Source organism: Dromiciops gliroides, chromosome 1 (assembly GCF_019393635.1).
Source record: "Dromiciops gliroides isolate mDroGli1 chromosome 1, mDroGli1.pri, whole genome shotgun sequence".
Taxonomy (NCBI): Eukaryota; Metazoa; Chordata; class Mammalia; order Microbiotheria; family Microbiotheriidae; genus Dromiciops; species Dromiciops gliroides.
In genome coordinates this window covers 48,882,316-48,933,114 of record NC_057861.1, presented here as the reverse complement: position 1 = coordinate 48,933,114, position 50,799 = coordinate 48,882,316, and the positions used below count along the sequence as shown (strand labels likewise).

General features: G+C 49.3%; 2 protein-coding genes across 4 annotated transcripts; both read left to right on the top strand.

Annotated features, from left to right (window-relative positions):
• Window positions 1–13,275: 13,275 nt before the first annotated feature.
• LOC122725857 (hippocampus abundant transcript 1 protein-like) lies at window positions 13,276–32,620 on the top strand. Of its 2 annotated transcripts, none has more exons than XM_043963216.1 (12): window positions 13,276–13,526; window positions 21,637–21,726; window positions 23,569–23,631; window positions 24,844–24,971; window positions 25,299–25,413; window positions 26,996–27,214; window positions 27,504–27,617; window positions 28,082–28,153; window positions 28,259–28,371; window positions 28,711–28,808; window positions 29,046–29,212; window positions 29,290–32,620. In XM_043963216.1, the coding sequence occupies exons 1-12, from the start codon at window positions 13,443–13,445 to the stop codon at window positions 29,500–29,502; spliced, it is 1,476 nt and encodes a 491-aa protein (XP_043819151.1). In that variant the 5' UTR covers window positions 13,276–13,442; the 3' UTR covers window positions 29,503–32,620. The 2 variants fall into 2 exon arrangements, with proteins under 2 accessions (XP_043819151.1, XP_043819144.1); XM_043963209.1 differs by having other exon boundaries at window positions 13,277–13,526; window positions 21,631–21,726.
• Window positions 32,621–42,131: 9,511 nt separating this feature from the next.
• On the top strand, window positions 42,132–46,854 carry MADCAM1 (mucosal vascular addressin cell adhesion molecule 1). Of its 2 annotated transcripts, none has more exons than XM_043976432.1 (5): window positions 42,132–42,256; window positions 44,222–44,503; window positions 44,975–45,301; window positions 45,629–46,087; window positions 46,425–46,854. In XM_043976432.1, the coding sequence occupies exons 1-5, from the start codon at window positions 42,178–42,180 to the stop codon at window positions 46,547–46,549; spliced, it is 1,272 nt and encodes a 423-aa protein (XP_043832367.1). In that variant the 5' UTR covers window positions 42,132–42,177; the 3' UTR covers window positions 46,550–46,854. The 2 variants fall into 2 exon arrangements, with proteins under 2 accessions (XP_043832367.1, XP_043832366.1); XM_043976431.1 differs by having other exon boundaries at window positions 46,253–46,854.
• Window positions 46,855–50,799: the final 3,945 nt, after the last annotated feature.

Here is a 50,799-nt window from a genome sequence, read left to right as displayed (position 1 = left end):
ACTTAGTTAATGGGCTGGTTGGTGAATGTGTCAGAGCTCTGTGGGGAAGGAGTCTTGAATGCTCATTTCAGTAAGCCACTCTGACAGGATTCATTAGGAGCCAGAATACTCATCAGGTCCATGGAAGAGTAGACTAGCTAAAGGCACCACCATCCTAGAGCCCTTTCCTCCAAGGAGAGCCAGAGCCAGATGGTTTGGTCCCAGAGAGCCTTGGAAGTGGGCTGTAGGCCCCCCACCCTCTGCATGTCAACCTTTTGGGGCACAGGATCAGCTCAGGGGAATGGCGATCAGGGGCAGTGAAAATGCAAGGTTACATCACAGCAAGCTCATCAGACTCCACTGACTGGACCCCCTCCCAGGTCCCCTTACAGGAAAAAAAATGTTTATTGAATTTATGGAATGGAACTCTGACCATATGGCCTAGTCCCCTTCCCGGGGGAGGAGAGGGGAACCCACACTCATGCCCAAGGGCCAAACATTTCTCCATCCTATTTGCAAGCTATTGATAACCTCAGAAGAGTTGGAAAGGATCACTGCAATGAAGAAGGAACTTGCCCTATAAGGAAGAGTTAAAGGAAGAGAGGGATAGGGGGTGGGGGTTAGCCTATAAGGAAGAAGACTCGGGTGGGGCACGATTGTTGCCTGCAAATATCTGACTACAAACACGAGAAAGACAGATTGTGAATGCCCCTCCGACGGCCATGTTAGCAGCCCCAAAGAGGTATCTCTCTGGCTCAGGATGGCCAAACCCAATTTGGTGCCAGGAAATGAGCTGCATGAGGTAGGTTTCTTCCATGAAGAAGCTTGGGGCTGCCTGCCCAGGCCCTCTCTCTCCTTCCCATCCCTTTCCTGGCTGCCCCAAAGAGGTCCCACTACTTCGTGGTCCCCAGACATAGGCAATTTGGTCCTGGACTGATGGTGAGAAGAATGAAGTTCCCAGTTATTATCATTATTTAGATATTTTTGTAGGACAACAAGGCTTAAGTGACTTGTCCAGGGTCACACAGCTCGTAAATGTCAAGTGTATGAGGTCAGATTTGAACTCAGGTCCTCCTGAATCCAGGGCCGGTGCTTTATCCACTGTGCCACCTAGTTAGTTGCCCCCATGAAGTTCCCAGTTAATGAGACTCAGTAGGAGGGAAGGAGGAGGCCAGCAGTGCCAAGGAGGGATGAGGAGAGGGTTAGCTTTTCCCCCCACCAGGTCCAGTTTCAGCTCTGGAAAGGTTCCTACTCATTTCTTGAGATGTTCTTGAGCTCTGAACCCTGAGCCCTGCCCTGAGCCCACTGCACATTTCCTGCTCTCCCTGAAGCACTGGAGACTGAAGCATGGCAGGAGACAGACTCAGAGCCCTTTGCCTCAGAGTTCTCAAGAACACAGACATTGCCATGAAGAAGTTGGGGCCAGGGTATACCAAGCCTATTCCACCCAAGCACTGTCTCCTTTGTGGGACTGGCCCAGAGAACTATGCTGAGAGTTGCCGGGTTACATCTAAGTCGTAAAAAAATCAGAGAGTTGTGGCTGGTTTTTTTCTCCCAATTAATCTGGAATAACTCTGGGTATGGTGAGCAGGGGGAGAATGTGCTGGGTCAGAGAGAGCTTTTGTGGTAGTTATAGCATGGGAGCTGGAAGGGACCTTGGAACATAGAATATACCATGTTAGCACTGGGAGGAGCCTTAGAACAGGAGTTCTTAAATATCTGGGGTCTTGGACGCCCCTTCAACAGTCTAGGGAAACCTATGGACCCCTCCTCAGAATGAGGTTTTTCAATGCATAAATAAAATCCACAGGATTACAAAAGAAATCAAATATATTGAAATAAAGATAGAATTCTTTCCCATATAAGTTCACAGACTCTCTGAATTCTGTCCATGGACTCTAGGTTAAGAACTTCTGCCTTAGGACATAGGATGCCAGAGCTGGGAGAGCCCTTAGAACACAGGATGTCAGAGATGAGAGGGGCCTTAGAACACAGAGTCTCAGAGCTGGGAGGGTCCTTAGAACATAGGATGTCAGAAGTGGAAAGGCCTTTAGAACACATAATGTCAGTAGCATGTCAGTGTTAGATATTATCTCTAGAACATAGAACATAGACTGTTAAACCTGGAAAGACCCTCAGAGACATTCTAGTCTACCACATCATTTTAGTTGAGACTTAATTCTATTAAGGAGTTTACTAAAATATTTTCTTGGCACCTGGACTAGCCTATCCCACTTGACTAAAATTCTCTTCCTCCAGTTTTGAATGTGTATATTTGGGGTGGGAGGAGGTGTGGCTATTCTGGGGAAAGGGGAATGGGTAGTGATGGCCCAGGGTTTGGAGAACAAAATCTATAATCTTCCTGTAAACCTTTCCCTATCTTCTCCCCTCCATCTTCCCTACTGCTGCCCCTTTGAAGCTGATGAATCTCTGAAGTCTTCACAAAAATAGTTCAGCTTAAAAGTCAGGAAAAGCTGATTTCAAATCCAGCCACAAACATTTACTAGCTGTGTGATCCTGGGTAATTAACTTAACCACTTTCTACCCCAGTTTTCTCAACTGGAAAAATGAGGGTAATAATATAAGCATCTACTTCTCAGGGTTGGGGGCAGCCAGGTGGCGCCATAGTGCACAGAGACCTGGGCTTGGAATCATGAATACTCATTTTCCTGAGTTCAAATCTGGTCTCACATATTTACTAACTATGTGACCCTGGGAAAGTCACTTAACCCTGTTTGTCTCAGTTTTCTCAACTATAAAAATGAGCCAGAGAAGGAAGTGGCAAATTATTCCAGTATCTCTGCCAAGAAAATCCCAAATGGGGTCATGAAGAGTCGGACATGACTGAAATGACTGAACAACAAAAACTCAGGGTTTTCATAAGGATCAAATGAAATAAAGTTTATAAAGTGCTTGCTTAGCACAGTGCCTGGCACATAGTGTTGTTCAGTTGTTTTTCAGTCGTGTCCGACTTTTTGTGACTCTGTTTTGGGTTTTCTTGGCAAAGATACTGGAGTGCTTTAGCCATTTCCTTCTCCAGTTCATTGGACAGGTGGGGAAACTGAGGCAAACAGGCTAAAGTGACTTGCCCAGGGTGACACAGCTAGTAAGTGTCTGATGCCAGATTTGAACTCAGGAAAATGAGTCTTCCATACTCCAGGATTGGTATTCTATCCACCGAGCCACCTAACTATAGGATAAGTTCCCCAAAAGCAGAGACTAGTTTTATGTTTCTTTTTTAACCCTTTGAAATACCTGACACACAAGTGCTGAACACACAGTGAGCTCCAAGGCTTCCCTCTTACCCCCAAGATCAAATAGAAACCCCTGTTTGGTGCTTCAGGTTCTTTATGACCTGACTCCCCTTGGACTTTGTTCCTAGTTCCTAGACCCCTTGATATACCCTACACCCCAGATTCCCTGCTGAATCTCACCCATGACTCTCTCTTTGGATGCTTCGTCTTTGTGCTAGCTGAAACACTCTCGCTCTTCCCTTCTGCCTCAGTTTCCCTGGCTTCCTTCAAGCTCACATCTTACCTTCTGTAGGAGGTCTTTTCCAGTAGACCCATGTCCTAGTGTCTTCCCTCTGAGAGTTCTAGTCCCCCACCCCCATCCAGTAGGGATTGTTGGTGTTGTTTGTCCTTTGTTTTTGAAGAGGGCCAATGAAATCATAGTGAGCTTGACTTGTCTATGAATTATATTTAAGAGAGTCAGAGTTGCACAGAATCAGCCTCAGTTTCTCTTCCAAAGAGTCATCAAAGTCCAGTGGCAGGACAAAAAGTCAGGACCATTAGCAATGTCCCAGGATGTAGGAGGTGGCCTTGGTATCTTCGATGGCTGACCAAGCTCTAAGCTCTCCATAGCATTTGCTTCAACCACCTTCTTGGCCTTTGGAAGAAATTGTTCTCATCTGCCCATTCCTCTGGGGAAATTCTTCACATATGTGGGGTAGATACTCCCCTAATTCAGCAATGGGTTTGAGGCCTGTCAGTTTGTTATTTACACGTTGTCTCCCCATTAGCTTATAAACCCCTTGAAGGCTGGGACCCTATGTTGCCTTTTTTTTGTATCTCTAGCACTTAGCACTATGCCTTGCACATAGTAGGTGCTGGATTAATTCTTGTTCACCCACTGGCATAAGAAATATATTAACTGATAGTGAGATATTGGAGAGAAAACCCTGGTCTTGGACATTTCCTAGCTTGAGAACCTCAGGTAAAATGGTTTAATCTTTCTGAGCTTTGTTTCCTCTTCAGTTCAATTCAGTTCAACAAACATAAGCACACTGTGTGCAAACCACTGCCCTGGGGACTCATCTGTAGAACTGGGATAATGATACTTACACGGGGTTGCTTTGAGAACCAAATAGAAGGTAACTTGGGTAAAGACCTCTGTAAACATTGAAGCATAAAATAAATGTCATCTATTACTTCTGTTACTCATCAGCACCCTAGGTCCTCTCCTCCCAGCTGGAGGTCACATAGGAATGATTAAATCTCTGTTTTCAGCCTACGCTGCCTCAGCGTGAGATCCAGGATGAGGCTTTTTTTTTTTTTTTGGTTCAACTGTCAAAGTGGGAGTCTCTCTAATCAGAGTTTTCTCACCTCCTGTCTCTACTGTCTCTGACCTCTGTGTTTAGCTCAGGTCTTCCTCCAGGACATGGGGTACCTTGCATTTTTTGTTTCCTACTGAGTTTCCCCAACTCTGATTTGAGTGCTTTTAAATGACATCAAATCAGGTAACATTTATAAGAACACTTTCTAACTATAAAGTGCTATGCAAACATTCATTCATTCAGACCTACCTACCAGACAGGATGGGATCAGACCAGAGCCAGAACTAGGATTAGATGACTAGGGCTTCGCCCCAGGGAATGGAAATTTACAAGATGGAAAACTTTAATCCACATATTCTTTTTTTAAGTTCCAAATTTTCTCCCTTCCCTTACCCCCTCCCCAACCCAATGAGAAGGCAAGGAAAGCAAAACATATACTACATGTATGCGTAATGAATATTACATATCAATTCAAACAAAATAAATTTCCAGATTAGTTATGTTTAAAAAAAAAAGAAAAAGGAAGGAAGGAAGAGAGAAGAAGGAAGGGAGAGAGGAAAGAGAAAGAAAGAGGAAAAAAAGGAAGGAAGGAGGGATGGAAAGGAAAGAAGGAAGAAAAGAGAGAGGAAGGAAGGAAGAAAGGAAGGAAGGAGAAAGAAAGAAAGAAAGAAAGAAAGAAAGAAAGAAAGAAAGAAAGAAAGAAAGAAAGAAAGAAAGAAAGAAAGAAAGAAAGAAAGAAAGAAAGAAAGAAAGAAAGAAAGAAAGAAAGAATTATGCTCTGATCTATGCTCTGAGTCCATCAGTTTTCTGTCTGGAGGTAGATAACATTTTATATCATGAGTCTTTTGGGTCATTGTATTGATCAGTTACTAAGTCTTTCACAGTTGATGATCTTTACAATATGGCTGTTACTGGGTAGATTGTTCTCTTGGTTCTGCTCACTTCACTCTATATCAGTTAGTTCATACAAGTTTTCCCAGGTTTTTCTGAAACCATACCCATCACCATCTATTACACCATAATAGTATTCCATTACATTCATATACTATAACTTGTTCAGTCATTTCCCCAATTAATGACAGCCCCTCAGTTTTTCAATTCTCTGTCATCATAGAAAGAGCTGCTATATGGGGGCAGCTAGGTGGCGCAGTGGATAAAGCACCGGCCCTGGATTCAGGAGTTCTTGAGTTCAAATCCGACCTTGGACACTTGACACTTATTAGCTGTGTGACCCTGGGCAAGTCACTTAACCCCCATTGCCCTGCAAAAAAAATAATAAATTTTTTAAAAAGAGCTGCTATAAATATTTTGTATGTATGAATCATTTTCCTTTTTCTTTGATTTCCTTATAACCCATATCTTCCTTTATGAGGTAGAAATAAATTATTTTAGTATCAAGCTAGCAAGAATAACTAATTAACATAAAAAGCCACATTTTAATGATAATAAATAACTAGAAACAAAGTAAACACTCATCCTTTGGGTAATGACTAAACAAATTATGTTATAAATGTAATGGAATATAACTGTACCATTAGAAATTATGAATATGAAGAGTTCAGAGAATTATTATTTGAATGGAAAAAACTTACTAGCTGATGCAGAGTAGAATTAAGCAAAACCATGAAAATAATATATACAGCAAGAAAAATGTCAATGAAAAAAATTAAAACAAACAATTGAATGCTATGGAATTACAACATTTAAATTTAGCTGAGGGGGCAGCTAGGTGGTGCAGAGGATAGAGCACCGGCCCTGGAGTCAGGAGTACCTGAGTTCAAATCCGACCTCAGACACTTAACACTTACTAGCTGTGTGACCCTGGGCAAGTCACTTAGCCCCAATTGCCTCACTAAAAAAAAAAAAAGTTTAGCTGAGGAGAAGAGAAAATATACCCATTTTCTTCTTTGCAGAAGTGGGAGTCTATGGTGATAGAACATTACATATACAGTCAGACTTGGTTGGTTAATTTTGCTAAACTACTTATTATTTATTTATTTTTAGGTTTTTTTAATGATAAGAGATGACTTGGTAGGTAAGGGAGGCATAGGGATATACTAAGAAATGAAAGTGATGGGGGCAGCTAGGTGGTACAGTGGATAAACCCCTGGCCCTGGATTCAGGAGAACCTCAGTTCAAATCCAGCCTCAGATACTTGACACTTATTAGCTGTATGACCCTGGGCAAGTCACTCAACCCTCATTGCCCTACAAAAAAGAAAAAAAAAAAAGAAAAAAGAAAAGAAATGAAAGTGATATAAAAACAACAGATAAATAATTTAAAGGTTTTTTTTTAATTTTTACAAACCAGAAAGCTATAAAATATTGTTAATGACACCCACCTGTGAGCCACTATAGCCGTTTCTTAAACTGAGGTCTATAAATGTGTTTTCTTAATATATTGATAAACATATTTTAATAGAACTGGTTTCCTTTCTAAACCTATGTATTTTATGTTATGAATTTAAAAACCTGATTCTGAGAAGGGGTCTGCAGGTTTCATCTACTTCCTCCACTGTCCAAGGGGACTGTGACACAAAAACTCTATATAGTATTAACTAACTACTTGCCCTTCCTCTGCAACTAAATTTGGCTTAGTTACTTTTCACATCATAAATTACAAGGATGACACGAGTGCGGTGTGTTACAGGTTGCCTGTCCCATGCACCAAAATTGCTAGGTACAGCCCTGTTGTTGACTAACTTCCAAAACTGAAACTTGTTTTTCAACAAAGAGTTTATCATTATTTCTTACATTCAATTTTTAGAAACTAATTTAATTCCTATCATTATCACAGATCTATGCTTTCATCAGGGTAGGAATTCCTACTGAGGAAACTCCTTCCACTGATGTAGATTCAATTAATTCAATTTAAGAAGAATTTATCATGCACCTACTGTGTACCAGGCACTGGGGACATAGAAAAATGAAACAGTCCTGGCCATTGAGAAGTTTACATTCTACTGGGGAGGGATGAAAATATACACAGATCAGCAAATATAAATGAATAAAAAGTAATTTGGGGAGGGCGCTACTAACAATTAGGGGAAACAGTAAAGACCTCTTATAGGACTTGAAGGGAGTTTGGGATTCTGAGAGGTAAAGGCCCAGGTATGGGAAATGTGAGATGGAATGACAAGTATAGGTAACATCAAATGGGCCAATTTGGTGGGAATGTAGAATGTGTGCAAGGAAATAATGTATAATCATTTATAAAGATAGATTGGAGCCAGATTATTATATAGTACTTGAGTAAGGGAAGATATTGCAAACAGGGAGATCAATTAGGATGCTATTCCAATAGTCCAGGTGAGAAATAATGTGCTCTAGAACTAGAGAAGTAGTTATTTGAATGAAGGGGTAAGGTGGGAAATAAGAAAGGTATGGAGGTAAAAGTGACAGGAGTCAAGGATAACTCTGAGATTTTGAAGCTGAGTAACTGCAAGGAAGATGATGCCTTCAATGATGACGATGATGATGAAGGAGGAGGAAGAGGAGGAGGAGGAGAAGGAGAAGGAGAAGGAGAAGGAGAAGAAGAAGAAGGAGAAGAAGGAGAAGAAGAAGGAGAAGAAGAAGAAGAAGTTAGAAGGAAAGATCATGAATTTTGTTTTGGCAATATTGCATTTGAGATGCCTATGGAACCCAGGTGGAGATAGTCAATAAGTATTTATCAAGCACCTACCATGTGTCAGTCAGTAAACATTTATTAAGCACCTACCATATGTCAGACAATCCTTAGCCCTCTAGGATTTCACAACCTAATGGGAGAGACAACAAGCAAACAAATGTGTACAATATCTGTGTGTGTTAAATAGTAAATAATTGCTACATCTGACTAGTAGGCAATTGTTGCTGAGGGAGCAGACCTCATAAGAGAAATGAAAGCTGTATATATAGATGATACTTGAGTACACAGAAGCTGATGAGATCACCAAAAGAGTATATAGAGAGAAGAAAGCCTAGGTAGAAGGGGAAATAAGCATTTATTAAGTTTTTACAATATGTCAGGCATTGTGCTAAGTACTTTACAAATATTATCTCATTTGATCCTCACAACAACCTTGGGAGGTAAATGTTATTATTACCCCCATTTTATAGTTTTTGGAAACTGAAGCAGACAAAGGTTAAGTGACTTGCTCAGGGTCACAAAACCAGTACAGGCAAACCTCAGAGATATTGTGGGTTCAGTTCCAGACCAGCACAATGAAAAGAAAATAGCAATAAAGAATTTACATGAATTGTTTGGTTTCCCGGTGCATATTATTATATATTAACTATTATTATATTACATATTAACTATTGTTATGTTTACACTATACCTTAGTCTATTAGATGTGTAATGGTATGATATAAAAAAAATGCACAAACCTTAATTTTAAAATACCTTGTTGCTAAAAAAATATGCTAACCATCACCTGAGCCTTTTTGCTGGTGGAGGGTGTTGCTTTGATGTTGTTGGCCACTGACTGATCAGGGTGGTGGCTGTTGAAGGTGAGGGTGGCCAAGGCAATTTTCTAAAATAAGGCAACAATGAATTTTGCCACCTGGTTGGACTCTCCCTTTCACTTGAACATTTAGAGACCATCATAGGGCTATTAATTGGCCTGATTTCAATATTGTGTTTCAAGGAACAGGGAGGACGGAGGAAAGGGGAGAGACAGAACAGCTGGTTGGTGAAGCAGTCAGAACACACGAGCTTATTATCAGTTGAGTTTACCTTTATTATGTGGGTGTGGTTCATAGCACCTCCAGACAATTACAATAGTAACATCAAAGATCACTGATCACAGATGGTCATAACAGAAAAAAAAAATTATGAGGAAGTTTAAATTATTGTAAGAATTACCAAAATGTGACACAGAGACACAATGTGAGCATGTATCCACAAACCTTCAATTTGTACAAAACACAATATCTAGACAGCGCAATAAAGTGAAGCACGATAAAACAAAGCATGCCTATAAGTCTCTGAGGCTGGATTTGAACTCAGGTCTTTCTGACTCCAGGCTTAGCATTCCATTCACTGTGCCACTGAGCAGCCCGTAGGACAGAGCCCTGGGGACCTCCTATAAATAAGGGACAAGACATAGATGATGATATAGCAAAGAATATTGAGATGTATTGATCAGACAGGCAGGGGGAGAAGCTTGATAGATCAACGTCATGAAAGCAAGGGAGAAGAGTCATCGGTGTCAAACAGGGCAGAAGAGTCAAAAAGGTTGAGGGCTAGGAAAAAGCTATTGTACTTGTTTATTAATTTCAGCTTTTACAAAGGAATATTTACTTCAAAAGGTATTATCAGAAATACACAAATTTATTCTCCCAACATGTGGGAGGCATTATCCTCCCTATTTCTCACCCCTCCCCACTCCCTCCCTGTCCCACAACACCACCTTAGTCTCTGGGAAGGTAGATGGGAATTAGGTAAACAGATTAGTTCAGTTCAGGGGCAACTAGGTGGTGCAGTGGATAGAGCACTGGCCCTGAAGTTGAGAGGACCTGAGTTCAAATCTCACTTTACTAGCTGTGTGACCCTGAGCAAGTCACTTAACTCTCCTTGCCCCACCAAAAAAAGCCCCCAAAAACTGTAATTGGGAAATATTTAACAAAATAAATAAAAAATGTAATAGTACAAGCATAGTATTAATATGTGGTTTTCTAAGGCAATATGCACCTGCTGTCCATTGCTTTGGGGTGGGAGGAAAGGCTAGTTCATCAGATTAAATGGGAATCAGAATGAAAACCCCAGTGTCTTGCTCTAAGACCAGATTTGTCTGTGAAAGTGGGCATTGGAATGAGAGTTTATATATAAAATACATAAAGGTCTACTCAGGTTTGAAAATATCACAAATATAGGATGAAACCATAGTAATACATAACAGGTCATGTATAAGATATCTGTGTGCTTAAATAGACTGCAAGTTGTATTTAAGTCACTGGTGAAGTGAAAGTAATCTTCAACCACTTTGAATAACATAGTCTCCAAAACAAGGGAGGTAATTATTTCACTCTATTCCACCCTGATCAGGTTATATCTGTAATACTAGATTCATTTCAGGAAAGACATGGACAAATTGGAGCATGTACAAACCAAGGCAACCAGATGGTGAGAAAAATGGAAAACATACTAGATGTGCACAGGTTAAAGAACTATGTGTATTTATCCTGGAGAATAGAAGACTCAGGAAACATAGATGTCTTCAAGGATTTGAAGGGCCAGCTCGTAGAAGAGGACTTAGCCTGATTCTGCTTGGTCCTAGAGGTCAGAAGTAAGGACAATAAATGGAAATTATAGAAAAGTCCATTTGGGTTGATGTCATTTATTAGGGCTTTACTGTTCTGCTCCCTAAGAATTAAAACTGTCCAGAAGTAAGATAGGCTACATTGGGACACACTAGATATTCTTCATTGGAGCCTGGACACCTACTGAGTTGGGTTTGTTTGGGTTTTTTGGAACAGTAAAGAGAGTTCATGGTTGTCTGAATAGATTGGACTAGAAGTCTCTAAGGTCTCTTCTACCTCTGAGATTCTCAGATCTTGTGAGATCTCAGGATTTTGTCAGGGTCTTATTGATTCTACTAATTCAAATAATTATGGACTTTTAGAGACTTATGGACTCTATATACATACAAACATACATACAAAAATCATATATACTTACATATATACTATATATACACAAACATAAAACCTAAGCCTTCCCCCATTTCCTCTTTGTCACCATGTGTGTGTGTGTGTGTATATATATATATATATATATATATATATATATAGAGAGAGAGAGAGAGAGAGAGAGAGAGAGAGAGAGAGAGAGAGAGAGAGAAGATATCTATCTCTATATCTATCTAGTTAGAGACAGAATACTGGACTAAAGATCACTGTACTTTCTCATCTAGCTTCCAGTCTCTTTGCTTTGACTTTGCTGAACTGAACTAATCTGTTTACCTAATTCCCATCTATCTGAGGTAGGGCATTTCTCATCACTAAGTCTCAGTATCCCTCTCTGCAAAATGGGTATATTTCCTGCTGTTTCCTTCTCCTGGCTATTATGAAAAAAATGGGGTGGGGGGGGGGGCTTTGCAACCAATAGTCAATCTTTTGTTCTCTTCCTCGGAGACAAACATAATCTTAGAGTCAGATGGTATCTCTCGGGTCATCTAGTCCAAAGATACTAGAAGAGGGATCTCCTTATTAAGTGGCCTTCCAAGCCTCCAGTTGAAGACCTGTTTGTGTGTTGTCTTCCTTATTAGAATGTGAGCTCCTTGAGGTCAGGGACTTAATTTTTGCCTTTTTCTGTATCCCCAGTGCTTAGCACTGTACCTGGCATATAGTAGGTGCTTAATAAATGTTTGTCAATGATGCTGATAACCTCCAGTGGTGGGAGTATACCAACAGCCTGAAGAAGCCAATTCCTTTTTGGACAGCTCTCATGGGTAGGAAATTTTTCCTTAGATTTAAGCTTAAATTTCTCTTCCTGCAACTTCCACCTGTTGCTACTCATTCTACATTTATTTATTCTTAAGCAAAGCTGCTGTTACATATTCTTTTTGAAGCCTGCTGCCTTATTTTCTTTCTGCCCACTGTCTGATTTCTGTTTCCCGGTGTGTAGGGCTGCAGCAGGGCTCTAGGCCAGCTGTTGACAGTTGATGCTCTCTCATATCGAGTTTCTGCTCACGACCTTCTCCCCCCTCCGTCACTTCTTCCCCCTTTCCCCAGGGAGCAGCTCTCCTTTTGTCGATTGTCCGGCAGCCAGCCCCCTGACTCAGAATCACGCGCTTCTGTGGCTGTTTGCCTCCGTATGTAATGGGGGCAGCTCCCCAACAACAGAGCTGTTGTTCTCCAGAATGGTGAGAACCCAAGTTATAGCTCTCCTTCTCTGTGTGTCTCTGGTGTTTGGGTTCTGTGGGATGTCTTGCCCATCCACAGCTCCCAGGGAAGGAGTCAGGCTGTATGCTAAAGCATCCTACCTCAATCCATCACTCTAGGTAGAAGAGGATGGAGAGGGGCTTTGGTAGGGGGAAGAGGGGAAGTAGCTTTGGTACCCTAGCAACATGACTCCTAGCTCCTAGCAACCAAGACCCCAGCTCTTAGCAACCAAGACGTAGCCTTTAGCAACCAAGAACTCAGCCCCTAGCAACCAAACTCCCAGCTTCTGGTAACAGGGTGCCCTGTTTTATAGTCTGGGTGCCCCTGACCAGACTCTGGCCCCAAAGTAGCATCTGGCAGAAAAAGCGCTCAGCTATGAGAGGGATGTGTGACGGAGGGAGAAAGAAAGAGGGCGGGGGTAGGGTGAGGAGAGAAGATCTGCGCCCCGCTGTATTCTGGGAAAGCAGCTCTCAACTAAAGCCACCTGGGGACCCCGGCGCGACGAGGACTTCTATCTCCTCCCCCAACCTTCCACAAAGAGCTGTCACGCACGGCATGATGGGAATTGTAGTTCTTAAATGTAGTCTCCCTCATAACCCAACCCAACTCAACCCCCCCCCCCATCTCTCTCATTGCCCCGCCTCCTGTGAAGGAGCAGAGCACGCCGGGAATTGGAATGATTGAGGGCGGGATTGAGGCGGGCGCTCAGGCTGTTGGGAGTTGTAGGCGGAGTGGAGGCGGTGTGGATGCGCACGCAGCCGCGGCAGGCGGAAGTGGGTCGCTAAGGAGGCGGAGTAGCCGCTCCCCCCCAACCCCCCCGCCCCGGGAGCTCCGCCGCCGCTGCCTCCGCCTCTGCCGCCCCCGCCGCCTCCCGCCGCCGCTGACAGGTCCCGCGGCCTCTGGGCGGGGAGCGAGCGGGCGGGGCCCGGGCCGGGCCGGGCCGGGCCAGGCCGGGAGCGGGGAGAGCGCCGCCCCGCGCCCCGGGGCTGCAGGATGAAGGGGCCGAGCCCGAGCCGGGGGCGCCGGGCCCAGGAGGCGGCACCATGACCGGGGAGAAGAAGAAGAAGAAGCGGCTCAACCGCAGCGTGCTGCTGGCCAAGAAGATCATCACCAAGGACGGAGGCGCCGTGAGTGCCCGGCCGGCCCCCGCTGCCCCCTCCCAGCCCGGGCCCTGCCAGCCCCCTAGGGTGTCCTGCTCCCAGCCCGGGCCCTGCTAGGCACTTGGGGGGCCCTTCCCCGCCAGGCCCCTGGGACACCCCCAGACCCAGCCAGGCCCCTGGGTCCCTGACCCAGCCAGACCCTTGAACCCCTTCTCTGCCGGGCCCCTGGGGTGCCCTCACTACCCCCTAGTGTGTCTGCCTCCCAGCCCAGGCCCGGACAGGCCCAACCCCTTCCTTGCCAGCCCCCTCCCTCGGGGGTGCCCCTCTCCCATCGTGGGCGCCCCTCTCCCATCGTGGGCCCTGCTAGGACCCAGACCAAGCCAAGCCCAGCTCCTGGTGTGCCTTCTCAGCCCCCTAGACTGCCCCCCAGCCCCAGTCTCCAGCTCTCCACTCAGTCCTCTAATGCCCTCCTTCATCCCCTACCCCTCAGGCCTCCCCATTCTTTCAAATAGCCTACCAGGCCTCAGGTCCATCTCCCCCATTGGCCCTATTCCTTTTAGGCTTGGCCCAACCTCGCTCCTCCATTGCTCTCCATCAGCCCTTACCCAGGCTCCCATAATTGATCTCTAATATCATTAGTCAGCCAGCATTTATTAAACACCTGCTGTCTGTCAGGCACTGTTCTAAGCACTGGGGATAGCCAGCCCTCGTTGCAGTGTCAAGCAGTTATCTACCAAAATTCTTCAGCCCCTAGCCTCCACTGCTATCCCACAGCCCCCCCAGATCCCAGGTGGTGCCCTATTTGGTGCTAGCCCTCTTTTTCTACCTTGGGTAGTTCTCAGCCCCAGCCCCTACTGCACACATCCCCAACCTTGGTCCCCAATAATCTTCCATTATGCTTTTCTACAGCCCTGGCCCCACACTATCACCTCCTTGCCCTGGGCCCTACTACCTCACTGCTTCCTTCCATTCTGACCCTTGGCTGCTGCCTCATTTTTCCCTTTCAGTCACTCAGCTTGGCACCAGATGGGCTCACCTCCGATCCAGTCTTGGGCCATCGCTTCTTAGTCACATGCCATTCCCCAGTCCTGGCCTTTCTTCTGCCTGCCCTGTCCCCATGTTGACCCTCCCAATTCTTCCTGCTCCCCTGCTAGACGTTTTAGACCTCATTTCTTCTCCATATACCACCATTCCCATCTCCTATCACTCTTCACTTTCTCTATCCATGCACACCCACTATATCTAACTCCTACTCATTCCCCTTCCCCATAGCATTAAACTAAATCTCCTTCCTACTTGTTTTCCCATGTCGATCCCCTCCACACTATCCCAAAGTCCTTCCCATTCTGTCCTCTTCTGTGTGTACATGCACACACACACACACATACCATTATTCCTTTCTTTGGGCCCCATTCCCCTGCCACTGTCTCTCTGCTACCTCCATCCCATTTCCACTCCTCCTGCCCTTATTCTCCTCTTCCAGACACGTGAACGTCCCCCTTTTACTCCTTCTTTTCCTTATGTCATTCTACATTCCCTATGCCTCATTCCCCCCAGCTACCCTTATTCCCTTTCACATACTATATAAATTGCCCCATCCAAACTCCCTTCCCTCTTCCTATTTCCCCCAATTCCTCTTGCCTTTGTCACCTTTTTTTTTTTTTTTTTTTTGGTGAGGCAATGAGGGTTAAGTGACTTGCCCAAGGTCACATAGCTAGTAAGTGTCAAGTGTCTGAGGCTGAATTTGAACTCAGGTCCTCCTCAATCCAGGGCCCGTGCTTCATCCACTGCACCACCTAGCTGCCCCCTTGTCACCTTAAATAACAATCTCCCTCTTGTCCTTTCTCTTCTCCCTTCTGCTTTTGTCCTCTTTTCTCTCAGTCCCTGACTTCTCTCTAATTTTTGGTTCTTTTGCCCTTTTGACCCTGGCTCCCAGCAGCTACCACTCCTTCTCACTCCATTCCTTTCCACTTATGGAGAAGAGCAGCATGGGATATTGGAGAGGAGGTTGAAGTTACAGCAGCAAGGTTTCCTCCCACTAGCTCTGCCGCTGACTAGTATGACCTTGCACTGTTGGATAAAGCTTTCCAGCCACTCAGAGAAATTCTTGTCCCTGGGCATCCACACCCATTTACTCCCCGTCTGTATTCCTTTGCTTCCTGACTTTGTGCTTCTCTTCCACCCAGTAAAACTGTCATGAACTTCAGCAAATCATGCTTTGATCACCCTCGGTTTGTCTCCTTCCATCATTAATCTGTAATGGTGTCTTCTTTCCAATCTTCCTACCTCAAGATACTTACTTGAAATATGGCTATAGCTCCAGTGCTTTGGGGATAGATGAAACACTGGCCAGGTTAGGGAGCCACCTACAAGCTGTATGGGCCCAAGGATACCTCCCCAGATGAGCCTGCATCCCTAAAAGCATCTCTGTAAGGGGTTGGATGGGTGTAGGAAGAACATCTAAATTCTGTCTTCCATGAGTATCACAGGCACGGCCCACACTTCAAAGTACAGCTCAGAGTTGTAATTTACTTTAACCATTTGGAAGTTGGTGTTTTGTTAAAGTTCAATATCTTATATTAAATGGATATATTCATCCTGAGCCTTTCCCCATGTCCTGTCCTGAGTCACCAGTCAATACAATGCCTCGAAGGTCTTGAGATTGTTCTGGGTGTTTGTTTTCAATTTGATTTCATTTGAGTCTGTCTATCTGCTATGGAGTAGAGATCTGGGAATTGCTTTCCAGCATCCTTTGGGGACTGAAACTAGCAGTCATTTTCCCAGAAGAGAAGCCATGAATGTAACCAAGAAACCCAGTACTTGGCCCTATCACCATGGGAGAGAAATGAAATTTTGCGACATGATGTTTGGGTCACTTGAAACCATGGTTTCTGGATGGGCCAAGGTGCGGCCAAAATTCATCTTATCTCGTAGTCTGGTTGAAGCTGGAGCTGTCTCCATCCCTCTTTCTAATTGCCTTCATTTGAATATTGGGATTCCCATTGACTGAGTCTTCAGCATCAAGAACCCCAAATCTTGGAAATTGGCTTCAATGACTCCAGACTCTAAGCAAGGGTAAACCCTATCCAGTGATGTGTTCTTTACATGTTCCAAGACAGGAATATACAGTGTGATTTTTTCTTAGCCTATGGAACCAAAAGTATGAAGAAGATAGTACCTATTGGGATCTCAGTGGGGGTCCTTAAGTTCATCAGATCCAATAAACTCCAGGCCAATGCCTTACTCTCCTCAGCCATCTTCTACATGCTCATCTAGCTTCTGTTCAGATACCTTCCATGACAGCACACTAAAACCTCACAAGGAAACCCGTTCTATTTTTGTGCAGCTCTGATTGTTAGAAAAGTTTTCCCTTTATATTTACTTAATTTTTTTGTTTTGGTTTTTTTGTGGGGCAATGAGGATTAAGTGACTTGCTCAGGGTCACACAGCTAGTTATATTTACTTTAAATCCACTTCCCTTCCCATTGGTCTTTGTTCTGCCCTGTGCGACTGCACAGAACAGATCTTCCCTTTCTGCCCATGAGAGCTTTTTAGCTCTTTGGAGATGATGGATATGTCCCTTTTCCCAAATCTCTCTTCTCTAGCCCAGTCTTCCCCACTTATTTCACCTGGACCTCATATAACAAGGTTTTGATTCCCTTTACCCCATTCTGGTATCCTCTTCTGGATATGTTACAGTTTGTCAAGGTACATCCTCAAAACATGTCCTGAGAACTGGACACAGTGCCCCTTATGTGGTCTGACTGGGACAGAAAACAGCAGGACTCTCACCTCCCTCCTTTTCCTTGAGTAAGGTTGAGTTGGCTTTTTCAGAAACACATCACACCCGAAGGCAAAAAATCTTAGGTCTTTTCCATAGGAACTGCTACCTAATCATAAACATTTCTCCCTGATCCTTGTGAGGTTGATTTTGTGTGTGTGTGCTTATCTACTAAAACATCCAGTTAAATGTTCTTTTGTTTGATTTGGCCATGGTTCCCGTCTATTGAGATTTTTTTGGAGCAGAAATTATTGCCCAATAATGTCTTAGCCTTTCTATCTGTATCATTGCATGGTTCACTTTGTAACCTGCATGGGCTTTTCTCAAGGAGTTTAAGCTTCTATTTCACTGGTTCTACCTTTTAAGGTTGTTGGCCTTTGGTTTTTGTGTTTTTCTTCATCCACTCAGGCTTTTTAAGACAGACAGACATGGGGGCAGCTAGGTGGCGCAATGGATAAGGCACTAGACTTGGATTCAGGAGGACCTGAGTTCAAACCCAGCCTCAGACACTTACTTACTAGCTGTGTGACCCTGGGCAAGTCACTTAAACCCCATTGTCCTGCAAAAAAAAAAAAAAGAGATAGATAGATAGATAGATAGATAGATAGATAGATAGATAGATAGATAGATAGATAGATAGATTCATTCCATCCAAGCAAACCTTAGATTAGATCAGAGAAGAACAAGGGCTAGAGGATGAAGACTCAGATTTCTGAATTGGTGGTACATATGCCTCATGATAATTCAGCCTTGCAGAGAGACCTTCATTTACTGGCCCAGAGCTGGAAGGTGTTTTATACTGGTGCACATTCTGGTTGAACAGACATAATACTAAGCTGAGTCAAGAGCTCTGGCCTCTAGTTCCAGCTCTGCCGCTCTCTGTGTGCCTTGGAGGCAAGGGCTTTCCCCACTCTAGGCCTATTTTCTTGTCTAGAAAGTGAAGGGGGGCAGCTAGGTGGCGCAGTGGATAAAGCACCGGCCCTGGATTCCGGAGTACCTGAGTTCAAATCCAGCTTGCCACTCAGATACTTGCTACTTACTAGCTGTGTGACCCTAGGCAAGTCACTTAACCCTCATTGCCCTGCAAAAAAAAAAAGAAGAAGAAAGAACAGAAAAGAAAAAAAGAAAGTGAAGGGGTTGGACTAAGTAATATCTCAGAGGACCTTTCCAGCCCTGACGTTCTCTAACTATATCGTGTCACTCATTTCAGATTTTTTTTGCTGGGTGCTGTGTGGAACATAAATAGGGCTCTATGGCCTCTGAATTGAACAGACCTGAAATTTTGTGGAAGTAAAAGGCATGGGTCCCCTTCCCTCAGTGAACATCTTATCTAACTGAGGTCTCCGAGATAAGGCTAAGTAATAAAACAATTAGAGAATAGTACAAAGCAGTATATGAGTCAATGCTAAATTAATAAGACCAAGAGTAGCATCCACTGTTAGACATGGTAGCCATGTCAGGTAGTTTGACTTAATTATTTGTTATAAGAGGAGGCTGACTGGGATCTACCCAGAAATGACTGACACAAATGCAGACAGCTTCCAAAGAGAAAGAAAAGCAAATTAATGGCCTCAGAAGGACCATAGAAATTCATTTCTAGGGAAGAAATTTTACCACCTTGTATGCAAGTCTACGGTAATTCCAAGAGTTAGCATTAGGGCTGTTGGGGAGGCCTCCTGGGGACTCTTGGTTCATTGGGATCATATCAGAGGCATATCAGAGAAAGTTGTTTTGATCATTGTATTCAACTGGAGGTGAAACAGGCTTCCTTATTTACACTGGAAACAAGTCAGTCCTGCAGAAGAGCATTGGAAGAGCCATCTTTATAAAAATGGTCCAACCTGTTAGCTCTCTGGCTCCTCCCTCACTGGAAATAGAAGTGTAGGGTGAGGCAGGCCATTTGTGACCTCCATCCCAAGTCACCAAAGCGTCCGAACGGGTCGGTTTCTTAAATGCCAGCAACCATCGACAAAAACAGATAACCAAATAAATGTATGAAACGAGGAATAAAAGCGTATACAAAACCATAAACATTATGCCCTCTATCTTAACGGAGTAGACTCCAACAGTTTAATGAACAAGACCTCCCTTTGTTCTGCCTCCTCTTCTGAATCACTCTGAAGCCCTGTTACCTTTGGCTGTGTTCTCTTTTTTCTATTTAGTCATCATCAGTGTCTATTAAAGGATGTTTTTCTAAGTCAAGATTCCCTAGGAGGGTGGCACCCCAGCCCAGACTCTGATGACCACTTGTTGGTTCTCATTATTCCTTGTTTGGGAAGGAGGGAGCCACCAAGTGTAGAGGAGACACTGCACCTGCTTTGGAGGACCTTGTCATTGAGTGGTTACCTGTGTTTCTTCAGAAATGAGCTCGGGGCCACCCCTTTCACAAAGCCTTCTCTTCTTGTCCCCCAAGCTCAAAATGATCTCCCTCAAATTGGCCAGTAGAACTTTGGGTGACTGTTTCCTCATCCATAAATCGAAAGGGGTGGGTGGACAACCTTTAAAGTCCCTGCCAAGTCTCAGTCCCTTCTCCTTTGCCTCTTATTGCCTTCTCCCGTCTTGTGTGTGTACATACTATACACTCTGCTATTAGTAAATTCACAGAGGAAAGGTGGGGATTAGATTGTCTCTGGTCTTTCTCTCATCAGCACATCCAGCAAAGGGCCTCACACGTAGTAGGCTCTTCATAAATGTTTAGTTGAATGCTTGGAGATGTTTTATTGAATGAGGGTGCAAGTATCTAAAAAGTTCCCCTCTTACTTGGTAGCTATTTGAACAGTAACAGGAAAACTTGAGTGAGAGCCAGGCTAATTAGATAGAAAAATAAGAGTTGAGAAGCCAGAGATTGGATCAGAGTGTTACTGTCTCCCTTGAGAAACTGCTTTGAGGGGAAGAGATGGGCATAGCTGATCTTGGGGTGACTTGGATGTTTCAACCCACTCCTTTTAAAAATTAATTCCTGGAAGAAAATCTGAGAGAGACAGAAGAGTCAACTCAGCAAGTGAGAGATTCTAGAATGTCAGAGCTGGGAAGACTTGAAGGAGATCTAGTTTAGCCACCTCATTTTCTAAAGGATCAAACTGAACCCCGAAGAAGTCACAGGGTCACGCAATGAGTTAGGCCAGATGGGCTGGAATCCAGGGTTTGCTGCGCTCTCCTACATTCAAAAGAGTGGTTACAAATCTGGAGATGGGTGTTGTCCAACACTGTGGGTATATTCTAATGAGGGCTGATAAAACAGGATTGACCACTCCACTCAAAATGTAGATGAGTGCATGGGCGCTGAATTTGCCTACAGCCGTCCACTCCCCTCCCGGCTACTTGTCTCAGCTGGAGAGAAGGCACTAGCCACGGTGCCCTACCACTGACCTGGAAGCTTCCGGAGCCTGGCATCTGTGTTTGGCTGGAGAAAAGGACCTTGGCCTTTTTTTATTTTTATTCTTTTTTCTCTTCCCTGGACTGGTTGGAAACAACAAGTGGATTGCCCAGGGTTGGCTAGAGCAAAGCTACCGAAGAGCCTAGAGCCTGTGGCGTGGCCCCAAGAAACAAGCTGCCTCTCAATCTGGGGGGAGCCCAACTCTGATCTGGGTGGCCTTTCGGGGAAAGAATGAAGCTATTTGAGGTCTACCAGGTTATCAGATTGGAGGGGTGGGGGCTGGGGAAGGCTTGATGGCTTCGTGCCAACGTTCAGTCCTTGATGAAATCATAGATTTGGGGCTATTCCCAAATCAAATGGATTAGCAGACCTTTCTTGCTCTGAGGCCCACTCTCCTACCTTTCCTAAGCTTGATGAGACTGGCCAAGAACAAGGATTTCCATTTCAGACCGGCCCTGGTGTTCCCTAGCTTGAATCCGATGTGTCTAGAACTGCTTGGCTTGGGCACTTTGGGCCCAGTTGTCCCCTCGTGATTGGAGTCACACTTGAACCCCCAAATTGGGGGTGTCTTAGCCTTCCAACCTTCTGATGACATCCACGTCATCTATTTAGGCGCTAGCCAAAGCTAGCCGCACCCAGAATCCTAGCCTATTAGAGCGGAGTTTGTGTGCCACCTGGAAAAAATGGGTTCCCGTGCCTGATTGCACTGAAGGGCACAGGGATTCTTCAGGCTTCTGGAGCCCTTGAACCTGTGACCTTACCGATTAAGCCTGGCGAAACTTCTGGGGCCTTGGAACCAAAGGGGTGGTAGCCCGGGAGATGTTTACACTTGACTTTTCAGAGCAAACAAAGGCCTTCCAAGTTCTTGATTTAGTGAGAACTGTTTAACCAACCCCCCTTTCCCCCTCCTCCCAAGTTGATTCCTTTATTCCCTACCCTCTGTCCACTTACCAGCCAGCCATGTTGTTTTTCAGCGACAGGGGATTGGCGAACCTAGTGTGTACCATGCAGTAGTGGTGATCTTCCTTGAGTTCTTTGCCTGGGGCCTGCTCACGACCCCCATGTTAACGGTGAGTATCACTTATCCCCTTTTGGCCCCAGGACCTGGAGGGTAAAGATGGCTTGGCTGAGGAATGTTGGGAAGTTGAGAAAATTCCCATAAAGCTAAATAGTGGAGTAGATTGTCCAAAGCTCAGGCTAGTGCTGTGCCTTCTCCTTCTGAAGGGATTCCTCCCCCCCATCAAGAGGCACCCACATTTGAACACTAAGAAAATGGGGAGTCTACCTCTATCTCTAAGAAGCTCGGAAGCCAGAAACTGACCTCAGTCTAGTAGGCTGGTAGAAAGAACATTAGCACCATTTTGTCTGTGATGGACTGAGTGAGCACAGTGTGTAGAGGCCGGGCTCGCCTCACCCTCAGTCCAGCCATGCAGGTCTCCACTCCCCAGGGAACGGAACATTGTGTCTCTGTTGCCTAGGTTAGGACACGCTGTAAGAACACCGTCCCCTCAGGAAAGCAGAGGAGTGTGGGCAGAATGGAATGAGCCAGCCTTAGATTTGGACCACGGTCTAACCAGGAGGAAGTAACAAATCCTCCTGCCTGCTCTATCTCAGGGAATGCCGTGAAGGCCACCCTTGCCTCTTAGTGAGGGGCTGGATCGGGCGGGGGGCTTGCTTCATTCCTTCCAGGTACATGAGGATGAAAACCAGGGGCCACACCATTTCTCTATGGCTCTGTGCCTTGGGACAGCTAACTTCTAAGGCTGAGACTCAAGTTTTCTCATCTATAAAATGGGAGAAAACTTAGGCTTACTCCCTTGTGAATGTGTCAGGAAGATAACATGAGCCCCACACTTCAAAGATGCTACGAGTGAAAAGTACTTTGTCCCTCCAGTTCACTGTAAAGGTGACAGTTGCTTTTATTTCAATGGGGCAGATGATCCAAATCTTAACATCGTCAGCGTTTATTCTGAAGCACCCACTTTATCACCTGTGCGCTGTCCCCAGCCTGTGGACCTGCTTCAGTCTTGTTCTGAAGCACCTTGAAACCTCCCTGCCACAACTAGGCCCCAGCCCCAGCCCTGCGGTCTCTGGTGTCTCTGTGCTTGACCCCCATTTGAGTGCAAAACAGCTTTGACCCTGTTCAGCCAGCACATTGCCAGCACATTAAGGACAGAGGGGTGACTTTAATGAAAAGATTCGGAAATCCGAGCTCTGAGGCTCTGCTTTGGGGGGGCGGAGGGGGAGAAGAGGGCCAGAATCTCTCAGCCAGCAGCCTCTGGGAAGAGAAGCTTGGTTTCCAAACTTGTTCTTGGGGACTGGGGTGCCTGTGAACACGGCACGGCTTAATGGGCGGCTGCTCCCTGCTCTGACGGCCCACTTCTAGGAAATTGCCTTTGTACAAGCTACAATGGAACTTAGAAACCTATTTTCTGGGTAAAATGCAAGAATGTTAGTCTAGTCTTGAGGAAAATAGATAAAAACAGGACGTAGGAAGGAGCAAGCCAACTACCAAGTAAAAGGGAAGAAAGCCAAGAAAAGAGAGAGTTTGGGGAGGTCATTGACAGCAACTACTGGCCGTGGGGTCTAACAGCAGTGGACTTTATTTCTCCCCAAATGCTTTGCACATGTTATGTGATTTCTCATGTCAGCTGTGTCAGGTGTACATGACGGGTGGTGTTCACATGCCTACTTGCTAGAGGAGCCTGAGGTTTAGAAATGTTAAGTGACTTAGGGTCAGCAGTGTGGCCAGTACTCCTGACCCCTGAAGAGTCACGGGTACGCACACGCACACACCCCTGAGCAAAGGCAGCGGCCACAGCTGAGAAGGGGAAGCGGAGGGTGAGGGTGAGGGCAGGGGAGAGCACCCTATGGCACCTGTCGGCCTCACAGTGTCCTGCTATCATCCGCAGGTATTGCACCAGACCTTCCCACAGCACACCTTCCTGATGAATGGCCTGATCCACGGAGTCAAGGTGAGGCTCCTCGGGCTCCTGGCATGTTCACTCTTGCTTTGTGTTGGAGGCCCCTCCCCTGGTTCCCATTACGGCTCAGGGACAGGACCTGGCAGCGCCCCCAGGCCGCTCGTCCCCCGCCTGCCACTGGGCCATGGCCTCCGTCCAGCTCCAAGTGGACAGATGAGCATTGCCACAGTAACAATGGGCCCCTTTGTGGAGGGCAGTCATGGGGACAGCACTCTCTGGAGCCGGAGGGGGGGCGGAGGAAGCCAAATTCAGCATTAGGGGTCTGGTTCCTCTAAGAATAAAATATCCAGCGTTTATGTCATGTATCAAGGTTTGCCAAGTGCGTTAGAGATGGCCTCTTATTCGCTCCTCACAACGACCCTGGGAGAGAGGTGCCGTCATGATCCCATTTTACATATGAGGAAACTGAGGCAGACGGAGGTGAAGTGACTTGTCCAGGGTCACACGATTACTAAGTGTTTGAGGCAGGATTTGAATTTGGATCTTGATTCCAGGTTTGGCGCTCTCTCCATGGAGCCCCCGAGCTTCTTTTGCAGTTCCTTTTTTCTTCTGTCAGAACCTACTGGCATCCTAGCTGTAGGCTCTCCAATGGCCTCTGGGTAGAAAGACTCTTGGGAGATGTGGCAGGAACTCTGCTACAAGTGGGGGGCAGACCCGAGATCTGGTGTTCTCTCCAAGAGGTGGAGGCCAGGCATCCCCAGATGCGCTGCCCAGCCGGCTAAGTCATCCCTCATGGAGACTCGAGGTGGGCAGCAGCCTCTGCCCTTGTCTCTCCTCTCCTAAACACGGCTGGCTCTCCTACCAGTTCCAGGGAAGCAGGAAAAAGAAAAATTCCCTTATGTCCATCCATCGCTCAGATGCCATTTTGAACCTTTTGGGGGCCAGACCAAGATCCAGTGCTGCCGATTCCTCTTTGTCTGTGGCCACAGAGGGACAGAAGCCTAGAGCCTGTCAGTCCTGAGAGCTCGGGGCTATGCTCAGTCTAGACGGCAGCTGCTCCAGGGCAAGACCTGTAGAAGCCTCAGGAGCTGGGGCCCAGGGGAGGAGAAGGTGGTGCCCGGGGGCCCCCAGCCATCCTCCCCCGCCCTAGAGAACGGCAGAGCAGCTTGCCAGGCCTGGTCGTTTCTCTCCTGAGAGAACAGCGGCTGCCCCCAGAGCACCAGCCTTACAGTACTCCCTCCTCCCCCTCCTCATGTCTTCCAGGGTCTGCTGTCTTTCCTCAGTGCCCCTCTCATTGGTGCCCTCTCAGATGTCTGGGGCAGAAAGTCATTCCTCCTCTTGACGGTGTTCTTCACCTGTGCACCCATTCCCCTGATGAAGATCAGCCCCTGGTGAGTGAGGGGTTGCTGGGGGGGGGTGTCTCGGGGAGGGTGGCAGCTTAACCCAGGGAGAACCTTTCTCGCCCTTCCACCCCTGTTCCTGGCCTCTGCTAGCTGGCAGCCTCCCCCGGTGCAGGGTCCTCCCAAGAGGAAGCACTTGGTAAACTCTCATTGAGGAGTGACAGAGCCGGGGCCTGCATGGCTGGAATCTAGATGCAGTGAGACTTGCTCATGGGAAGGGACCTAGGACTCCTGGTCTGACCAAAGTCCAGGAAAATAAGGGCTGGGGGGCACAAGGCCGGTGCCCCGGCTGTAACAAAGCAACCCTCCCCCCTCCAGGTGGTACTTCGCAGTCATTTCCATGTCAGGTGTCTTTGCAGTCACCTTCTCTGTCATCTTTGCCTACGTGGCTGACATCACCCAGGAACACGAGCGGAGCACAGCATATGGCCTGGTAAGCTGGCCCCCGCTTCTGACCACTTGGGGATGGTGCCCTGGAGTTGGAGTGCCCCCCACTGGCTGCCCTGCAGCGGAGGCCCAGAGAGGAGGGGGCGCTTCGGTGCCAGGCCTGCCTCCCAGAGACCTCCGGGCCGGAGTCTTGTCATTGCACGGCACCGTCCATGCCCCCTCATCTCTCCCCTTTGAGTTCAGTGGCTGCCTTTGCGGAAGAGCAGCTGGGAATCTCGTGCCTGCCCCTTCTGTGATGGGCACCACTGTGCTGCCAGTCCCCTGGGCCCCAGAGCTGGCTCCGAGTTTCTCCCCACTCACTGCCCCAGCAGTAACGGAGGCAGAAAGGTCTTCCTCCCCGATCTTCCACATGCCAGGCACCTCCTTTCAAAGGTCTCATCACGTTCAGTAGCTTCCTCCTCCTCTCTAGGCAGTCCGTCCATCCCACTCACGCAGCTTTCTGATGCCCAGCTCTGATCACATCTGTGGTCCTGCTCTAAAGTCCCGAGTCTGGCATTCAAGGCCCTCCACATCTCTCCCTTCAGTCTTGTTTTCTCCATTGACGTGGTCACCACTCAGTTCAGGACCACATCCCCTCTCTCTTGCATCATTGCAATGGCTTAATCAGGTGTCCTAATCCAAGGCGCTTCTTTCTCCATTCCATGCTCCACAAAGCTGCCAAACTGATACTCCCGAGTGCAGGTCGGATCATGTCGCTCCCCTGCTCAAGAAGTTTCATTGGCTCCCTCTTTCCCCTAGTGTAGAATATATTCCCATCACAGGTTGGCTCCAGCCTTTCTCTGATTTCACATTATTCTCCTTCATAATACTCTGTGTTCCAAGTAAACTGTCCTCCTTGTTCCTCTGTGTGACTGCACAAGTCAGAGTGTTTCCCTTCCTCCCCTCTGTCCTGGTTACCCCTCCCTAGCCTCCCCATGATTCCTTGGTGTTTATTTAAATATGGTCTCCCCCCTGCCCCCACTTGGAGGCAAGGACGGCTTTGTTTTTTCTCTGCATCTCCAGCTCTTAGTACAGCGTTTAGAACATCCTCGGCGCTTAATAATGGCTTCTTGTTGCTCCCATCACTCCCCCACTAGCCCCTGAATAAGCCTCCTGTGCCCTGCGCACGCTGCGCCCTCTCCCCACCTGTCTCCACTCATGGATGTCTCTGTCTAGACGTGCACACGTACGTGTAGCCACCCCCAGGGCCCAGGTTTCCAGCTCCCTTCTCCAGGGCCTGTCCTCTGAGCCCTCTGGATACCAGTGACCTCTCCCTAGACCTCTCCAGCACTCAGTGCCCACTAAGCTTGGTGTCACAGTCCTCGCTTTTACCAGAGGGGGTGAGGAGCCCATGTCTCACTGATCTCACCCATAGCACCTGATCTCACTGACATGGGCTCCTTCAAGGAATTGCCCAGTGAAGATAAAAAGAATGAGGGAAGGGAATGAGCACAGCCCCCCCAAAGAGCCAGCCATGTCATCCCGCTTTGGACATGGGCCAAAACTCTTCTGTGAGAGAACCTTCCTTCTATCCCTGTAAATGAGGGGGGGGGCCGCATGAGCAGCTCCTTTGTTCCTCCTCCCCCCAGGTCTCTGCCACCTTCGCTGCCAGTCTGGTGACAAGCCCAGCCATCGGTGCCTACCTGTCCCGCGCCTATGGTGACACGTTGGTGGTGGTGCTGGCCTCCGGAGTGGCTCTGCTGGACATCGGCTTCATCTTACTGGCTGTGCCCGAGTCCCTGCCTGAGGAGATGAGGCCTGTGTCTTGGGGAGCCCCCATCTCCTGGGAGCAAGCTGATCCCTTTGCTGTGAGTGTCCCTAGCCCTCGCCTTGAGTGGAGGCTGCCTGGGGTGACGTCTCAGTAGCTGTGTGATGGTCCTGGCTGCTGGTGGGCTACCTTAGGACCCCCTCCCTTACTCAAAGGAGTGACTCTGATGGGAATGTCAAGCCCTGGGATGGGCCTGGAGGAAGGAGACGGGTCCTCGGCGGTTGGTGGAGACGGTTTTTGCTGTCCTTCAAACCCCATCGCTCGGTGCCCTCCTGCAGGGCCAACTCCCTTCTCTCTCACTCTCTCCATCCCTATCTCATCTCACTCAGTCTCTTCGGAAAGTGGGCCAAGACTCTACCGTGCTCCTCATCTGCATCACTGTCTTCCTGTCCTACCTGCCAGAAGCCGGCCAGTACTCCAGCTTCTTTCTCTACCTGCGCCAGGTGAGTGAGCCCAAGGCCAGAAGCTGGAGCCACGCTCCTTGGCCAGGTCCGATGGCGAGCACACATGCACCCTGGCCTCTGAGCCACACCCGTACCAGAAAGAGCGGCACACTAGGGAGATCCCCCTCAGGGGTCTCTTCCACGTAGAAAGGGCTTGGAGTTGGAGAGGCCCCGACCTGTATAATCGGGCTTCTTGAGAGGTGAGTCAGACACTTGGGCTCCATGGAGGCCCCTCTGTTACCCCCCCTCCCTGAAGAATGAAGTGGCAGCCTCCCCATCCAGGAGCAAGCTCAGCAGCAGCAGGGAAGGGGGCTCTAGGAGCCTCAGCCCGGGTCCCCTGCTCGCCAGCTCATCCCCTTTTACAGAGGACAGAAAGGACTAGCTAGAACCTCTGACCACTCCAGGCCCCGACTCTAGAGCAGCCCATGAGCCCAGAAACTCCATCCCTTCTCTGGTCTTTGCAGGTAATTAGCTTTTCCTCAGAAACAGTGGCTGCCTTCATTGGTGTGGTGGGGATTCTGTCCATCCTGGCTCAGGTGAGAGTCCCTCACCCCCTGTCCTCCCTCCCACCACCCTCCAGCCTGCCCCGCACGGGGCCTTTCTCTTCCTCCTTTGGTAACGTGTGTCAACTCCCCTTCCAGACAGTGGTGCTGGGGATCCTGATGCGCTCCATAGGCAACAAGAACACGATCCTGCTTGGCCTGGGCTTTCAGATCCTACAGCTGGCCTGGTACGGCTTTGGCTCCCAGCCTTGGTAAGAGCCCCTCCCTCCCCACATGCCCCCGGCAGGACCTCAGGGCGTGTCACTGCCCCTGCTGAAGAGGAGGGCATGATCACCCAAGGAACCCGCCCGAGAACCTCCTGGAGAGGGGCTTGTTGCCCCCATCCCCTCCAACCCAGAGGGGAAGTGCCACCTCCTAGAAGTGAGAGCACTTCCCTTCCCAGCCTGGGCCTCCTGGGCCCCTCCGGGAAGACCCCTTTGTCATCATCGGGGTGCTGGGGGTGCCGTCGGTCCCACTTTCTGGTCCAGCTCTCTGGCCGAGGGCGTCGGGGGTCTGTGTCAATCCAAGGTCCTGTCTCTGTCCTTCCCCAGGATGATGTGGGCTGCAGGTGCGGTAGCAGCCATGTCTAGCATCACCTTCCCCGCTATCAGTGCCATGGTGTCCCGGAACGCAGACCCCGACCAGCAAGGTAGTCAACCCTGCCTGAGCTGGGCCTCAGCTCTGACTTCCCTTAGCCATAAATCTGCCCCCCAATCCCCGGGAGCCCCCATCCCATAGCCTCCTCCTCAGCCAGCCCTAGCCACCGCTTAGCTCAGTCCAGGATGGCCCCTGGTCCCCGGAGCCTTGGCTTGTTGGGGAGCTTCCCCGCTCGAGGCTTGGGGTGTCAGACGAGGACCAACATGCCCCTTGCCCTGCCCTCCCCCAGGTGTCGTTCAAGGGATGATCACCGGCATCCGGGGGCTGTGCAATGGTCTGGGGCCCGCTCTGTATGGTTTCGTCTTCTACCTGTTTCACGTGGAGCTGAATGAGATGGTGGCGGTAGAGAGCCTGGAGAAGGCCACCAAGCCCAACATGGCCAACCCTTCGGATGAGGTAAGGGCCCCCTCCCCTCCCCCCCTTGCCAGTCTGGGCCCCTGGACTTAACCCCTTCCTGTCCTTTGCCCTTCTAGCGGAGCATCATCCCGGGCCCCCCTTTCCTCTTCGGAGCGTGCTCAGTCCTGCTGTCCCTCCTAGTGGCCTTGTTCATCCCTGAGCACAATCATCTCACACTGCGGTCCGGCAGCCACAAGAAACACAGCAATGGTGCCCAGAGCCACACACACAGCCCCCAGGCGGGTGGCTTGGATGGGAAGGAGCCCCTCCTGGTGGACAGCAGTGTATGATGGGAAGGGAGAGGCAAGGAATCTCCACCTCCACTCACCCCACCCCCATCGACTGCAGTGTGCTCGATGTGGACTGGACCAAGGGCGGGGGGAGGGGAGGTGGCCGTGGACTGTACCACTAATAGCAAATGAGAGGACCAAGAAGACTGAGGCCCTCAGAGCCAAACCCAGATAAACACAGCTACCCACAAACTCAGTGCCAATGGTGCAAAACGAGGCTTCTGTCACCACCTGGGGCTGGAGGCTAGGAAGGAAGTGGTCGCCACACCGTACGAAGATAGGCTAGTGTGGACTTTGAAATGGGACCTCTGCCAAACCCTCGTCTGGCCAGGGAGCGGAAGAGGGGCTGAATCTCAGGTCCTGGCCCACCCCCCTCCCGGGCTCCACCAGCCACCAGTCATGGGAGGCCTTTCTGATCCTCCCGAGGAACCCACTCTTGGTCCACTGAGGGGGGGAGGACAGAGAAAGAGTGCCCTGGGACTGAAGTACCCAGAATGAGAGACGGCCCCCAGCAGACCCACTGTTGGCTCCAGCCAGAACTGACCCTCCCCCCTGCCCCATCCCCTCACCCCCATCCTTGGCACCCAACCAAATGTGCCTGCCCAGCCCAGGAGACTCTCGGGCAGGGAGCTCCTTGCTGATGGATCGTAGAAGGCAAAGACTTTCCCACACCTCTGTGAGGGGTCCCAGCATTCCCTCCTCACCTGCCCCCAGAAGCCCAAGGTGGATGTCCCCCTTCATCAGGCCCATCTGGCTCACAGTAGCCAGAGTGCCAAGTTGGTCATGGTTCTGAACCGAGGAGAGGGGGAAGGCTTGGGAGGGGAGATGCAGGTACACAGAGGGACTGGTTTGCACCCATTTGTTGGCCCTGCCCCAGTTCCCCCAGCAGCTGCCGTCCAAAAAAGCACTAGAGCTTGTGGGTCATTGGAATAATCAGCTGGCCAATCCCAGGAACCAAAAGCCCTCTTGCAGAAAGTGCAGCAGGGGCTGGCCCTGCATTTCAGACCGGCCATTGACCTGTGGTCCCCCCACCCCTAGAGGCCCAGGAAGGGGAAGAGGAGGAAAGGCCAAGCTGTCTCCATGCCTCACAGTCACCCCAGAGAGCAGCAGTGGCCTCTGGGATATGCAAGAATTCGCTCAGGCCACAGCAAAGCACCTTTAAGGAAGGTCAGGATGCCCAGGTGATGCTAGAAAAACTACCAGAAGGAGGGAGTAAAGATAGTTCCCTGACATAACAGGCCGGATCCAGGCTTGACCCCCTCGGGGACAGGAGAGTGGACACTTTTCCCTTGATTCCTGGCGCCCCTTACCCATACACTTGGTCTGGCTCCCTGATGTGGGGAAGGACCCTGTGGTTCACTTGAGGGGCCCCCAGTGCAGGGCCAGCTGCCATCCATGGTCTGCCTTTATCCTTCAGGTGGGATCTGTGGAGGTCAGTAACAGGTCTGGAGCCTCAGCCCTGAAGTAGCCTCTGACTCCACTATCCAGTGAGATACTGATGGCTTCCTGGGTTGCCCCCCACACACCATTTACACTCCGTGTATCCCTGCCACAGCCCCAGCATCCCCTGAGCCTCCCTGGCCCTCTGTGCCTACCCCAGAAGGGGGTCCCAAGCTCTCTCACCATTCTCAGCCAAGGCTTTAGTTTACATACAGAGTGGTTGTAAATGGAAGGCTTTAATTGGATTTCTTAACTGACCCCTCCCCATGAGTCCAAGAGCCTCCAGAAGTGAGAGATTCCTTTGGGGGTTCTTTGTGTCTGGCAGAGCCCTCAGCCTGCCCATAAGTCTCCTTCATGCTGGAGCCAGAGCCATCCAGACGTTGTGGAAATGAACCTACCCTGGCAGGGAGGGGGTGGCTTTTATGTTTTGCACTTTAGTCTGTAGGGACAGGCGGCCCCACAGTCCCTTTTCTCATTCCTCTTCCCCTTGAAGCCCCAAGCCAGTGACCCCAGGCCTCACTTGGGTGACCCTGCCAAGGGTTTCTTTCCAGCAGTCAGCCCATCCCTTTGGGGAGGAACATCAAAAAAGCAAAATCTCACTCATCCTTTCAAAACAAGATCACGGAAGACCACTTTAAAAATATATTTTTTTCTTTTACACCTTCAAGTTAACAGACCAACTTGGGTTTATCAGGCTGGGAACCCCGACCTGGGTAGCAGAGAGGTCTCCTGTGGTATCTTGGCATTGCCAAGAACAGAGCTCTGAGTAGGGTCAGCTGATCCCCTTACCCCCCCCAACCACAAGGCAGTGACCAGGCCCCATGACCTCAGTTCCAGCAAGCCCCCCCCCACCTTTGCAGGGTCCTACCAGGTTGCTCCCACTAACCTGACCCTCTCCAAAAAAAATCTCTCAAAGCATGTGACATTCCAGACCCCTTGCCTTTCCCCCAGTCCCTGAAAGGCATTAGTTGCCAGGGCTTCATGAAGACCCCCGAGGGTCTGATAGGCCTGTGTGTCCTGGAAGCTGTCCAGAGACCACTATTTCTGCCAATTTTATGTTACACTTTTGGGGGGGGGGATGTGAACCAATTTTTTGAAAGGGCATTTTTCCCCTGATGCAGCTTTTCTGTTCAGCCAGGCAGTGCCACTATTGGAACATTGGCTCGGCCCCCAGGTCAGCCCTCTCGCAAGCTAGGCGTGCCAGGGACGTCCCTGTGGTCACAGTGCCCCCTGGCCCCTTCTTCCTCTGGCCCTGCCATCCTCTCTCTGCCTAGTTCTCTTCTGCTTTAACTTGCCCCCCCCCTCAGGGACCTTGCTGGGGGATTTGAAGGAGTCCCAGGGGACCTGCTGTCGCTTGAAACAAACACGGAGACGATGATGTGAGTTGGCTGTTGGCAAGTAGCCAGGATTTCGTGCTTTGTCCTGCCTGGCTCTCCTCCCTCCAGGACCCCACTCCCCAAATTCCCTACCGTGACCAACCTTCTCTGTTTTCATTAAGAAGGGACCAGCCCTATACTTTGGAATTGATGACGTTAACCCCCCGGTGTGTTGTTGATTTTGTGTTTTTAGCTGATAACTCGGTACATTTAGTTGATTTCAGATTGTGTTTAGATTCGGGTACCCCCCTCCTGGTTATTTATTAAACAGCTGCTTTCTTCTTGCAAAGGAAAAAAAAAAACAATCTCTGCCTTTGTGTTTCTGCCTGGTGAGAGAGTTGTTTAGCATTGGCCCATCTCTGATGCTCCTGTCGTCGGTGAGGCCAGCTCAGACAAAAAGGTACTGTTTGCCAAGTGACCCACCCAGCCCTGCATTGAACAGGCACACGCAAGCATACTTTTTGGAGTCTTAAGCCTGGTGGCTCTGGTGACTCCCAGCATCCTTGGCAATAACTTGGTTGGCCCTCAGAGTTGGCAGATCATCGCTAGTTGTCCAAACTTCTTTGTTACCTTCCCTTCCAGGAAAGTTTCGTGGGGCTCATCTCATTATCCTTCAAAGAGGTTTCCGTAAAGGAAAATGCGGCAGTCTTGACCCTTGCCCTCTGCCAGTCACCAGTCATAATTTATATCCAGTAAAAGCCTCCTCCTTGTCCCACAATCCACTCCCTCCGCCTTAAAGGAAGGTCTGATCACCTGGCGTGACCTCCCTACGTGGAGTGGTCGGCTTCCAGAGCTGATGCAGACCTCCGTTTGTCTGGTCACATCCAGCCAGAGAAAATCCCAGAGGCAGTGAAGGGGCTCCCCGGGGCAGCTTCCTGAGGAGACCAGCAACAGGGTTTGGAATACCAGGTCAACGGCAGTCTGCGGTCAGGCTCTTGGGGCCTTCCAAACTCCACACGTGCTCCACACTCATTCAGCACCTGCAGAGGGGCTAGGCTATTGGCTTAATCTCGGGGCCAACAGAGACCATGAACTCAATTAGCAGACTCGTGTTAAGTGCCAAGCTCCGTATAAGAAGCTTGGGCTACCAAGACAAAAGTGAGCCAGCCCATGCTTTCAAGGGGTGGTTGTTGAGAAGGAACAAATCTGCGTATATCTGCACAAATAGATATGCCTACATATAGGTATATGCAGAATACATGCAATGGGGGAGGGGTAGCAGTGTCTGTGAGGACCAGGAAAGGCTCCATTTACAAGGAGGTGGTGAGTCTTGAAGGAGCCTAATAGGAGGAAGTGAGAATACATCCCAGGAGAGGCAACTAGGTGGCGCAGTGGAGAGAGCACCGACCCTGGAGTCAGGAGGACCCGAGTCCAAATTTGACCTCAGAAACTAGCAGTGTGACCCCGGGCAAGTCACTTAAACCCGATTACCTCCCCAAAAGGATACATTCCAGACACGAAGGATAGCCAGTGCAAAGGCGCGGGAGATGATAGATGGAGTGCTTTGTTTGATGAACAATGAGGACGGTTCGGCTGAGTCGTAGAATGAGGGTAAGTGATGTGTAATGAGTCTAGAAGAAAAATTTGGGGCCAGATTGTGAAGAACTTTAAATGTGGAGCTATGGACCCTGGGTAAGTCACTTCACCCTGCTTGCCTCAGTTTCCTCATCTGTATAATGAGCTGGAAATGACAAACCACTCCAGTATCTCTGCCAAGAAAACCCCAAATGGGGCCATGAAGAGTCAGACACAACTGAACAACAACATTCTTCCTAAAAAAAATCATTAAGCAAAACCACACAGAAGTGTTTGTGATCGATAGCATCTTAATAACCCCTTGGTGTGGTACTTACTTCCAGAGAGTTGTTTCATAGTCTCTTACTGGGTTTTGTACATAATGTTTGTTTTAAAAAGGAAAGAAAAACATTTCTAATGAATATATTATCATTTTGAGGCAGAAAGTTCATGGGAGGTGATAGAAAGAGCCCTATCCCAGGACTTGCCACTGAGATACCTTGGGCAAGTCAATTTCCCTTTGTAAACCTCTGTTAAATTCATCTTTAAAATGAAGATGTTTCTCTCCATGACCCTCTAAGGTTCATTCCAGTTCTAACATTCACTCAATGATCCCATGATATTTCTTAGCCTAGGAAGAAAGGAAGTAAATTAGTCTTTCCCTCTCTTTTTATAGCTGAGGGAGCAAGAGGAGGCTAGCCTTCCTGTTGGACGTTAGTGGGTAAGGGGAGCACTGGTCCAAGGAAGGCATCCTAGTCTTCAGCCTTAAGGATAAGAGGGGATAGTGCAAGAGACAAGACAGTTACATAAATTTCAGTGCCAGTTCATCAGTAAGCACCTAGGATAAAGGGGTGATGGAGTCAGGTGTGGTTAACCAAGGAAAACTTCCAGGAGGAGATGGGTTTTGAAGACAAGAAGGCATTTGGCTTGAGGAAGGCTGGTCCTGGGTTAGGCAGAGGCATTAACAGTGCTGATCACTGGGCCATGAAGGGACCTGGGGAACTCTAGAGGGACGTAGATAAGCAGCTCTGTTGACATAAGTGGGACCCCTGTGAGAAAAGGGGTGAGGTCAGAAATGAGAGGATCTGGGTCCCTGTAGATGGTTGAGAAGAGGACAACTGATTTCTTGATCAGATTTCTTTGGCCAGCTGACCCAAGCACTCGATATTAGCTGGGAGTCTCCTCTAGGCCTTGATAATTAGCATGTTTATCACCTTGGAAGGCACAGAAAGCCTGGTCCTGAAAAGATGAAATAATAACCTGAGGAATTTCAGGGCTGGAAGAAGCAAGGTTAGGGAGCCACCTGGTGGTGGCAAGAGGTAGGTGCCAGAGACAAATGGTCTTGGGGACTTGAGAATGGAAAGACATCATGAAGGCCTTTGAGACCCACAGATGAGGTTCAGTGACAACTATACCCTCCTTGAAATCAGTCCTGACCTGCTTCTCTCCATACATCCTGCCTTAGGCCCTGCCAAAGCATCGCCTCCTTTTTCCATCACCTACACTGGGAACAGTGATAAAAGCAAAACCACTGACGCTTGTGGAAGACGGGGTAACATTCTGCAGCCCTACGACTTCTCACGCCATCCCTAGAACTTCCAGATCCACTAAACCGCTATGTGTTTGACCTCCCTCCTACTAGAATATAAGCTTATTGAGGGCAGGAGCTGTCTTGCTTTTGCATTTGTATCCCTAGTGCTTAGGACAGTGCTTGGCACATAGAAAGCCCCTAATCAAATATTTTTCCTTCCTTCCTTCCTTTCAATTGTTGAGTTGCTCCCTACAACCTCTATTTGAAGAAATGCCCACGTCAATGCCAGGCTCACTTCTGTCCTGGCTCCGGCCCTAACTCTCCCAACTTTTCCTTCCCCTCCCTTCTCAGATCCCTTCTACGTAATGTCTTCTCCTATTAGAAAGTAAGCTTTTAGAGGGCAGGGACTGTCTTTCTTTTTGCTTGTATTTATATTTCCATCACTTAGCACAGTACCTGGCACATAAGTAAGCACTAATATTTCTTTTTTTTTTTTTTGGTGAGGCAATTGGGGTTAAGTGACTTGCCCAGGGTCACACAGCTAGTAAGTGTTAAGTGTCTGAGGTCGGATTTGAACTCAGGTCCTCCTGACTCCAGGGCTGATGCTCTATCCACTGTGCCACCTAGCTGCCCCCAAGCGCTAATAATTTAACAATATCTCTTGTATTTCCTTAGGACTCTAGTTTCCAAAGCCCTTTCATATCCATTAGTCTATTATGGACCCACAAGCACCTACTATGTGACAGTGACTAGAATCCGTAGAGACTATCTCCTTTGGCTTTTAGACAGAGGTGAGGGTGTATGGGGTGTTCAGGAAGGTAGCACCCCTGGTGTGAGGCCTGCTGAGCCCTTTTTTTTTTTTTTTTAGTGAGGCAGTTGGGGTTGAGTGACTTGCCCAGGGTCACACAGCTAGTAAGTGTTAAGTGTCTGAGGCCGGATTTGAACTCAGGTCCTCCTGACTCCAGGGCTGGTGCTCTATCCACTGCCCCACCTAGCTGCCCCTGCTGAGCCCTTTTAAAGGCTGTTCATACACCTGTGGGATCCATCCTTCACCCGACTCTCAACCTGTGGTACCAAAAAGCTGTAGCACTGCAGCAGCCACACCCCAGTAAAACTCTCAGCAAACAAGCTAAACCAGGGCGAGGATAACTGACAGGCCTCAAACCCGTTATTGGTGAGTTAGGGGGATGTCTATCCCAAAGCATGCGAAGACTTCCCCAAGCAAAATGGGCAGATCTGAAGAGTTCATGCCAACAGCCGTGAAGTCGGCTGCAGCAGGCACCGTGGAGCGCATAGAGTGCGGTCAAACACCGGAGACGCCAGAGTCATCTACTGCTTCCTGGGCCATCAACAGTAGTCCTGACTTTTGCCCTACCCCTGGACTTGGATGGCGACTCTGAAAGAGAGAGCGAGGCTGACAAGTCTGTTCAAGTCTTGCCTCACTTCAATCCAATTCATGCCCAAGTCAAAGCCCTACCCCATGATGTCACTGGTTCTCTTCGAAAATGAAGGACTGGGGCAGCTAGGTGGTGCAGTGAGTGGATAAAGCACCGGTCCTGGATTCAGGAGGACCTGAGTTCAAATCCAGCCTCAGACACTTAACACTTACTAGCTGTGTAACCTTGGGCAAGTCACTTAACCCTCATTGCCCTGCAAAAAAAAAAAAAAAGAAAAAAGAAAGAAAATGAAGGACAAACAACAGCAATGACAGGCTGAGGGAGGGACTGAACAAAGATTATTATCCCAGTTCCACAAAAGAGGAAGCTAACGTTTAGAGAGAGGAGGTATCAATAGCAGAAGCTGGGCTCAAAGCTAGACCCTCACCTCCCAAGCCAGGGTCTTTCCAAATGAGCCTCTGCTCTCCTCTCCAAGCTGGTAGGGCCTGTAGTCCAGTTTGGTAAGAGGAAGGCTCTATTAAGGAGGATAGAGTTCCCAGAGCTCTCTCAATAGGCTTTCTCTCCTGGGTGGAGGTGGTGAATCAGGATATAAAACCAGGAAACACCAAAAGGAGAAATCCCTGCCTTCAACTCCATGAACTTAGCCAGTTCTCTAGGGAGAGCCTGGTCTGGGTAGTTGCTGGACTCATTGCTCCAGAGGACTAACTCTGAGCATGGGGGATAAAAGGGGTAACTAATAAACCTGGTTCAAATCTGGCATATCAGACAAGTGACCCAAGTTCCATTTTCAGAGGCTCCACCATGGCTGCACAATATCAGCCGATCACAAACAATTGCTCTTACCTCTCTTTTTTTTTGGTGAGGCAATTGGGGTTAAGTGACTTGACCAAGGTCACACAGCTAGTAAGTGTTAAGTGTCTGAGGCCGGATTTGAACTCAGGTACTCCTGACTCCAGGGCTGGTGCTCTATCCACTGCACCACCTAGCTACCCCAAAATTACTCAGGATTGTAGAGTAAATCTTTGAATGTTTCTCCACAGCAAATGCTTTTGATGTCCAAATCACTTTTTTTTTTTTGCAGGGCAATTGGTGAGGGTTAAGTGACTTGCCCAGGGTCACACAGCTAGTAAGTTTCAAGTGTCTGAAGGCAGATTTGAACTCAGGTCCTCCTGAATCCAGGGCCTGTGCTTTATCCACTGTGCCACCTACCTGTCCCCTGCTCTTACCTCTCAAAGCAAGAAAAGCATCCTCCCGGGAATGATGGCAATGGGGCATGGTGGAAAGAGCCTTTGAATTTGGAGTGAGAGGCATCTGAGGTAAGCCACTTTATTACCTGTCTGACGGTGGCCAAGTCACTGTGCCTCTTTCTTCAACTCTAAAATGAGGGGTTGGGCTAGATATGTTCTAAGGTCCCTTTCCATTGTAAATTCCATGATCCTGTGTGGCGATATGGGAACTATTTTGGTACGGTAGAAAGGATCTCGGCCTGGGAAACAAAAACTCCAGAATGTCAGAGCTGGAAGAAGCCCTAAAGGCAAGTTGAGGCCCAGAGAAGTAATTCATCCAAGGGGACATCTCCTGACTTCCAGGCCAGGGCACTTTCAGCTATGGCTCTGCCACACCAAGCTGAGACCTCCTTTGTGACTTCAGATGAGTCACTTCACTTTGCCTAGTTAGACTTCGGTTTCCCAGTCTAGAAGGTGGAGAACTCCAGGCCAGCCATCCCACTGCTCGGGGTTTTCATAAGGATCAAATACGTCCTTTTAGCAGCACATGATCTCACTGAGGAATTTTTCAGAGGCAGAGTCGGCAAGGCCCCAAGTTCTTGTGACCTCACTCTCTTGGAGGTGGAGGGGCCTTGTAACTGGGGATTCAAATCTGACTTAGCTAGGAAGTGGAAGAGGGAAGTAACCCATTAATCACCGCCTTCAAGTTCTCCTCTGAGCTGGAGATAAGACGGGTGTGTTAGGAGCAAAAATAAACAGAGGGGATTGAGGTTAAGGGTCCAGCTTCCCCCAAGTCAGCTCTACTGGGATATGCCCAGGGCCTCTGTCTATTCTTCATTACCCCACGGGTCTCCACTTCTGACCTTCACCTTCTGTTTGGCTTCCTGTTTAGCCTTTACTGGAACTGAAAAAGAGTCAAGGAGGACTAAGGGAAGGGGGACAGCAGCGGGAGTGAGTTAGGGAAGCCGCCCATCTCCAGCAATCCTGAGAGAACATGCGAGCTGAACCTTAACCACGGAGTAGGAGCTCAGAGCTGGAGGATAAAGGGCAGGGCAGTAGAAAGAATTGGGTTTGAATTCCAGATCATCATCTCACTCCCTGAATGAGTCTGGATCTGTCACTTCACAGACTCTCAGAGCCAATTGATTAATTAACAAAGCATTAAGTGCCTGCTACATTCCAGCTATTGTCCTGGGGATATGAAGAGAAAAATCTAAATGCTCTTGTTGACTCCCAAGAAATTTACATTCTCGGGGCAGCTGGGTGCTGCAGCGGATAGAGCACCAGCCCTGGATTCAGGAGGACCTGGGTTCAAATCTGGCCTCAGACACTTACTAGATGTGTGACCCTGGGCAAGTCACCAAAAAAAATAGAAAAGAAAAGAAATTTACATTCTCTAGAAGCAGACATGATAAGCAATTTGCAAATATCATCTCATTTGACAACCTTGAGAGTTTGGTGCTTTACGATCCCCATTTGGTCTGAGGCAGACAGAGGTGAAGCCTCCAGCCTGTCAACATCCCTCCTGAAATGCAGTACTCAGAACAGAACGCAGTCATTCTTTTTTTTTTTTTTTTCAGGCAATGGGGGTTAAGTGACTTGCCCATGGTCACACAGCTGGTAAGTGTCAAGTGTCTGAGGCCGGATTTGAACTCAGGTACTCCTGACTCCAGGGCCGGTGCTTTAACCACTGCGCCATCTAGCTGCCCCACAGTCATTCTTTAGAGGCACTTAAAGGCACAGTAGATAGAGCACTGGGCCTGAAGTCAAGAAGACCTGAGTTCAAATCCAGTCTCAGACACATAGCCGTGTGACCATGGGCAAGTCATTTAACCTTGGTTTGCCTCAGTTTCCTCATCTGTAAAATGGGGGTCATATCAGCACACATCTCCCAAGGTTGTTTTGAGGATCAGACAAGATAACATCTGTAAAAAGCACTTAGCACCATGCTTAGCACAAAGTAGGTCCTCCATAAATGCTTCTTGTCATCTGACAAGGGCAGATGGTCAGTAGGTCTGTCGTCTCCTGGATTCCAGACACCCTGCCTCTCTCGATGTAGCCTAAGACGGCAGGCATTTTCGGGGCTGCCATTTTCCCTGGACTCCAGTTTCCTCATCTATGAGATGAGGGGCTGGAGTTAGGTGGCCTGTCAAATCCCTACCAGCCGTAAATGTCAGGGTTGAAAGGGGCCTCAGATAGGACACAGAGCTGGAAGGGGCCTTTGAGCCAGACAAGTCCAGCTCCTTCCTTTTATAGATAGGGAAGCTGAGAGCCAGAGAAGGGGAGATCCTTGCCCAGAGTCACAGAGCAGACCCAGAACCTTTGGCTCCCAAGCCCCATGGCTGCCTCTGGAGCCTGGGCCCCAGGATGGCCGTTTGCCCAGCCTGCCCACCTAAGACCCAGCCTGACCTTTGTAACACAAGCGGATGGGAGATGGGAGAATGAGGAGATGTGGCTCTTAGGGCTGGCGAAGGGTGTCACATGAGGATGAACTGGGGACGAGGGAGCAGAGGTTAACTCCTGAAGAGCTTCATCTAAAGTCTACATGAGCGGGAAGAGGCAATTTCTGGAGCCTGGGTTAGAAAATGAGAAGGGGGAGGCCAGGCCTAAAAGCACCTCCAGGCTCCTGGGACACAGATGGGGAATTCCAGATCCTCTGCTGAAGAGCCTTGACGTGGGCAGATTATCAGTAAGCCTGGGCCTTATCATCTTTTCCAAATCTTGCTTCCCACACAGTCCCTGAAGCTTTCCAGTAAGTGGAAGAGAAGCTTCCAAGTCTTTCCTCTCTGGGTCCTTGTGTCCTCCTGGTGACAAGTGAGCCCGAATGTCTCCTTCCTCCATGCTGAAGTCCGGACAACGATCCCTGGCTTTGGTCTCCGGATCTCCAAGGGGAGTTGTGACCAGCCCCAAGGCTGCTCGCACAGCCCTCCTGAGCTGAAGGGTCCTGGGAAGACAGAGAGAGGGAAAAGTTGCCCCATCTTGGGCAAAGGCACCCCCAAACTGCATCACCCCCCATCACAGGATCACAGGGACCTCGGAGTAGGCCGATGACTTTAACACCCTCATTTAACAGATGAGAAAACAGCGACCCCTGGGAGTGAAATGATTTGCTAGGGCACACAGGTGGTAAGCGTCCAAATGGGATATGAACCACTGACTACAGAAGCAAAGCCTTTCCCAGTGCTGCACGGTAGCCCACGATGAAAGGGAGGAGAGGAAGGGTCTTTAGTAGTGCCTCTGGGAAGGGATAGCTTGAGCTCCTCTTAGCTCTCTCAGGGTGGAGCCCTGACCCTGCTATCAGCCTGGCCTGGGCACAGAGGGTGGATGGCTGTGGGGATTTCTTCACCGCTGCTGGAAAGACACCCCACCACCACCACCACCACCATCTCCACCATGAGGGACTCAGAAAACTCGTCTTTGGAGCGAGCTGTATATTCTTCTTGGTTTTTGTTTGGGGTTTTGTTTGGTTTTGGTTTTTTTGGTGGGGCAATGAGGGTTAAGTGACTTGCCCAAGGTCACACAGCTAATAAGTGTCAAGTGTCTGAGGCCACATTTGAACTCAGGTACTCCTGAATCCAAGGTCGGTACTTTATCCACTGCACCACCTAGCTGCCCAGAGCTGTATATTCTTTGGTGGGGGGGGGGGGGTGCAATGAGGGTTAAGTGACTTGCCCAGGGTCACACAGCTAGTATCACGTGTCTGAGGCTGGATTTGAACTCAGGTCCTCCTGAATCTAGGGCCAGTGCTTTATCCACTGCACCACCTAGCTGCCCAGAACTGTATATTCTTGATCTGGTTATTTCAAGGGAGGCCTGGGCCTCCCAGGGTTCCCCAAGGATGCTTCCTGCTCTTCAGGAACGCCCCCCCCATCCCCATTTGTAGCTAAGTCATTCCAGGGCAAGAGACCTCATTAGTTCCTTCCCTCACTTGGCATTGTTTCAGCTCCCCCATGACCCATTGGCTCTCCCCAGGATTTGGGAGAGTCCCATCTTGAGCAGAAAGAAATAGAGAAATTCCTTCCTCCCTGCCCACCCCCCCCCCGGAAATCCTCCAGGGTCTAACGAAATGAAGGAGGAGGAGGAGGAGGTGGGGTCAGGCTGACTCTACTTAAGAGGGGTCTCCAGAAGGGGCTCAGAATGAGAAAGAGGAGCCTCAGCTGCTGTGAAGGGGCTGCGTCAAAGGGAAAGCTATGAGTGAAGCAGGCCTCCCTCTCTCCTTCCACCTTCTCCTCCTCCTCCTCCTCCTCCCCCAAGGCCAGAGTAGTTGGGGTAAGTTCCCCATCCCCTGACCCAGCAAATAGGGCCTCCTGGTAAGGTTGAGAGCTGTGGCACACTGGGGTTCTAGAACAGCCTTTATCTCTGACTGGCCTTGTGGCCCTAGGCAAGTCACCATGGAGTAGCGGAAAGGAGACAGGTAGGAGATCTGGGGTCAGATCCCAGCTCTGCTCCTCACTGACTTTGGGCCACTTACTTCTCTTCTCTCATACTCACTTTCCTCATGTGTGAAGAGAGAGAGTTGGACCAGAGGGAGCACTGGCCCTGGCCCCGGCAAGATCACTCCTCACTCCCTAGGTCTCCATTTCTCCATCTGAAAAATTGGGGCTTAGATATCTTGTAGGTACCGAGTGTGAACTTGCCTACTAGAGAACTTACCAAACCAGAGCATGCTTCTCATCCCTCCTAACCATACACTCTGGCCATCCTTCCATTTGCTTTGCTGCCTCAAGGAGCCGAGCTTTTGCACTTGTGGGCACGCACACACACACACACACACATATATACACTCACACATACTCTCACATACTCCTACACTCTCTCACACTTATACATACAACACACTCACTCTCATACGTACCCTCACACACACTCTCACACTCACACACATACACACATATATCTCTTGCTCACTCTTCCCTGACCACCCCTGCTCTATGTGTGTTCTCCCCAATTCGAACGGAAGCTCTCAGACGCCAGGAAGTGTCATCTCTCTTGTATTTGTAACTTCAGCACATGGTACATTTTCTTTTCTTTTCTTTTCTTTTTTTGTTTTGTTTTGTTTTGTTTTTCAGGGCAATGAGGGTTAAGTGACTTGCCCAGGGTCACACAGCTAGTTAAGTGTCAAGTATCTGAGGCCGAATTTGAACTCAGGTCCTCCTGAATCCAAGAATTCTGAATCCAGTGCTTTATCTACTGTGCCACCTAGCTGCCCCGACGTGGCACATTTTCATTCACTCATTCATTCTTTCATTTGTTCATTCTTTCCTTCCTTTATCTCCAAGGTCTCTCTCAGCTCAGGCATTCCATACACTCTGTCCTAAGGTACCTAGACCATGTTCTCAGCTGGCGCAGCTCTGATCTTCCATTTTCCAACATTCTTCCTAGCTCTGACATTCCATGTTCTAAGACCCCTTAAAGCTACAGAAGTCTGTGAGACCCTCCCCTGAATTTAGTGCCCAGGGGTCCTGGGGCATGGCTCAGTATCTCTGATCCCAACAAATGATGGTGGAGGAAGGAGTGATGGGGGGGTGGGGGGGCCAGCCAGGCTTCGGGGGAATCTCAGAGCATTTAACCACCCAACCACAGGTTCACAAATTCAGACTGGGAAGGGAGCTTGAGGTCATCTCATCCAACTCCTTCATTTTACAGAGGAGGAAACCGAGGCTTAGTGAGATTTTTGCAAAGTGCCATGGTGGGGCAGCTAGGTGGCGCAGTGGATAGAGCACTGGCCCTGGATTCAGGAGGACCTGAGTTCAAATCCGGCCTCAGACACTTAACAATTACTAGCTGTGTGACCCTGGGCAAGTCACTTAACCCCAATTGCCTCACTAAAAACAAACCAAAAAAAAAGCAAAGTGCCATGGCTACAAAGCACCCATCCACTGTGCCCTGATGTCCCAGGGAAGGGGTGTGTGTGTGTGTGTGTGTGTGAGAGAGAGAGAGAAAGAGAGAGTATGTGAGTATGTGTGTACCTGTGTGAGTGTGTGTGTATGTGTGAGAGTATGTATGTGTCTGCGTGAGTGTGTCTATGTGTGTGTGATGTACATTTGACATTGAGGGTCTTGGGATTGAATTCTGACCCTGTGACCTGGTGAAAGTTTCCACATCTGTGGGACTAGAATATCCACAGGCTCTCTGGCCTCTAAATCCAATGTATGATGCCAGGCTCTGAACCCCTGCCTCAGGCCCAGAGAGCTCCCTTCCCAGAGGCCCTCCCCTTCTCCCTGTTCTCCGTAGGGACGCCTAGGGAAGGAGAGAGCCCCTTGCGAGTGGAGCCCGAGCAGCCAGTGGTCCAAGTGGGAGGTTCCATCCAGCTCCGGTGCTCTGTGGCTTGCCCCCAGGAGGAAGCCATGGTGCAATGGAAGGGGCTAGATACAAGCCTGGGCCATGTCTCCTCCGGGCCGGGCCTCAGCATCCTGACCATCCCCGAGGCCACTCTCTCCATGGGTGGCATCAAGGTGTGTATCAGCACATGCCAAGGCAGCACCTACCAGGCCACCGTAGAGCTGCTGGTGTACGGTAAGTCCTCTCCTGGCAAAAACCCGGGAGGGCAAGAGGGGCTGTGGCAGGGCCGGCCAGGCTCCCTTAGACAAAGGGGACTTCCAGCAGCAAGCGGGGCCCCTTCTCTGCTGACCGGGGCCAGACCCGGCTCCTGTCTGAGCTGTAGCTTCTCCCTCTATAGGATGGGCAGCATAAGCCAGCCTCTGACTTAATAAAATTGTTGGGAGAACTGGGTCAGATAAGAGATGAGGGGGCAGCTAGGTGGCGCAGTGGATAAAGCACTGGCCTTGGATTCAGGAGGACCTGAGTTCAAATCCAGCCTCAGATGCGTGACACTTAACTAGCTGTGTGACCCTGGGCAAGTCATATAACCCCAATTTCACCACCAGCACCCAAAAAAAGAGTGGCAAGAGACAGAGAGACACACACACACACAAATAGCTGGGACCTGGTACCATCCCTCACCGACCTCACCTGTGGCTCTTTCAGCCTTCCCTGACAAAGTAGAAGTGTCCCCAAGCACCCTGGTCCCTGGGCAAGGCGTCACCCTGATCTGCTCGGCCCGAGAGGTCTTCCCTTATGACAGCCTGACGTTTGCCTGGTTCCGGGGTGATGAGAAGGTGGAGGGGCTGCGCTCCTTGGACAGGGATGTGGAGCCAGAGCAGGAAGCAGAGACCGGGGAAGAGCTGGACGTGTACTGGGTCACTGAGCGCTGGGCTCTGCCGGCAGAGCTGGCCACGCCGGGCCCTGAGCTCCGCTGCCTGGTGGAGATGAAGTTTGAGCAGCAGGTTTTCAGCCACAGCCGGGCCATAGCTGGTGAGGCCCCCCCCACCCCCCCACCCCCAGCCCCCACTCTGTACCCCACCACACCTCCTCCCAAGGGCCCACCAGGACTAATCTACCTTCCTCCCTAATGGTCCACCCCCCATTGTAGACACTCTTCAGTTTCCATTTCTAACAACATTTGTCTGACCTGGTTTGAGACCCTTCGGGTGGGACAATGTCTCCTTCCTTCCTCCCCTCAAGGAGACCTGTGCCCCATTTCTCTGAGCAGGAGGATGGGAAGGAAGTAGACACTCATTGGGACCGGGGGAGGGGGTGCTGAAGAGAAGGCAGTAAAAAAAGCCCCTCCTCTTTCCCCAGTTATTTCCAGGATGACATCCCCAGACCCGAGCACCCCTCCGACAACGACCCCCATTGTGGGGCTGGCTCCAGCCTCCTCAGAGGTCTCCACAGTACAGGCTTCCAGCACCAGCCTCCCTGACACCACAGCTTCCTCCCTGACATTGGGCCCTGGGTCTTCACCATCCCCTACCTCAAAACCCAGTTCTGGCCGTTCTTGTCTCCCTGACATATTTCTGTCCCGGGTTTCAGGGGTCCATGGGGGGCCCCTGGAGCTAACATGCCTGGCAGCTTGTGAAACTGAGACATCTGTGCACTGGACGCAGGCCCCGGGCAGGTTGGCAGACTACCAGAGACAGGAGGATGGTGCCCAAGCCACCTTACTCATACTGTCTCCAGGGCCTTGGCACAGGGGCCTGTACCAGTGCCAGCTGGAGCCTGGGGGTCAGAAGGCCAGTTATGACCTGACCAAGGAGATCGGTGAGTCCCTGGGGGAGGGCAGAGCACAGGTGGTTCAGTGGGGAAGTTAAACCAAGGTGGGATGGCAATGGGGGACAGGGAGGCCAGCCGAGGGCTAGGAGAGGTTGGGGGCCCTCGGACAGGCTGCAGGGCTCATCACTGATAGAACCCCGTCCCCTTCCCCAGTGCCTGATCTGGACAACTCGGACAACTCAGCTGCCCTATGGACAGGGGGCTGCGCGCTAGGGCTGATCCTTGTCACCTTTGTGTCTTACCGCCTGTGGAGATGGCTCAGAGCTAAGCACACTGCCTGGGCCCAAAGCCTCGGCCAGCCTTGAACACACCCTCTTTGCCACAGCCCTGGCTGAATTGGAGGCCCTCGATCTTGTCGGGTTCCAAGACTGGAGAGCGGGATCCCTGGTCCCCTCGTGGGCCAGTGTAAGAAGTGGGGAGGCCACCCCCCATCCTGAACCCCAGCCATGAGGCAAGCCTGAGCCTCACCTTGCTCTGCCAACTGGACAAAGGGAAAACCAACCACCTGCCCCCCCCCCAGAACCCTGGGAACTGGCTCCATTGGCTTTTCCCACAGCTACGTGGAAGGGGGGGTGCGGTCATCACGGCTGGGTAAGGACACTTTGGGGAGGTCTACTCTCAGCTGTCTCCCATCAGGCTCACTCACATCAGCCAGCTCTTCTCTTGGGATGGGGATGGAGGGCAGGGGCAGGTGGGGGGAGGCCCTCCCAGTCACCCAAAGGAGCTGACTAATAAATTGCTCATCTGCCTGTGGAGCTGCTGCTTCTGCTGATTGGGTCAGCTCAGAATGCCAGAGTGGGGAGGGGTCTTAGAAGAAAGAACATCTGAAGTGACAGGCACCTTCAAGATCATTAATCTCCACATTTACCATAGAAACAGCTGTCTCTGGAATAAGAGGGCCTGGGTTCAAATCCTGTGTCTGATGCTTATTAGCTGTGTGACATGGGTAAGTCACTGGACCCAAGTGGTGCAGTTGATAAAAGCACTGGACCTGAAGTCAGGAAGACCCGAGTTCAAATGTGACCTCAGACACTTATGAGCTGTGTGACCCTGGGCAAGTCACTTAACTTCTGTCTGCTTCAGTTTCCTCAACTGTTAAACAGGGTTAATAGTAGCATCTACCTCAAAGTGTTATTGTGAGGATAAAATGAGATTTGTAAAACGCGAAGCATAACAGAGGGCACTTAATAAATCCTTGTTACCTTCTTTCCCTGGGCTTCAGTTTGCTCACCTGTAAAATGAGAGGATTAGACTAGATTGCCCCGAGGTCCCCTTCAGCTCTAGATCTAGGGTCCCACAATTCCCTCTGTGTCTCAAGGACTCACTCACTGCATGCTGGGCACTGTACCAGGGGCCAGGCACACAAAACAAACACCACCTAGTCCCTGCCCACAGTGTTGGGGGGAGGAGTGGTTGGAAGCACATGCACAAGGATGCAGATCTATAAAGCTTAAATACAAACGAGGGGGTGGGGAGGGCTGACCTAGGGTGGACCAACCATCGACTCTTTGGATCAGAAGCCTCCCACTGGGCCTCTACAATGCTTGGGATTCTATTCCACTGATGTGGTCTCCCTTCCTCATATCTCTCCCCATTTTTGTTTTTTGTTTTTTAGTGAGGCAAGTGGGGTTAAGTGACTTGCTCAGGGTCACACAGCTAGTAAGTGTTAAGTGTCTGAGGCCGGATTTGAACTCAGGTGCTCCTGACTCCAGGGCCGGTGCTCTATCCACTGCACCACCTAGCTGCCCCTATCTCTCCCCATTTTAATCCATCCTCCATAGAGCTACTAAAGTGACTTTCCTGGCACACAGGTAGAGTCCCTGAAAGCCCTGAAGAAGGGGAGCATTGTGGCCCAATCTGCTCTTAGGGAAGGGGACCTGGGCAGGCTTGGAGCCGGGAGAGACTGGAGATGGGGATGGGGATGGATAAGGAAGTGATGGGGGTGGGGCACAGCTAGGTGGCACAGTGGATAAAGCACCGGCCCTGGATTCAGGAGGACTTAAGTTCAAATCCGGCCTCAGACACTTGACACTTACTAGCTGTGTGACCCTGAGCAAGTCACTTAACCCTCATTGCCCCGCTCCCCCCTGAAAAAAGGAAGTGATAGGAAAAGTCCTGGTGAGAAGTTCTAAGGGTCTCAGCTAGGCTGGTGATCCTGTGAAGGAGGGGAAAATGGACAAAATCTGACCACTGACTGGATTCGGGGAGTCAAGGACAACTCGGAGGTGTCAAACACAGTTAACAAGGTGGAAGGTGCTGTCCTTGATGAAAAGAGAGAAGTCAGGAGAAGGGGAAAGGCTTGAGATTCCCATGGGCTGCAGAAGTTTAGCCTATGAAAGATGGAGGGGAGATCAGGGACCTGGGGGACCAGCTGGGGTCGTGTCAGAAAAGACTGGTTGGGAGGAGAAGATGAAGCAATCAGATGGACCAGTCTGGAGCTGAGTGGAGCCAGGCCCTCATCGGGATTTCAGGTTTGAGTGGCTGCCTCCCTCCCTCCCTCCACCCGAGCCCAGCTGGACCCAGGACTGGTGGATGGACTAAGAGGAAAGTCCCAATTGCTCAAAGATAAGGAAACTTGGGGGGGGGGTGGGAATAAGTGGTGGGGCTTTAAAGAATTACACTCTCTCACACACAGTCCAATTAGAATAAAATGTCTTTTATTTAGGCACTAGAGAAAGAGACCAAGAAGGAACTCAAAGACTTCTTCAAGGGGAGAAAATGGCTTAGAGACAACATGATTCTCTGAGGCGCATTTCTCCTCACCCAGAGGCCAAAGTCCTTATAGAGGATGGATGGATGGTGGGGGGATGGATGGGGTGACCTCCTGACTATGGGGGTGGGGAAAGCTTGAATGAGAGGTGGTGGTCCTGACTTCTGGAGTTATCTCTGTCCCCTGGCAGCAGCCACACCTAATGGGCTTAGCTCCCTGGCATCTTAGGTGTGTCTGTCCTTTAGTCTAGCTTCTCAAGGAGAGCTAACCAAGACCCATATCAGATATAAACTCAGCATCAGAAACTATCACAAGGGGGGCAGCTAGGTGGCACAGTGGATAGAGCACTGGTCCTTAATTCAGGAGGACCTGAGTTCAAATCTGACCTCAGACACTTGACACTTACTAGCTATGTGACCCTGGGCAAGTCATTTAACCCTCATTGCCCCACAAACAAAACAAAAACAAAAACAAAAAAAGAAGGTATGGAGAATGTGCAGTAAGCTGTGTGTAAGCTTCATAGAAGGGAGATTTCATCATTAGTGGGAGTGAGTTTTTTAGACATCTTTTATTTGCACATTACATACATTTCCCAAAGTATCCTTCCCCCTCCAGCCATCTTGGATAATAAAGAATTAAAAGTGAAGAATAAATAAAATCACTCAGCAAAACTACCCCTCACTATGCCAGAAGTCTAGAGTTACATGCAGCACAGGGATGCACAACTACCACCTCAGCAAAGGAAGGGTAGGTGTCTTCCTGGGGGCAAGTTCCATCATCTCATGAGCATGACTATAGCAATGTAAGGGGCTGTAGCCACCACTTTGACGTACACAGTAGCACATACATCACGTGGTACTTCCAAAGGAAGAGGAGAAGGAACCTTGGGCTGGCTAGGAAACTAGCTAGAGAAAATACAGAAGGCCTGGAGCTGGGCCGGGCCCTGCTTCTGGTGGGCATGTGCCCATGGGCAAGACCACCTCTCCTTGAAATGAGGGAGTCAGATTGAATGACCAAATATGATTCCAGAACTCCTGGTCAGTGGGAAAGTAGAAGGAGAGACATTGCCCCACTCCTCCCAAGAGTGGTCAAAAGTTACTTCTTCACCAAGTGACCCCTGCCCTGCACCAGTGACCTGAGGAGGAAGTAAAATTCCCCCTGGGCATAATCATCCTTGAAAGGGTAGATTGTCAAAAATAGCAACAAGTGGGGCAGCTAGGTGGCACAGTGGATAGAGCACCGGCCCTTGAGTCAGGAGTACCTGAGTTCAAATCCGACCTCAGACACTTAACACTTACTAGCTGTGTGACCCTGGGCAAGTGACTTAACCCCAATTGCCTCACTTAAAAAAAAAAAATAGCAACAAGTGCCCCGGGGTAAGATGAAGAAAACCTTGGGGGCTGCTAGGTGGCCCAGTGCATACAGCACTGGCCCCGGATTCAAGAGGACCTTAGTTCAAATCCAGCCTCAGACACGATACTTACTAGCAGTGTGACCCTGGGCAAGTGACTTAACCCTCATTGCTCTGCCAAAAAAAAAAAAGATGAAGAAAACCTGAGCTGATTTCCTGAACTAGTAGCTGCTCCTTTTGTTTCCCAAACTCAAAGCAAAGAGCCTCTGTTCTGAATGGGAGACCATCCCCTGGCCCGGAGCAAGCCCTCACTACCAAGTGAGCTAGGTGGCCTGCTCTTAGTAAGCCCCTACCTGAGAGGGAGACATCCAGTGTTGTCAGAAATACACTAGTCTGAAAAGGGAGACAGCAGAAAGCTCCCCTCCAAACAAGATGTCCCTCCAGTCCAGAAATGAACGTTTAGGGAACTGAGAACAGTCTCCATCACTGTTTTCTGCCCTAACACCTAAGCCACATTCTCAGAGATTGGGGATGGACCCCCACCCATTCCAAAGTGAAATAGGGTAGAAAGGGAGCCCTAAAAGAGTTAGCGTTTCATGGCAGTACCCACCGAGTGGCCAAAGAAAGGCACAGAATGGT

Coding starts and splice junctions, on each gene's coding strand:
- LOC122725857 (XM_043963209.1), top strand. CDS start 13,443: ATGACCGGGGAGAAGAAGAAGAAGAAGCGGCTCAACCGCAGCGTGCTG. Junction 24,972..25,298: donor CTGATGAAGATCAGCCCCTG/GTGAGTGAGGGG, acceptor TCCCCCCTCCAG/GTGGTACTTCGCAGTCATTT. Junction 28,154..28,258: donor TTCTGTCCATCCTGGCTCAG/GTGAGAGTCCCT, acceptor CTCCCCTTCCAG/ACAGTGGTGCTGGGGATCCT.
- MADCAM1 (XM_043976431.1), top strand. CDS start 42,178: ATGAGTGAAGCAGGCCTCCCTCTCTCCTTCCACCTTCTCCTCCTCCTC. Junction 44,504..44,974: donor CGTAGAGCTGCTGGTGTACG/GTAAGTCCTCTC, acceptor TGGCTCTTTCAG/CCTTCCCTGACAAAGTAGAA. Junction 46,088..46,252: donor TGACCTGACCAAGGAGATCG/GTGAGTCCCTGG, acceptor CCCCTTCCCCAG/TGCCTGATCTGGACAACTCG.